The sequence below is a fragment of the Tenrec ecaudatus genome, chromosome 3, assembly GCF_050624435.1.
Source record: "Tenrec ecaudatus isolate mTenEca1 chromosome 3, mTenEca1.hap1, whole genome shotgun sequence".
NCBI lineage: Eukaryota > Metazoa > Chordata > Mammalia > Afrosoricida > Tenrecidae > Tenrec > Tenrec ecaudatus.
This window is the reverse complement of record NC_134532.1, coordinates 148,997,326-149,069,414: the sequence shown is the minus strand read 5'-3', so window position 1 is coordinate 149,069,414 and position 72,089 is coordinate 148,997,326. Positions and strand designations below refer to the sequence as shown.

At 41.9% G+C, this 72,089-nt stretch overlaps 2 protein-coding genes across 6 annotated transcripts; one reads left to right on the top strand and one right to left on the bottom strand.

The window, feature by feature from the left end:
• Positions 1-16,211: 16,211 nt before the first annotated feature.
• Positions 16,212-38,621, bottom strand: RCHY1 (ring finger and CHY zinc finger domain containing 1). Its single transcript, XM_075544203.1, has 9 exons — positions 38,470-38,621; positions 32,384-32,503; positions 32,044-32,159; positions 23,898-23,976; positions 21,583-21,627; positions 21,410-21,468; positions 21,293-21,319; positions 20,247-20,367; positions 16,212-16,862 (listed from the first exon to the last, which is right to left on the bottom strand). Exons 1-9 carry the CDS (start codon positions 38,557-38,559, stop codon positions 16,734-16,736), a joined length of 786 nt encoding a protein of 261 aa, XP_075400318.1. The 5' UTR covers positions 38,560-38,621; the 3' UTR covers positions 16,212-16,733.
• THAP6 (THAP domain containing 6) lies at positions 38,053-53,642 on the top strand. 5 transcript variants are annotated; one of them, XM_075544201.1, is made up of 5 exons: positions 38,053-38,128; positions 39,632-39,734; positions 41,086-41,293; positions 44,675-44,800; positions 51,745-53,642. In XM_075544201.1, the coding sequence occupies exons 2-5, from the start codon at positions 39,655-39,657 to the stop codon at positions 51,997-51,999; spliced, it is 669 nt and encodes a 222-aa protein (XP_075400316.1). In that variant the 5' UTR covers positions 38,053-38,128; positions 39,632-39,654; the 3' UTR covers positions 52,000-53,642. The 5 variants fall into 5 exon arrangements, with proteins under 5 accessions (XP_075400316.1, XP_075400312.1, XP_075400317.1 ...); XM_075544197.1 differs by lacking the exon at positions 38,053-38,128 and adding an exon at positions 38,672-38,773; XM_075544198.1 differs by lacking the exon at positions 38,053-38,128 and adding an exon at positions 38,780-39,097.
• Positions 53,643-72,089: the final 18,447 nt, after the last annotated feature.

Below are 72,089 nucleotides of genomic sequence, written 5' to 3'. Positions count from 1 at the left end.
GCAAAGAAAGCTGATGGTGCCCAGTGTGGGGTCTTAAAGGCTTGAAGGTAAACAAGTGGCCATCTAGCTTAAAAGCAACAAAGCCACATGGAAGAAGCACACCAGCCTGTGCAATCACGAGGTGTCAAAGCGATCAGGTATAAGGCATCATCAGAACAAAAAAAAATCTTACCATAGTGAATGAAGGGGGAAGTGCAGAGTGGAAACCCAAAGCCCATTTGTCAGCCACTGGAGATCCCCTTGCAGAGGGATCTAGGGGAGGAGAGGAGCCAGTCAAGTTGTTATGTAGTAAAGATGAAAAATACAACTTTCCTCTATTTCCTAAATGCTTCCCGCCCCCGCTCTCCCCCCACTATCATGATCCAAATTCTACCTTGCAAGTCTGGCTAGACCAGAGGATGTACACTGGTGCAGATAGGAACTGGAAACACAGGGAATCCAGGGCGGATGATCCCTCTTCAGGATCAGTGGTGAGAGTGGCGATACTGGGAGGGTAGAGGGAGCGTGGATTGGAAAGAGGGAACCGATTACAAGGATCTACATGTGACCTCCTCCCTGGGGGACAGACAACAGAAAAGTGGGTGAAAGGAGACGTCAGACAGTAAGATATGACAAAATAATAATTTATAAATTATCAAGGGCTCATGAAGGAGGAGGGAGTGGGGAGGGAGGGGGGAAAAATGAGGACCTGATGCCAGGGGCTTAAGTGAAGAGCAAATGTTTTGAGAATGATGAGGGCAATGAACGTACAGATGTGTTTTACACAATTGATGTATGTTTGGATTGTGATAAGAATTGTATGAGCCCCTAAAAAAATGATATAAATAAATAAATAAATAAATAGATAAATAAATAAATAAATAAATAAATAAATGAATAAATAACTCAGGAAAGGAAATAAAATAAAATCAGGAAATGTAGGCATCCCCTCATCATATTTACCCCATCTGTATGCTGGAAAAATAATCAGAGTAGATTAATTATATGAAGGAGAACTCAGCATAAGAATTGGAGGAAGGCTTATTAAACACCAGTGATATGCAGGTGACAGATCTTTGATTATTGAAAGTGTGGAAGACCTGAAGTACTTGTTGATGAAGATCGATGATTGCTGCCTTCAGTATGGATCACAATTCAAAGTAAAGAACAAGAAAATCCTCACAAGTGGACCAAGAGGTAACATCGTGATAAACAGAGCAAAGATTTAACTTGCTGAGGACTTCACCTTTCTTGGGTCCACAATCACTGCTCATGGGAGCAGCAGTCAAGAGATCAAAACAAGTTGCATTGTGCAAAGTGGGTGCATAAAACCTCCTTAGAGTATTGAAAATCAAGAATGTTACTTATGGAACTAAAGTGCGCCTGACCCAAGCCATGGTATTTTCCATTTCCTTATATGCATGTGGAAGTTGGGCACTGAATAAGGAAGATGGAAGAAGAATGGAAGCGTTTGAATTGTTGTGTAGACAAAGAACATTGAAAGTGTCAAAAGAACAAACAAATCTGTCTTGGAAGAAGCACAGTCAGAGTGCTCCTTAGAGGCAAGGTTGGTGAGACTTCAACCCGCATACTTTGAACATGTTGTCAGGAGAGATGAGTTCCTGAGGAAGGACATCATGCATGGTAAAGTGGTGGGACAGCAACAAAGATGAAGGTTGTCAACAAGATGGACGGACACAGTGGCTGTAACATTGGACTCAGCATAGGAACAATTGTGAGAATTGCACAAGGCTGGGCAGTGTTTCCTTCTCTTGTGCTTAGGGTCCCTATGGGTCGGAGCTGACTCAACCGCACCAAGCAATAATATCACTACTCCCGTTTCCACTCTGGAGTTGATTACCCAGTAAACAAGGTAACCATGGACTTACTTGTGTCTAGTTATTCATCTGTAGTGAACAAAAAAAAGTGAAACTTTACATTAGTAAGGTAACACAAATGAGCCTGTGCTTAACTTGCTTACTGTAGTGCATCCCAGTCAGGGGTTGTAAATTTGAAAACAGGCTTTGATTCTATAGGAAAGTCCTGTGAGGTTAGAAGAGACACTGATGCCATCCATACTTCAAGCAGGAATCCTTGGTGTGATATTTAAAAATGATGAAATTATTCTCTACCAATTAGTAAGTAAGTTATTCTATGCTTGCCTTACTTACAGGGTAATCCAATGCTGTTAACATCTCTACCCTGGAGGAAATCAAGGATGTCTGAAGCACAGAGAAAACCCGTGTTGGCAAATGTGGTGAAGAAAGCTGATGGTGTCCAGCTACCAAAAGATATAATGCCAGGGGTCTTAAAGGTTTGAAGGTAAACAAGCAGCCATCTAACTCAGAAGCAACAAAGCCCACATGGAAGAAGCACACCATCCTGTATGATCGTGAGGTGTCGAAGGGATCAGGCATCAAAGAACAAAAAATCAAATCATTGTGAATAAGGGGGAGTGCATATTGGGGACCCAAGACCCATCTGTAGGCACTGGACATCCCCTTACAAAAGGGTCTTGGGGAGGAGACAAGCCAGTCAGGGTGCAGTGTAGCAACAATGAAACATATAACTTTCCTCTAGTTTTTAAATGCTTCCTCTCTACCCCCACCCCCACCCCTGCACTATCATGATCCCAATTCTACCTTACAAATCTGGCTAGACCAGAGGATGTACACTGGTACAGATAGGAACTGGAAACACAGGGAATCCAGGACAGATGATCACTTTAGGACTAGGGATAAGAGTGGCGATACTGGGAGGATGGAGGGAGGGTGAGTTGAAAAGGGGGAACCGATTACAAGGATCTACATATAACCTCCTCCCTGGAGGATGGACAACAGAAAAGTGGGTAAAGGGAGACATCAGACAGTGTAAGTAAGATATGACAAAATAATACTTTATAAACTATCAAGAGTTCATGAGGGAGGGGGAATGGGGAAGGAGGGGGAAACGAGAAGCTGATACCAAGGGCTCAAGTAGAAAAAAAAAATGTTTTGAGGATGATGCAGCAAATGTGCAAATGTGCTTGACACAATGGATGTATGTATGGATTGGTATAAGAGTTGTACAAGCTCCCAATAAAATGATTTTTTTAAAAGAAAAGAAAACCTGGCTTGGGACATAAGATCTAGGGAGCGGTCTCTGCTAATGGTCCCAGGCATTCCTTGACTTTCCTTGGACTGTAGATGGTTCTTCAGTTGAAGAATTACCGTTCTTACCCCTCCTGGGCTTGAGTCCTGGCCAACACACTTCAACCAGAGCCACAGTAAGTGAAGGCGCATGTGTTACTGTGACACAATCAAGTTTTAGCACATCTTCTAGATTGACAGATGAGGGGGCCGGGGAAAAACCTGAAATCTACTTCCAAAACTCATCCAATAAAAATGTTATTGATCACAACAGGGTGACCCACAACTAATCATGGTGTTAGGCAGGAACAGGTAGCATTTTGTTCCATTGTGCATAAGGTTGCCGTGAGTCAAGGGTCAACCTGATGGCAGACAACAATAGACAGTTCCTTATGTGGCCTCTTGCTCCTGTGTGTGTGCCACTGTGCCCACTCCTCGCTTTTTCTAAGACACCACTCAGAAGCAATGAGGTTGAGGATGTTCCCTACTCTGGCCATGCCTTGAGTAACATACCAAAAAAAGTTTCTATCCTCAGACAGGATCATAGCGTTGGACACAGGAGCTAGGACTTCAACATTTTGGGAAGAGATTCAGTTCATTTCCATAACATGCTTCCCCCTCATTCTGATCGACACTGCCATAGTCCCGCTTGAGGTTGTTGGGCCCGGCATCAGGTCCCCGTGTCCACCCTGGCTACAGGGATCTATCAGAGCCACAGCTTTGTGTGTGTTTCTCAACAAGGCCTTTGCCTGATTCCTCTTCCACCCTCTTAGGCTCTTCTCTGTCCCTGGGCCATCCGCTTGAACTTCAGAGCCAATGTTAATCCTTAGCTGGCAGGTCCTTCATCCTTGCAGCTCATAGTTGCCCCAGTGAATTCCAACCTGGGGGGGGGGGGGACTGAGTTTCAAGTTCAATACAAAATCTAATTCCAATGATTGTGTGTGTGTGTGTGTGTGTGTGTGTAAACTGAGTTTCAAGTTCAACACAAAATCTAATTCCAGTGACTCAGAGTAATGTGTGTGTGTGTGTGTGTGTGTGTGTGTGTGTTACAGATTTCAGAAAATAAAGCATTGGGAAATTAGAAAAAGGAATTCCGTCCCTTTTCCTAAAATAGGATTTACAGCAGATTCAGCAGGTCCTCCTTCAACCATCTCCAGATCGAGGCGGTTCCCACTACCACCACTTTCTCCATGAACTTGTTTTCTGTTTTTCTAGGGGGAATGTTTCATATAAATGGAATCACAATGTGTGGTCCTTTGTGACTAGCTTCTTTTACTTATTATAATTTCAAGTTTCCTCCAGGTTGTCACAGGTTTTGATATTTCGCTCCTTTTATGGCAAAATAATGTTCCATTGTATGGATATATCCCATTTCATGTATCTTGTCCCTAGTTGATGGTCTTTGGGCTGTTTCCATTTTCAGTCTAGAGAGATGCTTCCAGTTCTCTTGGGTATATAACCTAGGAATAAAATTATTGAGTGATATGATAATTCCATGTTGAACACTTGATGAATTTCCAGACAGTCTTCCAAAGCAGCTGCACCATTTACATTTCCACTAGCCTGGTAAGGGTTCCAATTTATTCACATTCTTGCCAATATTTGTTATTATCTTTTTTTATTCTAATCATTCGAGTGGGTATGAAATGCGATCTCACTGTGGTTTCCATTTGCATTTCCCTGATGGCTAATGATGAGCATCTTTTCATACGGCTGGGAGAGAAAAAAGGCAGAAAACTCTTTCATTGCTTTCCAAGTGTTCTTTTAATTCTAAAATGCTTGTTCCCTTTTTATAAGTTCATACATTTTGATGCCCTCCTTTCTGCTTCCTGAATCTTTGCTCCCCACATTTCTAACTATTCCAAACTCAGTGTCGAGACCTAAACAACTACTCTTCCTAAAGGGGGGCCTCCATGTTTTATTTCCTTTGCTGTGGTTTTCAGGATCTGAAATTATCTTGATTGTTGTCTGTCTCCCTGTGGTAGTTATATAATTGTTTGTCAAGTTGAAAGGATTAAGAGTTAAGGGGTGGTAGCTTCATGGGAGGTGCATTGATTGAGACTGGAACTCAGGTCTTCACAGTTGCCAAGATATAGAGTTCTTGCTTGATTTTGCACACTAACCTATGATGGCTCTTTAAAATAAGCTGCATTTTCAACAGATACCGAAAAACAAACCCACTGCCATCAAGGTGGTTTTGATTCGTAGGGTAGAACTTCCCCTGTGGTTTCCCAGACTTTACGTCTCTGTTGTTGTTGTCCTTAGGTGCCATCAAGTCATCTCTGACTCAATGACCCTTCGCACAACAGAAAGAGACACTGTGTTGCGGTCCTCACAACTGTGCCTCTGCTTGAGCCCAGTGGTGCAGTCATTGTGTTGATCCGCCTCGTTGAGGACCTTCCTCTTATTTGCTGCTCCTCCACTTTACCAAACGTGATGTCCTTCCCCAGGAACTGGTCTCTCCTGACAACATGCCCAAATTATGTAAGACAAAGTCTTGCTAGCTTTGCCTCTAAGGAGCGCTCTGGCCTGACTTCTTCCCATACAGATCCATTTGTCCTTTTAGCAGTCCATGGTACCTTCAAGACTCTCCTCCAGCACACAGCTGAACTGCATCGATTGTCAGTTTGTCGTACTGTTGTGACTGCTGTGTTGTTGTGATGCTGGAAGCGATGTCACTGGTATTTCAAATGCCAGCAGGGTATAACTCTTAGCAGAAGTAGAAATCCTTGGTTTCTCCTGTTCCAAAGATGGTATGTAAATAACAGGGCATGCATCATGCACATTATTACTTACCACAACATATTTCTAAAAGTTTGTTCAGTAACACTCTCAATGCGCAACATCTGTAGATTGAATATTTTTCAAGATGTTTAAGGGGTTTACAAAGAGATTGTAATACTATAATGATGTGTGAAAAAAAAGAATACAAATATGTGTTACATTATGATCTTAGGCATAGTTCCTTGAATATTTAGAAAAATGAGAAAAATATCCACAGGGTTCTTTGGAAATTATGCAATTAAGAACCACTCTTTCTCTTTATTCCTGTTCTTGCTACGTTTCCACATTTTCTAATTTTTTATCATGAATATGTGTTTCTCTTACAAAAGACAAAAATAACTTTATTTTTAAACTGGTTTTATCATGGATAGTGGGGAAACAGGGCATTAACCCACCCAAGGTGTGGGGGTAGGGTATTGTTTATATCTCCACAGGGAAAGAGGGACCAGACTTCAACCAGGTGCTCCAAAACATGAATGCAACATCCCGGTATGAAGCAGGGAACAAATAGAGAAATCTGAGGGGCCGGTCCCAAACTCAACTACGTGGACAGCCCTCCCCCAACCCGGCAGAAGAATTCACTTCAGAGGACAGCACTGAAGCTACAGCTCAGGGAGAGGGACATGTCTGATTCAGATCACACAGGAGCAAAAGAAGGGAGCAGAAGAGAGAGTGGAACACACCCTGGCCCACCAAGCCCTAAGGACAACATTCCTGCTCAGAGCAGCCAATGCACAACCCTGGCCCACCAAGCCCTGAGGACAACATTCCTGCTCAGAGCAGCCAATGCACAGAGAGCACCAAAGGGCCGGCTGCACTACAAGACCTGACATCCGTCACTGACCCATAGTGCTATGGTGGACAACACTGGAGACAGTGAGGGAATTGCACCCAATGACCCCACCACACTGAGGTGAAACACTAATGGTGTGCAACAGAACGATAAGAGGAACAGAGCAATGAAGTCCCAGGGAACACCAAAAATAGACTGTGGGGCCAGGGTTGGCACTCCATCAGACTCTATTAGAAAACACTCCTAAAGGTCAACAAACAGAACTTGAACTATTTACAGGCTTTTCTCTTTTTTGTTGTTGGGTTTTTTGTTGTTGCTTTCTTTTCTTTCATTTTGTTGCTTTGTTTTGCTGTCTTGTTTTCTGTGCATATTATTATCTCTGCATGTCTATCTAGATAAGACAGGCAGGATAAACAATCTGGAGGAGAAAACAACGGAACCAACGGTTCTGAGGGGACTTGGGAGGTGGGGAGGTAGGGGAAAATAAGTGGGTGTTAACAACCCCAGGGACAAGGGAACAACAAGTGACCCAAAATTGATGGCGAGGAGGGTGTAGGAGGCCTGGTAGGGCTTGATCAAGGACAACGTAACCGAGAGAAATTACTGAAACCAAAATGAAGGCTGAACATGATAGTGGGACAAGAGGAAAGTAAAAGGAAATAGAGGAACAAACTAGGAAGCAAATGGCATTTATAGAGGTCTAAATACAGGTATGTACATATGTAGATATATTTATATAAGACAATGGGGAAATAGATCTGTGTGCATATATTTATAGATTTAGTATTAAGGTAGCAGATGCACATTGGGCCTCTACTCAAGTACTCCCTCAACACAAGAACACTTTGTTCTATTAACCTGGCATTCCATGATGCTCACCTTCCCAACATAATCGCTGAAGACAAAACTGGACCATAAGCAAATGTGAAGAAAGATGATGGTGCCCAGCTATCAAAAGATGTAGCGTCTGGGGTCTTAAAGACTTGAAGATAAATAAGTGGCCACCTAGCTCAGAAGCAACAAAGCCCACATGGAAGAAGCACACCATCCTGTGTGATCAAGGTGTCAATAGGATCAGATATCAGACATAAAAGAACAAAAAAGCATATCATTGTGAATGAGGGGGAGCACAAAGTGGAGATCCAAAGCCCTTCTGCAGGCAACTGGACATCCCCTTACAGAAGGGTCACTGGGAGGAGATGAGCCAGTCAGCATGCAGTGTAGCACTGATGAAACATACAACTTTCCTCTAGTTCTTTAATGCTTCCTACCCTCCCCCCCCCCACTATCATGGTCCCAATTCTGCCTTACAAATCCAGCTAGACCAGAGGATGTACACTGGTACAGACAGGAACTGGAAACACAGGGAATCCAAGATAGAAAAATCCCTCAGGACCAATAATGAGAGTAGCATGCCAGGAGGGTAAGGGAACAGTAGAGTAGAAAGGGGGAACTGGTTACAATGATCTACATATAATCCCCTCCCTGGGGGATGGACAAAAGAAAAGTGGGTGAAGGGAGACATTGGACAGTGTAAGACATGAAAAAATAATAATAATTTGTAAATTATCAAGGGTTTGTGAGGGAGTGGGGCAGGGAGGGAGAGGAAAAATGAGGAGCTGATACCAAGGGCTCAAGCAGAAAGAAAATGTTCTGAAAATGATGATGGCAACAAATGTACAAATGTGCTTGACCAATGGATGGATGTATGGATTGTGATAAGAGTTGTACGAGCCCCAATAAAATGATTTTTTAAAGTTTTATTCTGCATTGTATTCCCATCATAACAAAGAAGTAAGCATCTTCATTCATTTGTTTTATTTTAATACTATAACATATAAAATGGAACTATCAATTCATAATTATTCTTTATAACTATAACGTATTCATTAAAAATGGATGCCAGGATATTATAATTTTTTGTTCTCTACTAAAACAATGGATCTAAGGCAATGCTCACCATATCTGTCACTCACTAAACGTCTCCTAATGGAAGGATCTGGCAGTGTTGCATTCGGTTGTTTCTAGAGCTGATATGATTTGGAACTGACTCAGCGACACTTGAATGCACCATTCACCAGTCAGATCTTCATACAGTAGTCACTTGCATGTTGTTGTGCTGCTAGAAACCAATACAAGGCGGTCAACTCTATGATGGGTTCTAACATAACCTCAACCACTCTGTGAGCAGCCAGCAGCTGGAGTGAGTGGAGACCCCTTGATTAGGTCACAGCATTGATGCTATTGGAAACTTCACTTCTGCTGGGTCTGGATCCTGCATCTGGTTTGCCGACCTCCTATCATCTTGCCTGCCAATCCCAGTGGTTATTAGGAGACTGCAGACCATGGACTCACTCAGCTTTGCATCTACCAAGCAGTGACCCTCCTGCTTCCTGGTGAGTGAGCCCCTTACAGCTACATGAGTCAGAGGAAGCCTCCAGATAACCACCTGACCCACCAACTTGAACTGTACTGGACTCACCCACGTCTACAACTGTGAGAGCCCTTTCTTGGCATAATTCTGTATCTACAAATGAATATAAACATCACTGGTTTGAGTTCTCTAAAGAATTCTGTCTAAAACATGTGAGAAAAGACAGTGGAAAAACTCAGTATCATATCAAGAACAGTTTTGACCACTTGAACACTAATGGAAAAAGACCTCAGGATCTATATAATGACATTAAGAACATAATAAAGAAAGCTAAAAGTTGTTTAAAAGGCAGTGAAAAAGAAAAGAACAAATGGATTTCAGAAGACAGTTTGAAACTTGCTCTTTAGCATAGAGTATCTAAAGCAGTGCTTCTCAACCTGTGGGTCAAGAACCTTTTTGGGGTTGAATGACCTTTTCACTGGGGTCGCCTATTGGAAAACACATATATTTTGATGGTCTTAAGAACCTAGACATCGCTCCTCTGTCCATTTCCAGGCGGGTCTGCCCACATGCAGATACACCCACATAAAGTACCCAGCGTCAAGACTGTTACCCATGCTACACCATGCTTCAAGACAAAATTTCATGTCATTAGAAATAAATATTTCACAATATAGAATTACATACTGTTTTGTGATTAATCACTATGCTTTATTTTGTTCTATTTGTAACAATCAAAATATATCCTGCATATCAGATATTTACATGACGATTCATAACTAGCAAAATGACAGTTGTGAAGTAACAACAAAAATGCTGTGGTTAGGGGTCACCACCACATGAGGGTCGCAGCATGAGGAAGGCAGAGAACCCCTGAGTAAAGCAAAAGGAAGGAATGATGGAGTGAAACAGTTGAACAGCAGATTTCAAAGAGGAGCGTGAGAAGACAAGGAGACAACCGAGAATTCAAAAACCAGAAGGGAAAAAACATTGGGCATTTCTCAAGCTGAAGGAACTGAAAAAATTATAGTCTCAACTTTCAGTATGGAAAGTACTTATGGGCAAGAAAATTGAACGACTTAAGAAGCATCGAAAGAAGGGCTAAGCAGAGTCAACAGCAAACAGCACTGGTCAGCACTCAGCCATTTCACGAGATAGCACATGATAAATAACCAACTGCCCTGACAGAAGAAGCCCAACTGACACCGAAGGCATTGGCAAAAAACAAGAATCCAGGAATTGATGGAATGAATACCAATTAAAATGACTCAACAACACTGGAAGTTATCATTCCTTTACTCTTAAGAAATTTGGAGGACCGGTACTGGCCGACCAACTGGAAGATAGCTACCTTTGTGTCCTTTCCATAGAAGGTGATTCAATAGATATGAGCTATTATCATTGCTTGAATCCACAATCAATTCTCATGGAGGCAGCAGTCAAGAGATCGGAGGATGTACTGCATGAGGTTACTCTGCTGCACAAGACCTCTTTAAAGTGCTGAAAAGCAAGGGTGTTACTTTGAGGACTGAGGCGAGCCTGACCCAATCCATGGTGTTTCAAAGTGCCTCGTATGCATGGGAATGTCGGACATTCAATCAGGAAGACTGAAGAAGAATCGATGTTTTGAATTATGGTGCTGGTAAAGAATACTGAAAGTACCATGGACTGTCTAAAGCACAAACCAATCTGTCCTGGAAATAACCAGAATGCTCCACAGAGGCAGGCTTCATGGCATGTATTTTGGACTTTTCGGGAAAGACCTGTCTCTAGAAAAGAGCATCATGCTTAGTAAAATGAAGGAACAGCACACAAAGAGGAAGGCTCTTGACAAGATGAATTGACACGTTGGCTGCAACAATGGGCTCAAACTTAAGAATCATGATGAGGGTGGGGCAGGACCAGGAAACGCTCCCTTCTGCTGTGCACAGAGCTGCTGAGTCGGGACTGACTGGACAGCACCTGACAACAACATCATTGCTATCAGCGCTAAGGAGAAGTTTGCCAAAGGTAATTTTGAAATGGTTGCAGCAGTACGTGGCCTGGGACAGACCAGAAATTCAAGCTGGAAGCAAAGGATATCTTTATTGATGTCAGACAGATCTTAGCTTAAAACAGAGACTACCAGAAAGATGTTTTAATGATTATGCAAAGGTATTCAACTGTGTCTGTCATAACAAACTATGAATTACAAAGAAAAGGAATTCTGTAACATATCACTGTGCTCACGCAGAACCTATACATAAACCAAGAGGCAGTTGTTCAAACAGAGCAAAAGGATGCTGCATGGTTTACAATCAAGAAAGACGTTTGTCCGGGTCGTATCCTCTCACTGTATTTGTTCAACAGAATGCTGAGAAAACCCTCTGAGAAATTAGACTATCTAAAGAAATAAGTGGAATCAGAATTGGAGGAAGACTCATTGGAGACCTGTGATATACAAACGACAGAACCTTGCTTCTGGAAGTGAAGAGGACTCGAAGCACTTACTGATGAAGATCAAAGACTATCGCCTTCTGTATGGATTATGCCGCAATATGAAAAGAAAAATCCTCACAACTGGACCAAACACAGGATCATGACAAAGAAAAAAATTGAATTTGTTAAGGATTTCATTTTACTTGGATCCACAAGCGACATTCAGGGAAGTCAAGAAACCAAATAACATATTGCTTTGGGGAAACCTATTCAGGTGTTAAAGATCAAAGATGTCACTGGGAGGACTGTGGTGAGCTCGTGGTAAGTAGTTATTGTCAATTGGCTCACAGACAAGCAAAAGCTGGAAAAATCAATATGGAAAATCAGAGATGTATTTGAATTATGGTGTTGGCAATGAATATTGAATATACCATTGACTACCAGAAGCACAAACAAATCTGTTTTGAAATAACTATAGCTAGAATGTTCCTTGAAATCCAGAATGGCAAACTTCACATACTTTGAACACGTTACCAGGAGGGACCAGTCATAGCTTAGTCTAGGCAGCATTGCTTCAAGCGTAGTCACTGGTCCCCTGGCCTTCAGAGGAGAAGACACAGGTTTCACATGCAGTGCTGTTTGGGGAAGGAGAGTCGGTGTCATATTGTAGGATGATCACATGGAAACACAATCTGCCATACTTTGGGACCCCCTCCCCCACCGTGGTATGCATGTTTGTTTCTCTGGTGCTGACCAGTTCCAGTTATCAGCAAACAAACACTTTGATGCTTCAAACTGCCATCCAGCTGACTCTGCTTAGCTCGCAGATTTCCCTCAGCCACATCCTCTTAGCAGAGGTGCTGCCGGTTCCCAGACTTTCACCCCTGTCCCACGGCTCCCATTGGGCCTCCACCCTCTTGTCTTGCCCATCCAACATGGTATAGGGACATAATATGAGCAGATAACCCTGACCATATACTCATGAAAATACTCCCCCTAAACTGGCCCAAGGAATACAAACAGGCAGATGTGAAATATGGTGGCAATACTTAACTAAAATTTTTAAGTATTCAATGACTGTGAATTCCTGGTGTTAGTTATGTCCTCAATTCTATAACCAACAACAGAAGTCCTCTACGTCAGTATCCTGAAGAAGTTCTCACCAGGTAAGAAAAAAACCACCATTCTGCGCAGAAGATTCACGTCACTAGAAATGTTATGGCACCCTCTGCTGGCAGGAAACAAGGCTTAACTGTTCCTTTTCCCTGCTGGATTTTTCCTCTTATAAACTGCTAATCATCTAGTTCAGATGTAAAAGCATACTCCAGATTAGATACACGTTATAAGGAGCAATGAATGGAAGGTATTGGAGGTCAAGGAAAAGGACAGAACCCCAATCTGTGTGGATGCGTGAAGCAGGAAAAGGGGAAAGGGGCTCTACGGAGCATCTCAAAAGCTGGTTGCTGTGCTTGTTGGGGGCAGGGGGGGCAAGCCCGTTGGTACTGTGTGCTCACAGTGCCCTGGAGGACGGAGCAGACCACCCCCTAGGGCTCCCAAGGCTGTCATCTGTATGGAAGCATAGTGCCAGTTATTTTTGCCTATGAAGCAAACCTCTGACCTTTCCATTAGCGCCAAGCTAATGTGCCACGGGGCGCCTTCCATCAGATACCAAACGAATACAGCTGTAGTTATTCCAAGATGGCACTTTGAAGAGTAACATGCACCTGACGCAAACCATGACCTTTCAGCAGTACCTCCTGTTCATGGATAAGCTGGGCAACCAGTAAGGGAGACAGAAGAACTGACGCTGTTGAATTACGCTGGTGGCATTCCAGAGGAATGAACACATCTTTGTCGTTCAGAAGTAGAATAAGAACGTTAGAAGAGAGGGTGACAAGGCTGACCCACATGCTTTGGAGGACAGCATGCTTAAGTTTCATGAAGAGTCAGAACCCTAGTGAAATGGGGTGACACCTTGGTGGCAGTGGACTCAAACATTGCCATGATTGTGAGGCCCGCCCAGGACCTCCACCCTGTTACACAGTGTCGCTGTGGGTTGAAACTGACTCAGTGGCAACGAGGGACAATCCTTTCTCGACGGTTTTTACTTATATTAATTGGGTGAATTTTCACCAACACCCAAGAACACATAAAAGCTAACTATGTTGCCCAAGGACACTCAGCCAGGGGAAGGCAAAGTCAAGATACCAAACCCCAGAATCCATTCTGTTCTGCTTCGTACATGGGGAGACAGCTTCTTAAAAGGTGTCTGGAATTTTTGTTATTGCTCTAACCTAAGTGAAAACTGATCGTCAGGAAAATGACTTGCACCATGCAAAACAGAAAAATTCAGAAATAACCCAAGTCTCCCATCCACAATTAAGTCCTTCTGAAGTGTAGTGAGCCTATTCTCCCCTTCTACATTTAGGAACAAATTTGGTCTTTTGAGAAATCAAAATTTATTCTATTAATCCAGAATATAGCATGCCTTATCCCAACCTCACTCATCTTCCAGCTTGCTTATCAGAGACTAGATCTCGATGCTTACACCAGAGGGCTCCGTCACCAGCCAGCCAGTCAGCTGAACAAGACATCGCTCAGAAGACCCAAATCCAAAGATTGATGATTCACTTACCAATTCAAGCAGTGGAGACGAATTCACTTACCAAATGAATTAGTTACCAAGTGAATCTGGAGATGGGGTCGTGGTGGGGAGGGGGTGTTTAGAGTGAGCCTTGACTTCTAAAGTAAAAAGCAGCCCGTCCCTGCCTTCCTCTGTGAGAAAAACTAGTCCAAGTCAAGACTAATCAGAAAGGATGACTGGTTGCTGGCTACCACTAAATGGTACAAGATCAGATTTCTGGGTTTACATTGGAAGAACCACATGTCCTATGGGGTCCTTTAAGCAAACTAAGGTGCAAGGCCATCTACTGAAGCCACTGTCCCCAACTAGACTCCCAGGCCCTCTTTGCTCAAAACTCAGGTGATTATGAGTTTGGATTCTGAAGGCTTGGGGAAATTGGTAAAGTACACCCCGGATGTCATCGCCATTCTACAAACAGATGGGCATGAGCCGTAGTATCTACTGAGGGGTCGGAATAGCGTGGCAAACCAGTCTTTAGCACTTAAAACGTCTTTTTTTTGCTTCCTCCTCCCTCAGTTTCCTAGACTTTATCTGATTTAATCTTACAGCACAAATGTCCCGAGGGTGTTACTACTATCCAGCATTCACAGGAGTTAAATGTTTGGAAAATTAAGGAACTTGCCCCAGATCATATGCTAGCACATGAGACTGGCATAATTTCAACTACTGCCTCTCTGTTGGCCAAGTTCAAACCCGTAGTCTGTCCATGCAACTCAGGCAACACCGAGAGCGGTTTCTGATGCCTCTCCTAAAACGAGACAAGTTTCAGAGGCACGTTTGGATGTGCAAATACACCTTACAGTACCCAGCCGAGACCCTGGGAAGGGGGCTTGCAGAGGGGGACGCCTCCGTTCTCCTCCACTCGAAACCATGCGTCAGCAGTTCGAAGCCATTTTGGGAGAAAGATGACACTTTTTAATGTTTAAAAATAAAGTTCCTTTTGCATTCCAACCACCAAGTTACCAATGCAACTTGATTGCATATTTGATCAATTTCAAAAGGAAGACACTGGTAGAACTCCAGAATTTCTGCGTAACTAGCATTAGTGATTGGTGCATGAACTTGCATAGTTCCACTGACTGAATTTCCCTGTATGTTGATACCAACCACAAACAGCACTGCCTTCAGAGACAGATCTCAAGATGTCTTCTTTAGCAGTGACTGTAACATGACTCCTTGATTGTGGTATTCCTGCCATTCCAAATGGCCATTGCGAGTCCATGTCGGCTCACTGATGCCCAGAATATCGATCTTTACTGTTAACTTCATCTCCCTAGATTTATACTCCATATGTTCCAAGTTCAAATTGATGTGCGCAGCTATGTCTTATCATTTTGAGTCGTGCCCTATCAACAAATGAACGCTGCCCAGGCTTTACTCCATCCATGGCATTACTGCTGGCTGTACTGTGAAAGCTCGGTCGGCCCAGTGTAGCTTTTTTCCGGGTTTGGGGGTTACCCCCTCATATGCCCCCATGAGGGCAGGAAATTTTGTATGAATTATTCATTATCTCCAGGCATCTAGAGCCTGACTCAGAAGAAATAATTTTGGTCAACCTAAACCAAATCATTTCCAGTGTTGCGGTTTTTCTCAAGGCCTTTGAAGAGTTGGGTACAAATGCATTGAAGTGAAAGAATGCAAAAATAAATCATAAAAACCCATCAAAAGGCACTACAAGAGAGCATGGAGACCCTATTAACATTCAACAAAATAAATTTTAAGTCTAAGTGCTAAAGAAGGGTAATTATAAAAGGAGCAACCCATCAGGATACAGCAGTTTACTTACCTATGCACCTACCATCAGTGCCCCAAGAGAGGTGGTGCAAATCCTGACAGAACTTACAGAACAGACACTCCACAGTAACCTTTGGGAGCTTCATACACACTTTCCACCCTGAATCTGAACCGCACTATAAACCAATTAAGGCCCCAAAGAGTTGTTTTAACAAAATATTTCCCCCAGCTGCACTTACAAGATATGTCAAGAGAAATAGAAGTTATTTTATATTATAAAGTGATTTGTACTGCCCTAATTGTGCCAAAAATAGACTTGGAAAAAATTGAAAGTTGTCAAAAATAAAACACTTTCAATATAATTTTATTAGCAGTTGTTACATTAGAATTCACATTTGCAGGACTGCTTAAGAAAATTCTAAAGCAAATATAATTATATTTTAACAGCACAGTAGAACCTATCTCATTATAGCCCAGCCCTCAAAAAATCAGGAGTAATACTGAGAACTAAATGCAGTTTTATCATGGGCCAGAAATGAATTCTGGGTGCACAGCATCACTTAAAGCAAAGTCCCACAGAGTACAGCATACAGCTATGGATGTAAATTTCCATGAAAAACATCCATTGGCTTCCAAATAACTGACATTTAAAGAGATTTCCAATCAAAAATACAAGCAGTGGCTTTCATGCAATATGGAGCTATGATCATTACAGAGACCCTGAATCCTTAAGTACTTACAATATGATTTTATGCTGTGACACAGTACAAAACAGACCAAGTCTAATGCATAGATTGTGACACCCTATGACAACAGGACACTATGAAGACCCCTTTTCTGTTCCAGAAATGCTAACTTTGCCAGTGCAGTCCAGGCTGGTCACTGCTGATCCAGGGAGATTCTACGTCCTCCGGCTTGAGCAGTATTGTAGGAGTCACAGTTCTTACATTTCATGCCTAATATATGGAACTGGACCGTGGAGCGCCCATTGCAATCATTGCAGAGAATCTGAAAAGTAGAAACATTCATTGACGTGAAAGTACATTAAATGTTCCCTACATGAGGTGGCATTGTCTGCTCAAATCAATCCTTGAAAAATCATACCAAACATGTTGGTAATATACAAATATATGCCTAAACACTTCCAATAAGTAGAAATGCTTTTTACTCTTTCACTGAAAATTCTAAGAGGCCATTTAAAATAGCTTTGAATTTAAAAAATGAAAATGGAGATTTCAGCCAGTGGCTTGATTTTACAATCATTTCCATATCGTATAAATAATACTAAAAAGAAAGTTATTCTAAGCATAAACAGATAAACTTCTAATGCTTACAATTAAAAAAACATGAATTTCTTTATTTTTCATCAACACTTAAAAATCTATTTTAGCCTTCCAAACAGTTTTATATACATAACATTTTCCCTTAGTCTTTAGGTTAAATATACTAAATTACTTTTTCCTATAATAATAAATTAAAGTCCAAAGTGAATAGTTCCTAAAACTAAACAAAAAGAAGTTTTTGGTTCATTCCTAAAACATAAGTGAGATATGTCAGTGAGAAGTCAATCTCTGCTTGAAGAGAGATCCTGCAAAGAGAGGTTTTAAGCAAAAAATAGACTAACACTTTTACTATGAAAGAAAAGCATTTGCTTTACGAAAGAAGAGCATTAGTTTTAGAATACTCACAGAAAAGCAGAAAAAATTCCAAATTAAATTTGGACAACAAATCTTTTAAACAATTCTCTACATCAGCAATTCTCAACCTGTAGTTGAGACCCCTTTGGGGATCGAATGACCCTTCCACAGGGGTCGCCTATGTGGAAAACACATATTTCTGATGGTCTTAGGAACTGAGACACCGCTGCTCTACCCGTCTCCAGGCGGGTCCACCCACATGCAGATAGGCCCACAGACGAGTACCAGGCGTGAAGACCCATGCTACATCATGCTTCAAGACAAGATTTCATTTACTTGTTATTAGAAATCAATATTTCACAATATATAATGACATATTATTTTGTGATTAATCACTATGCTTTAATTATGTTTCATTTGTAACAATGAAAATACATCCTGCCTATCAGATATTTATATGATGATTAATAACAGTAGCAAAATGACAGTTACGAAGTAGCAGGGAAATGATGCTGTGATTGGGGTCTCCACCACATGAGGAACTGTATGACAGGGTCGCCCATGAGGACGGTGGAGAACTATTGCTCTACATGAAGAAGCTCCATCAGCTGTTGCTCTGGCTAGAGCAGTGTGAAGGAGATGGGAAGAAATGCTTGTGGGCTTCTTCTGGAGATGTAAAAATGTTCTAAAAATGCTCATAACTCTATAATTGTATTTCAAAACCACTGAATTATATGCCTTTCCTAAAAAAAAAATTAAAAAAAAGCTCTTCCCCAGAGTGGGGGGCATCACCCCCTGGGGGTGGCATTGGAACGATGCAGGGGTGCTGCAAAAGCAGATACCCACCCTTTATCTTGTTCTTTCAGTTTGGGGGATAAGAAGTCTGAAGGGGCAAGATCAAGGCTGTGGGGTGGAGGAAGGAATGTCTTCCAACAAAATTTTCATAGGATACCCCTTGCTACCCTCAAAAATCAAACAGGTGCAGGGTTGTGACAGGAAAAACGTCCTCCACATAACATCCGTGCCCTTTTTCTCACAATCTTCTCAAAACTTCATCAGCATTCTCCCTGTCACTGAGTCGATTTCAAATCACAGCTCCCCTATACGGCAGGATAGAACTGCCTTGGTAGGTTTGGGAACTAACTATTTATAGGAGTAAAGTCTCATCTTTCCCCCACAAAGTGACTGGTGGTTTTGAACTGCTGGCCTTTGGGTTAGTAGCTGTGGCAGTATTATTTATGTCAACTTGCACTTGTGTAGGGGTGGAGTCTAACCTGTCAATCAGGTCAGTCTGATGATGCCTCCTGGGAGATTGGCCGTTTTTTAAGAGATACACTGGGGTTGAGGGGGGTCCTTCCTCTCTATCCCTTGGCCTTCCTGCTTGCTGGGACTCTGTGCCTGGCTCCAGCCCACTTACCCTGCGAGACAATCTCCAAGCTGTCTTTGCCCTGCCCTGTTCCCACAAACCTTGGAGCCATGACTGCACCCACTGGCCTGTGCTCTCCCCTGCCTCCCCTCTGGCATCACCGCCTCCGTGATGTCTGACGAGCTACGTAGTCTGGCGAGGCCCGGCTGGCATTGGGTCTCTGGACTTCAGTTGGACTGAGTTGGGCTGCCTTCTTTGTACACGATTACTTCTTAATATAAAGTTCTTTCTCAGACACAGATGTGTATCACTGAATTTGTATGTGCAGACAACCCAGTCTAACACAGTAGCCCAACGCATAACTCACTATGCCACCTGGATTGTCCTATTTCCTTCAAAAGCATCTCTCAAGAATTCCAAAAACTGTTGTCATAACCTTCTCAGGTGCCTCTATGCTTGGCCCAGCAGATCCCCTTGGACACCACTACTTAAGAGGGCAGCCTCACGAGACTAAGTGCACTTCTGAAAGAACTTGTCTACAGTGATCCACTGATCAGACAGATGTTTCAATACATTTTGTCTGAAAGAAAACCATAAATGTATGGACCCAACTAACAAGACGTTATGTACCCTCATACCCGAGAAAGCCACCTGGCTTTTCAATCCTGATCCAAAACACACGTGCTGCTGAGCACGGACATCAACAACCCTCAAGGAATGGCCAAAAGAGGAAACAACGCAGTACTTTCTGTACTGTCGGTGGGGGCTACTGTTGTGGGCCATCAAGTTGCCTCCAGCTCACAGTGACCCAATAGGACTAAGGAGAACTTCCCACAGGGACTCCTAAACCATCATCTGCACAGGAGAGTAGAGCCTGGTCTGCTCTCCCCCAGAGTGGCTGCTGTGAACTGCAGACTTCTCACTAACTCAGCACTAACTACTGTGCCGCCAAGGCCCCGGAGGTGGGAGGCCAACAAAGACCGGATAAAGCAAGCTGGGCTGTGATCAGAAGGGTCACAGAATGCACAAGCAAAACGCAATTGTCTTCACCAATCCACAAACCTACATTCTGGTGAAATAACACATAATTTAAGTAAACATCAGACCAGGGATCCACATCCACTCAGTTACATTATAGGCTCTGGCAAATAATGCATAAATAGTTCGGAGAAAGCTGTGCCTGCCACCTAGTGTTGGAACTATACAAAGGCATGAGGATCCACAAACACCCCTACTTCAAAGTAACTGAAACGTAAAGGCTATTCTGTCCTCCTCATGAACTCGCATCTGTTAAAGCAGTCATTTCAGACAAAATTTGAGCAAGCGGGCAGAAATGAACACGAATATGAACAAGGAACCTCCAAACCTTAAGATACGTGTTCTACTCACATCTACAGTCATGTTCTGATATTCGGAGGGCATAGGAGTCTGGGCCACCTCATCATCCAGCTGTCTCCAGAACCTGGTCATGTCTAATGCTGAGTGCATGCATAATGGACATCTGTAGCCTCTGGAAGAGATTTTTAAAAGGTTATTTTCCAAATACCAACTGATACATGGGACATCTAAGCGATACAAGGAGATACAAACTAATTGACGTAAAAATCATCCAAAGCAGGGCTCGCCTATTAGGAAGCTGGAACCCTTTCCCCAGAAAGGCTCTAAATAAATATCTGCATTGTAGCTGATGGGATATTTGAAACCAGCTTCTTTTTCCTCTGTCCTCGAAAACGGAAATGTAGAGGCATCAATCCATATTCTTTGTAGAGCAGAGTTAATATTTTTAAAAAGCTATTTCTTAGCTAAACAACCTCCATTTCTTAATACATTTACACAAAAGACTGTTTTCTCTATACAGAATTTTCAAACATTAATTTTCCTTTCTAAAACATTTCCTCTCTTTTCTGGTTCTTAGATCAAATTAAAATTTTGCTTCATCAATTGTCAGGACCAATTTACATTTACAGTCTCCCCTTCCCTAACTATTCTCATATCATGTCAACGGGCTTCCTGCCCAATTAATTGTTAGCGTTAGATAACCTCTTTATGAGCTTTCGCTGTTGTGCCAACCTGAGCTCTTAGGAGCACTGTGTGCCACGTTCCTAAGTGGGGTCACAATGCTTCGGTTGCTGCTGGCAGACTACGTCCCCCCTCACAAACCTGGCCAGAAAACAAGAAATATCCATCCCAAGCTGAGGTAATGACGTTAGGTATTATAGAAAAATGGGATGAAAGTATAGTGACATCACCTAAGACATTTTGGCCAGTTAATACACAACTTGCCTCCCGCACCCATCTCAACATCAATCTGTTGTCACACCCAACTCAGTATACTAAACAGTGGGGTGTCTACCCACCTCCCAACAGGCAAAATCAGGCAACACAACGCAGACATCTTAACAACAGACATTTTTAAAATCCCACCACTCACTCACTCTTTCAACATTTCTTCGTAACATGTCCTGAAAAACAAATACAACATTATTTTAGCAGGGCAAAAACTACCTCCATTTTCAAGTATCACTGAGGGAAAATAACCAAGCGCACTTTACCTGTGTAAAAGATGCCCACATGGCAGGACATGAGCAACAACTCGGGATGTGTGAATGTCCTGTGGCAGGAAGACACGTCAGCAGCCATTTGAAAACTCCATAAAATGCCCAAATATTTTACATTCAAAAGGTACGATTTCCAAAGTAAAAACCAAGCTGCACTTTGAGCTTACCTCCAGACATATTGGACAATTCTGCCGGGAGACATTTTCAATACACTGTTTAAGAGAGAAAGTCACCTTAGCAAAAACTTAGCTAGGCAGTCAGTTGTAGCAATAGTAAGCATACTTAGGCTAACAATCAAGGAAACTCTAATGTCAACTCCCTGAAGACGACGACACCAATATTAACACATGCTTCTGATGTGCCACCGAAGTCTTTAGTAGGGACTCTTTAACTCTCACAGCAACTGCTTCAAGATCGGCATTACTGCTTGAAAGAATGATCTTCACAGTGAGTATTATTACTTACTTCCATTTTGTAGTTAAGAAATTGATTCACCCAGTTAAGATATTTAATATCCAGAGGTCACATGGTTTGATATCATTCTACTTTTTATGTTTTACTACAAAGGCCCTGACCCAAGCTACTTACTAACAAGGGTAATAATAAGTTAATGTATATATGTAATATTTACCATATAGCATATGCTAGCCCATTATTTGAATGGAGTTCAATTCCCAGAACCCTACATGAAATAGGTATAATTATTACCCATTGTATGGGTGAGATATCTTAAGGCTCAGAAAAGTGAAACAACTTCTAAAATTACACACAAATAAGAGGTTGGCTAAACTTGAGCTGCACTAAGAGGGCGAAGTCAACTTCTGACCTTGACTAGACTTAGCATTTGGTTAGATGTGGGAGATAAGAAAAGGCAAGGCATCGTGGATTATTCCAAGGTTTTCCAGGGAAGCACTTGAGTAAATGGCAGGGCCATTTGCTAAGTACAGTAAAAGATAAACGACTAGTAAACACAAGTGAAACAATACATACAGTTTGAAGAAAACGGGGAGAAACCGTTAAAGCCTTCAAAGTAGTACATCTTAAAATCTGGATTCTAACCTCAGCTATGCCACTTACTAATTCTTAACATCTTTGACAAGCCATCGGTTCTTCCACCTACGTTTTCTTCTTCATTAATCCACGTTGTGTTGATTCTAAGAGACATTTTCCACACACCCATCTTAACATCTCTGGAACCATAGGATCATTGGCAACGTCAGGTTGAGGAGTTGCAAATGGAGTGGTGTGGGCAAAATGAGATGGCTTCCTATGTATACGTGTGCACACAGAGGACACACACTGCACATGTTCTGTAAACTATAACCAGCCTGCTGCCACTGAGTCAGTTCCAAAGGAACCCTTCCTGATGTAATCTTTATGGGAGCAGATAGCCTTTTCTTTCTCCCTGGAAGAGCCAGGTGGATTTGAACTAATAACCTTGTGGTTAGCAATCCAACACTTAACTGACTGCACCACATGGGCTCCCTGGAAAGTATAAAGAACCATAAAAATGAAATCTTCTAAGTTATTGATTCATAGATATTGCATTAGCTTATGTTACTAGCACCCCAAATTCAAGTCCATGAAGCCAACTCAATTTCCTCTTCAAGTAGTACCTAAGTCAGGACTAAAAACTTTGGAAGTCATCTTTAGACAGCCCGCTCTTCTTCCACGTTACCACATTCTTGATGTTCTTTACGCAGAGCCATTTCCTTATCACAACTTTAGGCCAGTTATTACCTAATATCTATAGTTCTGCAACAACTCATCTTTACTTCTTACTGAACCTACATCAATGCCAAGCAAAGGACTTCAAATACTTCTCTTTCTAAAGATCAATGCCTGTCTCTCTGTAACTCTCCCTCAACACCCATGCACAATACTGCTCCTTATACTAGTCATCCTTAGCGCACATGTGCATTTCACGCTGACGACTCTAAGCCCAACTGGTCTCTCCATTCTCTAAATTCTTACAGTAAGCAGAATCAGTACAATATATGTGATAATTTATGACGGTTTTATTTTTGTTTTCTGAATAATGAAAAAGAGTTGTAATGGACCTAGAATCGTGATGCAATCTCATATTCAGATTTAAAATGTCTTAAATTTTTGAGGAGACATAAAATCTGTTTTTTTAATCTTCTTGGAATGTTGTAATAACCAGCTGTACCGCTCAGTTCTCCTAGACTGTATTTTAAAAGCTATCCCTCAATGCAGAACAAATGTTAAGATTCCACCTTCGAAGTGGACATTATGCTATTATTAACTGACGTGTATTTTGACACAATGGTGAAAAAGCAGAATAATAAAGCAGATATCCTGAGACATAGTAGATTATCTACTTGCTAATACTGCCTTTAAAAAGGTAGCATGGTTAGCTGCACTTGGCAATAAAATTAATAAACTCAAACATATTAAGATTTATGCTGGTTTCAAAAACACTGTAATGTTTCAAAGATCATTCATACTGTGAATTGTCTACCTTGTGTTTTCCTTGGAGGTTCATCGCGAGGCATAAGTTACATTTCAAACAGTGGAAAAAATCTTCCTTTGGACCAATTCTAACAAAATATAAGAAAGCCAAAAGATTAGTTATTACAGTGATAATTTGTTCATCACGTAATGCCTAAATTTAATCCCACAGTAAAAATATTAAAACCATACAGAAGACCGTGGAGTAAACCCGTCTCCCAGCATTCATCTCCACATGTAACTACTGTAAACAGAATGTCACCTACCATTAAGACTTTCTTTCCTCCCTGCAATATTACACAGATGTGCACATACACACAAAAGGTTTCATCTGGTATTTAAATAACTTGACTCCTTCTATTAATGCCATTAGAGAGCTTCAGTGGCAAAGTGGACTACATGTTAGGCTGCTAACCACAAGGTCAGCAGTTCAAAACCACCAACCTCTCCTTAAGAAAAGATGAGGCTTTCTACTCCTGCCAAGAGTCACTGTCTCTGAAGCTCACAGGGACAGTTCTACTCTGTCCTATAGGGTTGCTGAGTCCAGATGGACTCAAAGGCAGTGAGATGTACACTGTTCTGTAATTTTCATATTCAGCAACATCCTGAATATCATTGTCTATATAGAACCACATTATTCTGAATATAAACATTTTTTCCTATGTATACTTATACAGACTCCTAAGTATACTTGCTTTTAATGGAATGTGCAAATACGTAAGTTAGAAAACCAGAGGAGAGAATATGATTGGCATTTCTCAAGCTAAAAAGAACTAAAGAGAAAATTCAAACCTTGAATGATAGTTCTGAAGGCTTCTATGGGTAAATCTTTGAATCATGCAGGAAACATCAAAAAAAGATGCGAATAAGGAATAACAATCAGTGTACTTAAAGAATTAATGATCTTCTACCACTTCAGGAGATAATATGTGATCAAGAAATGGTACTAATGGAAGAAATCCAAGCTGTACTGTAGAATCAACAAATACCAGTGGAAAGGCTGCAACAAATTGATGCAATGCTGGGGGCCTTTGCTCATCTATGTTAAGAAATTTGGAAGGCAACCCCCTGACCTAATGATTGAAGAGAATCATATTCATGCCCATTCCAAAAGACAATCAGATGGATGCAAAAGTTGTCGAGGAATATCATAAATATGTCAGTGATAGTGAAGAGAATTCAAAGAATGACTGTAGTCACCTATCAACAGGGAATGGTAGAAGTTCAGTTGGATTCGGAAAAGGACATGGGATAAGGAATATTACTGATAATATCAAGTGAAACTTTGAGAATAAACTAATGTATACTCTTGCTTTATCAAGTATGCAAAGGCTTTTGACTGTGTAGATCATAGCAAAATCACTGTACCAAAAGAATTAATTGATATTCATTCGTTTGCAAAGAATAGGAATTCCGAAACACTAATGTCCATCTCTGAAGAGGCAACCAATCAAACAGAGCTGTGTGGCTTAAAAGCAGAAAGTGTGTCCACCAGGGGTGCATTCATTTTGCTTCTTCAACATGTATGCTACGTAAATAATCAACAACTTACAATATGCAAATGACATAACCTTGTCAAAAATAAAGACAACTGGAAGCACTTGATGCAGAAGCTAAAAGACTATAATATTCGGCATGGATTACACCTGAACAAAGAAGAAATAAAAACTCTCATAACTTAACCAATAAAAAACATCATGATAAAGGGTGAAGAAACTGAAGGTGTCAAGAATTTCATTTACTTGGACCAAAGTCCCTGGAATATCCGTCAATAAATCAAATGCTATATTACATGAGGCAAATCTGCTACAAGGGACCTTTTTCTTAAAAAGCAAAAATGAAAGAAAAACAAATTTAGATCAAATTAATGTCGTCAGTGTAAAGAAAGATAAAAATAAAAAGCAAGAATGACACTTGGATGATAAAATTATGCATGATCCAAGCTCTCGTCTTTCCAGTGGCCTCATATGCATGTAAATACGTGCTGGTCAGTGGAAAAGAAGACAGAACGGAGGTGTTAGCCAAGAAGACTGAATAGGCCACTGAATGAAAGCAGAAGGGATGAGCCAGCCCACCACTCCACGGGAAAAAGATGACGCTCTGCAGCTCCACAGACATTTACAAAAATCCCAGAGGGAGGCTGTGGGTTGGAATCAACTGGAGAGTGGGTCTGTTGTTTTTGTGTGTGCATGGGTTTTTAAAATCATTTTATTGGAGGCTCCAGCAACTCTTGTTACAAACCATAGATCAATTGTATCCGACATATTAATACATACAGTCCATTGTTCTAGACATTTACTTTCCATAGAGCCCTTGGGATCAGCTCCTCTTTTTTTCCCTTGCCCCCCACCCCCAACCCTCGTGGCCCCTTGATAGATTGTAGATTATGAATTATTTTCAAATCTCACACCGACCAATCTCCCTTTCCCTCTGGTTTCTGTTATTCTTCCCCTCTGGATGGTGGTGTGTAGTTATGTGCCATTCATTGTGATCGGTGTCCTCCCTCCCCACCTCCCCCCCACCTTTTTGGTATCTCTATTCCCATTCCTGTTCCTGAGTTCCATGTGTTGTGAGTTTTATCACTTCCCTACACCTATGTACATGCTCCCATCTAGTCTAGAATGGGAAGCAACACTGAGGTCATGATAGTGAGGGGTGAGGAGGCCTCAAGGGATCAGAGGTATATTGTATGACCCATTAGTGCTCTACTGCACCCTGATTGACTCACCCCCTCCCCGCGACCCCTCTGTGGGGGGAATGTTCCATTGTCCATAGATGGGCTTTGGTTCTCTGCTCCAACCCACCTCTTCTCACCAAGGCATTTTTGTTTGTTTGTTTGTTTACTGTTTGTCGTGAATCTTCTGATGCTCGTTGCTCAGTCTTGAGTACACCTCACAATCGCACTGGTTAGTGTGCTTCTTCCATGTGGGCTGTTGCCTCACTGTTGGACGGCCGCTTGTTTAACTTCAAGCCTTTAATATCCCAGGGGAAGGTATGAGCCGAGGCCCAGGCCCGTGTGCAGCTTCAGTGTATTGCCTTATAAATATATGTACATAGGCCAATACCACTATTGCTGTGGATTAAGATATTTACATAAATGCACACCTCTGTTAATCTCCCTATCTATGCCTTTGCTTCCTAGAGCTTGCCTCTGTTTACTTTTGCCTCCTCCTGCCTCGCCATCCCTTTCCCCCTTCTTCCACCTCTTAGTGCCTTCTCTCCACTAGCTCGGTGTTGCTCTAATACTCACAGGATCTCTACTCTCTCCTAGATGCTGGTTCCACTTCCCTTATGTTCACCTGCTGTCCGTGACACCGTCTGCTCACCACACCCTTCCCCCCACCTCATTCTTCCCCCTCTACCTTCCGTGGCTATTGGTCCCACTGCCTTCTCCTCGGGCTTCCCTCCCATGGTTCAACCCATCTAATTAGGCAAACCATCTTTTATGGTAAATATTCTTACAGATAAATTTTTGAATCAGTCTCTCAAAGTTATTGGGAAGTTCCTCCTACTATCCAAGATGAAATAAAGGGAACAGAACTACCCTAGTGCCTAAAGTAATAACAGTCAATGTACTATAAGGAGTTTCTCTTACATGATCTTTCTTGCCCACAATGTTAATTTTCCCCAAAAGTTTGAAGAGACCATAACCTTGCAAGTGATAAATCTATTTGCTAGTCACATAAACAGCTTGGAACCCAGCAAAACAGACTGAGTGGTTTGTGGTCCACCCAAACCATAGTTTCCCAAACGTATTTGGCCCACAATTTCCTTTTCCAGAAAAAAAAAAAAATTGGTGCCCCCTGGCAATTAAAATTTTCGTACTATAGCCCATGAACCAGGATAAATTGTAGGTATCTGCTTTTGTAGCCGTCGGGATTATTTCATTGCTTCACTGACTATGCAAAGGTATTCAACTGTGTGAACGATAAAAGACTGGATAACCATGAAAAGAATGGGAATTCCAGAACATTTCATTGTGCTCATGAGGAACTTATACATGAACCAAGAGGCAGTTGTGCAAACAGAACAAGGAAATATCGCATGGCTTAAAATCAGCCATGGGTTGTCTCCTCTCACCACACCTCCCATCTACATGCTGTACAAATCATCAGAGAAGAGTACAGCCTCGGGATTCGGAGAAGGCTCCGTAACAACCTCCAGTATGCAGACAACATAACCGTGCTTGCTCAAAGTGAGGACTTGAAGCACTTGCTAACAAAAATCCAAGATTGTAGCCTTTGATATGGATCACAACTCAATGTAACAAAGACCAAAATCCTCACAAATGGGCCAAAAGGTAAAATCATGCTAAATGGAAAAAAGGTTGAAGTTGGCAGGATCTCAATGCTCATGGAAGCAGCAGCCAAGAGATCAAAAGATGTATTATTACATTAGGTCAGCAGTTCTCAATCTGTACCTTTCATAGGGGTCGTCTAAGACCACCAGAAAACATGACTGTAACAAAATCACAGTTACGAAGTAGCAACAAAAATAAGTTTGTGGTTGGGGGTCACCACGACACGAGGAACTGTATGAAAGGGTCGCCCCATTAGGAAGGGTGAGAACCCCTGCATTAGGTAAATCTGCTGCACAAAACCTCTGTAGATTGTTGAAGAACAAGGATGCTACTTTAAGGACTAAGGTGTGCCTGACTCAAGCTACGGTATTCTCCACTGCACCATATGCATGTGAAAGTTGCACACTGAATAAAGAAGACTGTGTATTAATGGATGCATTTGAATTGTGGTGCTAGAGAAGAACATTGAAAGTACCATGAACTGCTAAAAGGACAAACCGGTCAGTGTTGGAGGAAGTACAGCCAGAATGGTCCCTAAAGGCAAGGATGACAAGACTTCGTCTTACGTTACTTTGCACACATTGTCAGGAGAGACCAGTCCCTGCAGAAGGACATCATGCTTGATAAAGTGGAAGGGTGACAGAAAAGAGGAAGGCTCTAGAAGAGATGGATTGACACAGTGGCTGCATCAATGGGCTCAAGTACAGAACCCCACAACCATGAGGATGGTGCAAGACGGACGATGCAGGGTTTCATTCAGCTGTGCATTGGGTCGCTATGGGTTGGAGCTGACAACATGGCACCACACAAATCTACTCTCAGTAGACCACGTTTCGGTATTGATCGATTACATTTTTAAATATTAGTATCTTTTTACTTTATTCCTTCTTAGAAATCTTGTGAAAAACAAAGAAAAAGTTTACTAATTTATATATATTAAAATATAATTCATACAGATAGGATTTAGATCTATATTTTTAAAAGTATGGCATCATCTTTTATGAAGGTATCTAAAAAATTGGAGATCTCTTTGAAATTTTTCTTCCTTGAACACAGTTGAGAAAGCAACATATTTCACTTTTCAGCTATGAAGGCTAATTGAGAAAAACTGAGAAGTTTTTAGACAAATGATAAAACAAATGGAAAGAGACAGCATTCTAATATACGTTACAGAACACTATAAACCTAAAAACAAAACCCACTACCACTGAGTTAAATCTGACTCATAATGAGCCTCTACAGCAGTGGTTCTCAACCTTCCTAATGCCATGACCCTTTAATACAGTTCTTCATGTTGTGGTGACCCCCACTACCATCCATAAAATTATTTTCATTGCTATTTTATAACTGTAACTTTGCTACTGTTATGAATCGGGCAACCCCTGTGAAAGGGCTGTTTAACCCCAGAAGGGGTCGCGACCCACAAGTTGAGAACAGCTGCTCTAGAGGGTTTTTCAAAGCTTTGTAAGACTTCATGGAGCAGACAGCCTCATCAAAGCAAATAGCTCAGAACCCCCACCCACGTCATTAGCAACCCAACTCAGTCTATGTCTACACCAAGGACACTGTGAGACAGTCTTACTGCTGTTTCCGTCTAGAAGCTTCACTGAAATCTGTGGACATGGATGACCCTGCTCATATTTAAAGTAATGGGAGTACAGCTTCTAGCATTACAGTTAACACACAAGACAGCCGCAGTTCCACAAACTGGCAGGTGCCAGCTGACAAGTGGTGAGACACCACGGGACCACAAACTCCCTGTGCGAGGGAAGCAAAACCTAAAGTGCACGTCCCACCACGAAAGAAACGCTCTGGTCAGCAGTCCTGGCTCCACGTGAAACCCGTAAGGAAGGGAAAGCAAAACAGCACCATTTAACCAAAAAGCTGAAACTTGTCCTCTAATCGCCTCTATCGTTAACAGAATTCAGGTGATGGCGGCTCTATGCTGACCGCCTACAAGAGAAAATTCTTTTTGGAGAAAGATAACAGCACCTACAAGTTAACACAGCTTTTCACATATTCTATACAGTAATCAGTTTTTAAATATCACACATGCCAAACGACAGAATCGAAGAACCAAACACACACCAGGGGGAAACACAGACAAGAGAACAGACCCTCAACCACTCAAGACTCTGGACTGTTAAAATATGTGATTAATATGTTCAAGAAAAGAAAAAAACTGAAGAATTTCACCTGACAATAGAAAGCTATCGAGAGATTAAATATAAATTCTGTAACTAAAGTAAAATAAAATGAAAATGCTATTCTTTCATTATTGTATTGGACAGGGTTCTCTAGAGAGACAAACCAGATTGCTAGTAATTATATATAAATATATTTATAAAGATAGATATATAATTTAAGAAATGAACCGTTAAATTACATACAGATAGATAATACAAGAAATTAACAGTTAAATTATAAAGCAGTAAGACACTAGCAGTCCTTTAAGGCTTGAGAGCTGCCAGTTGCCAGTCCCCTTCTGTAGAGAGAGCTGGGCTATATAAACCCAGGCAGCAAACAGCAAGGCAGGTCGTCAACTGTCATCAACTGTCGGTCCCCAGCTCCAGAGATGAACATTCCAATCGTGTGGGCTTGAAGGGACCGACCCTCACCTTACAGCGACACAGTCCACAGGCTAGGCATCCCACAGGTAGTGTACCCCTTTAAACTGAGGCACAGAACAAGCAAGCCATTTATCCCTCTGCCCTTCAGTTGATCCTACTTGTGTTTATCGGCCAGGCTGGCACAATAAACTATAGCAATTATTCTTCCACTTCTTCTATTCATCACAACAGAAGGTAAGTGGCCTGGAAGACTCGGGGGGGGGGGGGAGGGAACATACTTAAATCACCATATTCATTAATATCACCGCTTATTCTCATCAGGAAAGTATTTAAATATGGAGAGTTTTCCAGCTCATAAAGTTCTCCAAAATTCTATGCTTGAGGTCAAAGCTCAAATCTGATCCCGGGCAACAGATACCGTCAACTCTCTTCCCTGAAGTGATAGTCTCCTTTCCTTCCTTCTTAAAGAAAATGTTCCATTAGCAAAACTAGAGCTTTCTTGTGGGTTTCGTTTCCAGAATGATAGAATAGCCTGTACAGAACTACAGTTCTCACACAGAAAACTAAAAACTTTGCACATACAGAAAACAAGGCGTTTGAAAGCAATGAAGAGCAGCTAAGGACTTGAAATACCAAAATCCTGGAGAAAGGGAAAAACAATGAAGTAAAAGTAATCATCTCACCACAATGGGTGTTTTATTTTTATTCTTTCTACCTTTCTGCACTTTCCAATTTTATAAAATTAAAGTTTATCTTTTGGAAATTAAAAGGAAGCCTCTATTCCACGTTTCTACTTCAGATGGCTATAAAACATGTCACTGATATCTTAAATTAAAATAGAAATAACCACGACAGATTTGCAAATTAAATGAATATTGCAAGAGGAGGAGGGAGAGCTATGAAAAGCCATCTTCTGAGAATGGAAACGCTCTCTATCCTGATCACGGTTTAGTGACACAGATGGAGATCCACACCTGTCATACCACTGCTATCTAGTTGATAGGAACCCACGTCAGGTTTCCCGGGCTGTAAAATCTTCACAGGTGCAGATGGCTCCTCTCTCTTCCTGAGAGGGGCCGGTCGGTTTGCCTGGCTGACATTGTAGCCCACCACACCCCAGAGCTGCTCACAGATGCAAACGTGCATCAAAATTAATCGAACTGGGCACCTAAAATGAATGAATGCTACTAAATTTACATTCATTTTTAATCCATTTGACATCAGAAATTATTATTGCACAGACACACTAGAAGCGATTTTATAAAAGAACATTTTACATACATTACCTACAAATTCCACAGTTTTCACAATGATACTGCTTCTTATCTTTGTCAAATAGATGGCAGATACCACAGTAATATTCTCCAAACAAGGTGCTACATTCTTCACAAGTCTGCTGGGCCTACAAAGAGACACGTGATTACAAACGGAAATAAACAAACCCAAACATTTTAAATTATAAAGAATTTAGTTCTAAAACACGAAATTTTACTTGTGTTAAGTTTTTAAATATCAAAATCAAAGACAGGACTTACTCTAAGAGGTACAAAGGCCTTTACTTGCAAATCTTGATTAAACTTTTTTCAGGCCATTTTAGTAAAGAATCAAAGTGTCAGAAAGTCTTACATGTTGAATTTTTTCACAGTTTATGCACTGCACTTCCTTTACTTGAAAGCGGTCTAGCTGATGGTCTTCGTTGCTATCATGACACAACCGGCAAGTATACAGCTTGTCGCAGCAGGGTGCCTACCCCACGGGGGAGAAAATCGGCTATTAGAAGAGAGAGATGACAAGCTGGTGATGACAAAAGAAAACCCCTTCGTCCTCCCCCTCCTAAAACACAACCCATGGAGCAGTTGGAAAACTGATCTGAAATGTAGCATTTCTGTGTTCCCTGGCAGAGTATGACAATGACCATTCCCTTCAATACCCATGTAGCTGAAGGAGGTGGGCACCTTGTCCTCAAAGACAAAAAGATTGTGAAAGATGGAAATCTCTAGCCTACTCCCTCAACTACATCACGCTAATCCTATTCTCAGTCCGTCTTGACAGTTCTAGATAAATTCATTGCATATTTAAGTTCCTAAACACTCAAAATTATAGACTGTTTAGTTCACCCCTATTTACTCGAGCAGCCCTGGTGGCAGAGTGGTTGGAAAGGCTTGCAGTGTAAAGCCACCAGGCCACTGCGCCGAAGAAAAAACGCAGTCGTCTGCCTCGGTCAAGATTGCAACCTTGGACGCTCTCTGGGCAGTTCGACTCTGCCCGTAGCGTGGCTATGAGTTGGTCTCAACTCAGTGGCAATGGGTTTAGTTTTTGTGGGAAGCATTTATTAAACATCAACTACATGCCTCTATAGGGTACAATAAGTATCTCATATCCTACATCTTAGTTCCCAAACTCCTCAAGTTCTTATCAACAGACTATTAGCTGCTATACTGAGTGCCTCTTCCTAAAAAATTGAGCAGGTCTGCTTTTCTACGCTCTCTCCTTTTTCCATCAAATAGAAACTACCAATGACAGCAAGCCACCTTGGTTGGATCCTGAACTCTAAAACAGTGGTTCTCAACCTTCCTAATGCAGCCACCCTTTAATACAGTTCCTCATGTTTCGGTGACCCCACCCCCACCATAAAATTATTTGTTGCTACTTCATAACTAATTTTGCTACTGTTATGAATCAGGTGACCTCTGTGAAAGAGTCACTCGCTCCCCATAGGGGTCATGACCCACAAGTTGAGAACCGCTGCTTTAAAACATGGCAAAATAATACAATAGAAATAGCATGTCCGTAAAGTGCCTATGTGGGAGTCCGGTGGTGTGGTGGTTATGCATTGGGCTGTGATCCCCATGTTCGGCAGTTCAAAACTACCAGCAGCTCCAAGAGAAAAAGACTGGGCTTTCTACTCCCATAAACAGTTACAGTCTCAGAAACCCCCAGGGGGTTGCTCTGAGTCAGCACTGACTGGAGGGCAGTGAGTTTGATTTTGGGAGTGACCATGTGCACAGAACAGTGCCTCATCACCCTGTCGGACAGCTCATCTAGAAATGAGGTGTAAAGAAACAAATTATTAATTTTAGAGACACTATTGGTTCTTTTCGTTACAGTGACTTCTTAGTGTTTGCTATCAAGTCAGTTCCAACTATAGGAGAGAACTACCTTATAGCGTTTCCTAAACTGTGATGTGGACATTGAACAAGGAAGACCGGAGAGGAATGGATGCATTCATTTGGATTGTGGTGCTGGAGAAGAACACTGAAAGTACCATGGACTACTGCAGGACAAACTGATCTACGTTGGAAGAAGTGAGGTCAGAGCGCTCCTTCGAGGCAAGATAATGAGACCATGTATTTTGGACGTGTTGTCAGGAGAGCTCAGTCCCTGGAGAAGGATGTCGTGCTTGGTGAAGTGGAGGGCAGTGAGGAGGGGAAGCAGCAGTGGCTGCCTCAATGGGCTCGAGCACAGGAACAATGGTGAGGATGGCCCGGGACCGTGCACTGCTTCCCTCTGTTGTTCCTAGGGTCGCTGTGGGTCGGAGCTGACTTGATGGGACTAACAACAATGAGCTGCAATCTACATGAGCAGACAACTGGGTCTCTTCTCTCACGGGTTGAACCGCCTACCTTTCAAATGTCTCAAGTGTTTACTTGGCCCCGGTCCCACCAGAGTTCTGTACAGCAACTTAATTTGACTCAGGTAGCACATCAAGATTTCTCAACCAGTGCTTTCTAGTACATTGTGGCCTCGCCATCTACTCGTTTGCTCTGCTAGTGACTTACCTTAACGTACATAGTTCACTCCTCTAAGACTTTAATGTTCAAGTGGCTGCCTATCTCCACCCTACTCCTACCCTAATTCTCAGTGATCTGCACAGCCAACTGGTAAAGCTTCCAACACCATACACTCTCAATTCTTTCACTTCTCACTTCCAGTGGACCTGTGCTTCAACCCTCAACCACATACTCTCATCATCATACAAGGAACAATGACCCTCAAGTATATTGGTCTCAACACCCCTATATACTTGGGAGGTAAGAAGGGGAGGCTTGCCATAGTTTGTTTCTTTGTTTAAAAGAGTTTTATTGGCACATAATCCACGTATCATACAATAATTCAATCACATCAGGAATAATAGCCCTATATACTCTTAAAAAATAAGGCTCACAGACCTCCTGTTTTTGTAGATTACATTTACTAGTATTTACCAAGTTGTCAATTAAAATTGATTTTTAAAACACTTGTTATATTACTTCTGCTTAAAATAACAAAACTACAAATAACACAAATGAATGAAAAATAATTTTATGTCCCCTCCCAACCTATCTACTGCTACAATCAGTATAAGTTGTTGTTCTGGTTAAAGAATGGGAAGAAACTCTGGTCTTACAGAAAAATGTAGGTGAAAAGGGGGGAATATTTTAACAGCCTTTTCGGATAATTATGGCTATTCTCTGCTACGTGGTAAGCAGTAGTTGTCTACAGATTGACTGCAGCATAGAATCTGAAATCAGATCAATGAACTTTTACATTAAATCTGTTGGAATAGCTTGCACTCTACATTAATCTTTTACCCATTCATTAGTCTTTGGGAAGATACTGATTTACTGAGTTACTTCATTTTTTTCCAAATTAAGGTGTGTACTATATGGTACGTTTAGTTTATTTGGTTAATTTGGGGGGTGAGGAGGGGTATTGCAAAGTGCAACCCCTTGCACATTAGTTTCCTACATATACGTGGGTTACAGGCATGTATGTGCACATTACTTTTGTGGCTGTTACATGTGGGAAAAGCATGGTATACAGATCTTCCAAATATTCACATTTTAACTTATAACATCCAAAAATCACATTAAGTAAGATCATCAATCATTATCACCAAGGAAGCCTTTGGGTACTGAGATGTTGTCACAATAACTAAATAACTAAACATATTGCCCAAAATTCTAAGTCTGGAGGAATGAAGCACCAACTTTATTACTAACAACAAACACTGTCGACTATTATCATTCACATAAATTATATTTACTTCAAAATAATAGCTGTTAAATATCCAATTCCACAGTCACAGTTGTCCCCAGAAGAAAAAAGTTTGATTAAAAAAGTGACCAGCTGAGCTCCCAGTGCTTTCCCCGCATCAGTGCTTTCCCCGAAGACAGTCACAGTTCAGTTGACATAAGCTTCCCATCTTGTCAAATACTAAAAATATATGCTGGGATTCACATTTTGAGAAGTTAATAAATGTAGGGCTGCATCCACGATATTTGCCTTGATTCGTGTTAAGGGTATTTCACTCAGTGTCTTTTGTACCATCCATGCAAGCAGCAACACATTGAAAAAGACAAATACAGTACTATCTGACTGTCAGCATGGATACTCTGACATCCGGGAGCCTCTGAAACAAGGCCTAAGACATCCCCAGGAGCCCATGCAGCAACTTGGGGCAGAGCTGCACCAGAAGAAGATCTGCACCTTCTCTGTGACCTCACTGTCAGACACAACCTGTTCCAACTCCCGTCCCTTCATGTTCAGCCAGTGCTCCCCTGGCAGGCATCCTACTTCTCTATCGCTTCTAGGTGCTCACCCAGCCAAACCCCTACGGTCAGTAAATGCAGCTCTCTCGTACTCTACCCACCCAGGCCCCGCTGAATATGGCTAGAGAAAGAAGCAACAGCCTACGGGTCTCACCTGGATGCTGTGGCAAGCAATAAAATGAGGGCCCTTCCTCCCAGCATCCTCACTCATCTAGCGTTTAGAACAGAGAACCAGTATTTCACAGCTTCCCGTCTCTTCAAACCTCTACCACCACCAGGGCCCGCCTCCGAGAGCGCTGCCAGAAACCAAGAGAGCATCTGCACAGTCTCCTACAAACGCTACTCATGACTGCCTCCACTGTTACAAAGAATCTCACAGTCTACTACTTCTGCGGCCAACCCCCCCTAGGGCCTGCTTTCTTCCCCAGCCCTACAGCTTTCCCCTCACCCACCTGCAGTACCAGGTGTTCTCACATAACTGGATCGTCCTCAAAAGCACACAGAAATGCTATAACATCTCCCATCTGTCAAAAAGAATCCTTAACCCGACACCACTCAGAAACCACCGCCTCATTATTTTTGCTTTCCTTTTCGGCGAAACTCCAAAAACTGTCAAAAAGCACCCCACCACCACCACCACCACCACCCAAGCCTCAATTTTCTTTTGAATCCCTCCAATTAGACACTGCCCCATGTCTCCCACTAGGCAAAATCATCAGTGACCGCCTCCTTGCCAAATTCAAAGTTCAACCAGATGGATTCAATGCGGCTGATCACTCCCCTCACTTGACCTCTGGCATTTAAGGGGGTTGTAGAGAAGGGCGAAACAACTGTTTGACACGAAACACTATAAAATACAGATCTAGTGGTGTGGTTTCTAATGGGAGAACTTGGAGGGAGGTAATACATAAAAATTGTTGAATTCCGTTTTCGGCTTCAAGTTTGAAATAATAACAGAACATCTCGGCAAAAATGGAATCATAGGGATAGCACTAATTTCATTACACACTCGGTGACTGATGTGAATGACCAACTTTGGAAGCACTCTGTCCACTACAGTGGAGCAACGCAAGGCCTGCAGGGGGAAGAAGGTCTGAAGGTGTCCTTATAGGCCTGAAACGACCACTTCCTCCCAATGGCTTTGGTCAGTGACTAACAAGTATGATGGGTGTTGTATGATACTAAAAACATTTCAAAATCATGATGATGAGGATAACACATGCTTGCTCACTCCAGGGGGAAATGGTGGTACGTGAGCACTTAAATACTTGCCTGCTAACCAAAAGATCAGCAGCTCTGGGGGTTAAAGATGTGGCAATCAGCTTCTGTAAAGAGAACCACTTTGGAAACCCTAATTCTAGTTTCACCAAACAGTCGTGATAGGGCCACGACCACTATTAACCAACACATACATATGCCCAGTAGCATTCAATTCCCATAGCTTTCTTAGGAAGCTGGACCGTCTATCATCCCTATCCACAACATCTCAGCTACTAAGGGGCAGAGCTACGCTCTGGGAATCGGGCTATAAGGCTCCACACCTCAAACTTCGAGGCAAAATCTGTACACTGCCTCTTGTAAGAAAAAAATCCGGAAACTTCCATTGGATGTGTGCCACTTTTAGGAATTCGAGACTGACTACGAAGGTGCCTCAAGGTTAACTGCAAAAGCCACAATGCCATCGATTTCCCTGGGTGTGCCAGGCACGCTCCTATACTAAACTCCCTAGTTCACGCTCAGTCCATTTTGTCTTCCGATGTTCGCCGCGCGTTCAGGCAGCCGCCACGACTGAAATGAGGCTGGCAGGCGGCAAGATGTATTTCCTCAAGAAGCTGACATGGTAGGATCCCCACTCGGTTATTCCCTTCCCGGTATTTCATCATACACCTGGCGGTGTTTCTGGGTTCGAAGGAGCCCAGCAGAGGCCTGGGATTTCTTCAGGGTCTTCCCAAGCAGAACTGGGTTTTGCTTGCAAAATGTAAAGCCGGGAGGAAGAGCGGGGCCGACAGGCGCCTCGCCACAGAGGTTTCCTACCACAGGGACCCAGCTTCAGGCGGAGGGGAGAGAAAGTACCCTAACAACCCGGACTCAAACTTAAAGCCAAGCCTCGCCACCCGGCCCGCTCCACCCCCGCCCGGCGCGGCGGAGGCGCTCCGGGGAAGAGCCCATTGAAGCCGTCACCTTCAGGAGACATCCTCTGTCATAATGTTTGCAGCCGCGCCGCCCTCGAGCCTGGCCACAGGCGCCATCTTCGCCCACGGAGGCCGCCATCTCCTGCGCCTCCCCTCGGAGCGCACGGGCCCGTACCCCAGGCGGAAAGCCACGCCCAGCGCGCCGGCGCCGCGCTCGGCGCGCCGCCCCCCGCCGCGCGGGGTCACGTGACCCGGGGCAGCCGGACTTCCGGGGCGCGCGGCGTCGGGGCGGAAGCGGAGGGAGGTGCGCTCTCGGTTGTCGTCGTCGGTCGTCGCTGTTGTCCCCGCTAACGGTAATGGTTCTGAGGTTGCTGCCTCTTCCCACCCGCCATCGCCGCCCGCCCACGTCGCGGGCGTCGTCCGGGGCGACGAGGCCCGCAGCGTCGCGGAGATGCCGAGCGGCCCCGGAGGAGGGGACGCTCTCCCGCCGCGGGGGCACCTGTGACAGGGCGGCCCCGCCCTCGGTCCCCCTGGAGCGGCGCCGGGCGATGGGCGGAGCCCGGCCGAGCCTCGGGCTTGGAGCCGCCGGGGAGCGCGCGCCCTCGGCCCGCCCCGCGCACTGCTTCTCCGGACCAGCGGACCAGCCCGGCCCCGGGCGCGTCATTGATTCAAAACGTGTGTGTGCACCTTTACTGCTTACGTTGGACGTTTAACTTAGCCCTCGCCAGCTAAGTTCTGGGCACAGCAAGAAACCTGGGCCCCGCCACCCTCGGCCGAGTAGAACATGCATCAGAGGATCGCAGAAATACACGTCAGATTACTCCAACCTGGAAGCGTGCTCTGCGCTCTGCCAGCTGGTGGAGGCGGAGCTAGCGTGCCAGGTGTGGTGCCGTGAAGAACCGGCGCAGGGGAAATGGACAGCCCACCAAAATCGCACCTGGCGCTGCTGCGTGTACACAGGGGCTAAAGAAAGTCCTGGGGAAGATTCTTTATCTTTTAATTAACTTTTCCCTAAGAGTTTTGAAGGCCCCTCGCATAGCTAAATATTACTCTTCTTGTTAGCGGAGATTTTTATGGACAAAGCTACCCAGCCTGGGAAAGTGACTCTCATCAGGATGATTTCACATGCCCCAAAACATGCTGGGATAGGGCAAGGTGTGGTTCCGCGTTAGCCTTGACGATACTAACCTGCCGGTTTAATTTTCTTTCAGTTCTGTTATGAGTTGCTAAAGTCATGGTGAAGTGTTGTTCAGCCATCGGATGTGCTTCGCGCTGTTTGCCAAATTCCAAGTTAAAAGGATTGACATTTCACGTGTAAGATTCACCTCTTTAGTTAAGCTGAGTGCTTTTTCTTTTTTTTTTAAAAAACCCCTCTGTCAAGGGGCTACCTCTCCCACCTCTCCAACCTGGTAACCCTCAAAGAATTGTCTTTTAAGTATGAAAACCTTGTCTAGACTTTTTGCAATAGTGAACTCATAAAGTCTTTGTCCTTTGGTGATTAACTAATATCACTCAGCATAATGTCCTCCAGGTTTGTCCATGAGAAAAGATTTTTCATGCACACATAGTTGTGTTCTGTAGTAATCATTAAAGGACTTTCATCTTTTATAAAAAGCAAGTGACACTTCTATTTGAATCTTCCATTTGGACTTCACAGGTTCTTTTTAAATGACCTCTTTAGTTAAATTTAAAGCAATGGCGGTGATGCTTTTACATTTTATACTTAATCAGTACTTTTAAGATAACACTTCAGGAGTCAGAGGCTGGTTATCAAAAAATGTCAAACTCATTTTTGTTAATATTACCTTGTATTTTAACATACCTTCACAGAAATTCATTGTGTCGGTGTGTTTTACAAAGTAGTTTACAATCTGATCTTTGTCTAAGTACATTATGTGTGTTCTACTTAGAAATAGATCAAACTTAGGTTGTAGGGGAAACATGTAAATTATAAATTCAGACCAAAAGGTTTTTTTTAGCAGATATTGCAGATAAATCAAGGTAATCCTAATTGGGAATACTTAACATCTAGCTCCATGACTTTAGACTTGTCCTTCCCAAGTGTCATTCTCCTCATCTGTGATAGTGACAGTATTACTGGGATAGGTAAAGGTGTTCCACGTTAGCTTTGAAATTACTGCCAAGTGGCTACCTCTCCCATTAAGAAATCTTCCTCAGAAACTTAAAACAACAAAAAAAAGATGTTCATCCAATAGCACACTGTCTACATAAAAGGGGTAAAACCTTTAGCAATGTGTCATTGCCCTCGGTTAATTAGTGGACCCACACAGAATCTAAACAAAGCCTCTTCCCTTCTGGTAGAAACCATTATGCCACCAGGGCTCCCATTCTCACATAAGTGAGTAAATTAAAAATCTTCAATTGTGGGTAATACTGTAAAGTGTCAAATATACGTTGAAACTTGTGGCCCTTAGAACTTGAATATTGAAAAGAATATATCTGCAGGATGATTGGCATCTTTTGGATATTGAGGCTAAGAGATGTGAAAGTAGAAATCATCGTTTTCCTGAATGTTGTAATTCCTAAGAATCATAACACTAGTTCAGTAATAAATTTAGTTACTGTTGAGTAAGACCGCCTTAGTTCAAGTGTACATATATACCAGTAGTGTTTAATTTTAAAATATTGTTTGTGCTTTTTGTAGCTTCCCCACAGATGAAAATGTGAAAAGAAAATGGGTGTTAGCCATGAAAAGACTGGATGTGAATGCTGCAGCTATTTGGGAGCCTAAAAAAGGAGATGTGTTGTGTTCAAGGCACTTTAAGAAAACAGATTTTGATAGAAGCACACCAAACATTAAGCTCAAACCTGGAGTCATTCCTTCTATCTTTGATTCCCCGTCTCATTTCCAGGTCTGTAGATACTGCTTTTCGACATTATGCAAGTATAGCCCAGGGCACAGTTTGATGCTGCTGGTCTCAATCTGGTACAATGGAAGAACCTTCACCTCTCTTGTTAACATTTTTTGCATGCTTATTCATATACAGACCATTCTTAAGAGTTTTTAAGTCTGTAGCCTGCTGCTTCAGGTTTTATAATGTGTAGGGAGATTGTTTTACCAGTAAACCCCACTGCCCTCAAGTCAATTCTGACTCATAGTGACCCTGTATATGAGCAAGATAGCTTGTCACTCTGAGGAGCTGCTGGTGGGTTTGAACCACCAACCTTGCAGTTAGCGCCCCAGTGCTTACCCCATAGTACCACTAGGTTCTCCTTACCCAAATCCACTGCCACAGAGTTAATTTTGACTCATAGGGAGCCTTTATATTTGACAAAGCTACAAATCTTTACCAATGCCCTCCGCTTCCTCTCACTGAGCAGTCGGTGGGTGTGAAACTCTGACCTTACAGTTAACAATCCGGCTTACCTGACTGCCCCCAGGCCTCCCAATGTGAAAGAAGATTTGCGCAGTAACCATCCATAAGCATCTGTTTTAAAGTTTGGTGTAGTTGACTGACTACAGCACTCAGTTGCCACTGAGTCAACTCTGAGTCATGGAGCCCCATGTGTGTCACAGTGCAACTGCATTTCATAGTTTCCAATGGATGGTTTCTTTGTTTTTTTCCTAGAAGTTGGTTGCCAGTCCTTTCAACCTCCCAGTTAGCCCCCAAGCACATAACTGTTTGCATTACCCTGGGCCATAACTCATGGGGCTTACATTGGGGGTTGAACAAAAGTTCTCCTTACTCAGGAGCAGAAGCCTGAAGTAGAAGCTCAAACAGGACCGAAGTATACTTCAAAGGTCCACTTACATGCAAGCTTAGTCCCGAGGTAGAGCTACAAGGAAGAAAGCCAAGAGTCTAGAGCAGGTGTCCTCAAACTGGCCCGCCAAAGGCATTTATGCAGCCCGCCGGGTGTTTTTGCCTGTTTGTTTTTTTTTCACTTCAAAATAAGATATGTGCAGTGTGCATAGGAATTTGTTCATAGTTTTATTTTAAACTATAATCCGGCCCTCCAACGGGTCTGAGGGACAGTGAACTGGCCCCCAGTTTAAAAAGTTTGAGGACCCTGATTTTATCACAACCACTTAAGCAAAGTAACTATAGTACATACTCTGACTTCTTTCCCTCTGCGTTTTCTTTGTGAGGTGCATGCTGTAGCACATAGTAAGTAAGAAACAGCCCATTTGTTTCCTCTGCTATAGAGCGGTATTTCCCAGAGTGGGTGATACTGCCCTTGGGGGTTGGGGCAGCGCACTGGAATGACCCAGGAGGCCTGCAAAAGCAGGTACCTACACTTTATCCTGACTTGTGGGCAGTAGGTCAAACATGTGTCATTTCCAGGGGGTACTGAGCAATTTTTTTTCTGAAAAGGGAATATATAAGCCAAATAAGTTTGAAAACCTCTGCTATATAGTATTCCACTAGATGACTTCATCTTGTCTACTTTGGACATGTCGCGAGACCAGTCCCTGGAGAAGGACCTCATGTTTGGTGAAGTAGAGGGGCAGTGAGAAAGAGAAGCAGGAAGGCCCTCAAGGTGGATGGACACAGTGGCTGCAACAATGGGCTTCAGCGCAGGAACAGTTGTGAAGATGGCGCAGTACAGGGCAGTGTTCTGCTGTGCATGAGGTGGCTTGGGGATCAGACCAACTCAATGACACCTAACAACATTCCATTGTACTAATTAGAATTTCTCCATTCTAATCATGTTGACTATGGATTAGCCACTGCCGCTGAGTCTCTTCTGACTCATAATGCCCTAACTATAGAGTAGAACTCCATAGTGTTTCTGAGGCTGTACGTGCTTGGGAAGCAAATTCTGCCACCTCCTTCTTCCAAGGAGTGGCTGAGGGGCTCAAACTGCTGATAGTTCATGTAGCTTACTTAACCCATCATACCACTAGGGACTTTATTATGAATATTGCATCTAAAACTTTTGCTCTAAGTCGTTTAGTGCACGTACATGTTTCTGTTAGAAGTAGAATTTCTGTGCCCTAGAGATGTGTACAGAGGCACTATGAGTTGAAACTGACTCTGGGGCAGTAAGTTTGGTTCTTTTTAAAGATGGGTATGTTCTACTTGAGTAGCTATTGCCATAATTTTCCAGTGAGCTCTTACCAGTATGTAGTCATACCATCAGCATATAAATGTCCCTCTGGCTCCACAGCCTTACAAGTGCTTTGGGGTGTCAGTTCTGTAGAATACTTAATGACTTTCACAGTCGATAATATGTATAAATGATATTTTATATAAACCTCATTTATTTTCTTTCAAATTTCACTATTTTAAACAACCCTGTGATTAATATAATTATAGCTTAATCTTTGTGCATATCATTCCTTGAACTATAGTCTGGAAGTAAAATTGCTCAAAGATGATAAACATTTCTAAAGCCTGCTTCTTGTACAGCTCTCCAAAAGTCCCCCTGGAAATTGTCCTGTCTGCTCCTTGACTACCCGTGCCTGAGTGGCTCTCCACCGTATCACTCAGTATAAGTTTGTTTTTAACCTTGCTTTACTTGATAGGCGAACATAGTATTTAATGTCTTTACTTGCTTTTATGTTTCCACATTTTTTTCATGTTTGATTATATTGAACATTTGTGTTTTGTGAATTATTGAAGTCCTCTTCTATTTTCATCTACAACTATTTTGTAAAATCGCTGTATATTGAGGTTATGAGTCTTAGTTCTTAGGGGTTTAGATGTTTTTGATTTTGAAGTTCAGATTTTTTTATGTAGTCCATTCTATTTTTCTGTCATCATCATTGGAGTTTAGTCACCATACAGTTATGTAAGTATTTACTGTAATTTTTCTACTTCATTGTTTTCATTTTTACATTCATTTTTGTACATGTGAATTTCATTTTATTTTCTTGTTTATACAAAGGATATCATAGTTTTTCTTAATTTAATATGATTTTTAGACTTCCTCTGCCACTTTTCCTAAGTATTTATATCTGCTGGTCTGTTTCTAGATTTCCTGTATGATCTCTTTTTTTTTTTGCATAATCCTAAGAAAGTAACAAACTGTTTTAACTGTTATTATTTTGTTATATGTTTTTTAATATCATCCATATTTCCCATCTTCTTTTAAGAAAATTTGTGTTTCCAATCTTTAGAATTATTTTTAGAAAGTTTTTAAAAAATAATCTCAGTAGGTTATTTCAAATGTAGTATCTTTTAAAAGCAGTGTCCTTGAAAATAAATGTTACACTAATTCTACTACTCAAATTTAAAGAGGAATAAAAATGTAAAGGAGCTACAGTGACTTTTATCAATTTTTCTTAACAGGGGAAAAGAGAAAAACTTCCTTGTAGAAAAAACTTCATCATGAAAACACTTCCAGTCGCAAACCACAATCACCAGCTTGTCGGTGCTTCCTCGTACATTGGCGAGTCCCAGTCCCGGTTCACTTTTGTAAGTGACATCGCTGCGGTGGACTGATGTGGACACCGTTAGGACAAGTGTGCCCTCCCCAGTGAGATTTTAGCCTTCAGGGTCTTAGCCAAGAACGAGGGACTTGGAGCTTGAAATGTTTTTAATGTGCAATGTCAAGAAATAATACTGCTTTCCAGCACCGTGCTCATACCTATATAGATATCCCCACAAAAAGGATTTTTTCCCAGCTATGTATTTAAATTGTTTTACAAAACAGCCTTATCACCTTCAAAATACTTTCCATTATACAATACATTTTCAAATTGCTGTCCTTTCATGACCCTCTGCATTCGCAGAAACAAAAGAAGTAGCATAGAGCGAGGTCAGGTGAGTAAGCCGTGTGGGGCAAGAGAGGCATCCTGATTTTTGCCATCAACTGGCGCTCTGAGATGGCCACGTGAGCAGGTGCATTGTCGTAGTGGCAAAACCAGTCCCTGTCTGCCACAAATCAGGCCGTTTTTGTCCTACACTATTATGCAGTCTTTTCAGAACCTCTAGAAAGTTGGCTGGCAGTCTGACCTGGTGGAATGAACTCCAAATACACTATCCCCTCACATCAAAAAAACAAATGAGCATCGTCTTGATCTTTGATTTCACTTAACACATTTTTGGCAGGTGAGACGAAGATGGCATCTTCTGCTTTAATTGATGTTTGGTTTCAGGATTGTGAGAATAGCACCATGGCTCATCACCAGTAATGACCTTAGAGAAAAGTCTGGGTCGCTTCACAGCTGTTGTCTCAAAGCGCCGCATGTTTCCACTCAACACTCTCTATCCTGGTCAGTCTGAACCCGAGGCACACATTTTGCAGTTACCCTTCTCATTCCAAAATCTGTTCAAATTCGCTGAACCGAGCTCCAAGACAGTCCAGATAACGTCCCCATCTCTTCAATGGTCCGTCATCAGTCTTTGAGCAAAGTGCACGAAATTTGTTGACATTTTCATCCCTCAGGAAGTTGGCAGATGTCCAGAGGAGGTTTGTTATCAATCAACATTTCACCTCTTTTGAAATGAGGAAACCACTCATACACTTGAGTGTTCAACATCACAACAGTTTTGGGGGCATTTTTCCTGAGCAGGGAACAAAACGTTCTCAAATCAGCCATCACAAAAAACTAGGTTCCAGCAAAACTCCTTTCACGAAAAAACTCGCTGTGACCAGAGAAACTTTTCTGGTGACATCACTGGGCACACTAACTCAGAGCAGTTGCTTGAGTTGCTTGCCTAGCTGGAAAAATGAGTACTTTATCATTATTAAGTGTATCTCATCCACTTAATCTATCAATTACTTAGAGAATGGTATTTAAATATAACCATGTATTTCTCAAGTTTTTGAAGTCCATTTTTTTCTTAATATAATTTTGCAAAGCTGATAATGTGCTTAGAAATACAAATTGAGAATAATTTTAATAGTGTTGTCATGATATATACCTTTTCTCATTTTTCGTTCAACTTGTTTGTGTCTTCTTAGTATTTGAAGTACATTTCATGTATGCAGCATATTTTGGATCTTCCTTTTTTATTACCTCCTTTTTTTAATCCAATTGTATTAAACTGGATTTTAACTGGGCTCTTTGAACCATTTACACTTAATGTGATTATTGAATGGGTAGGTTTCAATTTGTCATTTTTCTACTTTCTTGAATAAATAGTTTTTAATGGCTCCATTTTTTTTCTTTTTTTCCAAAACCTTTTTATTGGGAAGTAATACAGATATCATAGCATTCCATAGTTCAATCATATCAAGCAGAATTGTACAATTGCTACCAAACAGTTTCAGAACATTCTCTTTCTTCTTGAACTCCTTGATATCAGCTCCTCTTAACCCCCAATCTTCCCCATTGTATCCCACCCTGGAACCCTTATTCGACTTCCTGTCTCTATAGGTTCACGAATCCTGGGTTTCATATAATGAAAGCCAGAAAAACATCACAAAAATTCAAGAGGACTACCCCCAATGACAAAACGCATCATTGCTAAACCCCAGTATATGAAGGAAAAGAAAAAAAAACACACAAGATGTTGAAAACTGGATGAGGCCCAATGTGTATGGGAGGGATCAACTGACAAGGTTTTAACTGTTCAAGTCAGGTTTATCCTTCGGATGTCCTGTAGTCATCTCTCCAGTGTACTCTTTTGGAAGCAGTTTTTGTCACCCTTGTAGTATATATAGAGGAAAATCATCAGAGGCTGACTTCCTGTATAGGTCTTACAAATGTAGCTGGGGCTCCCTCTGTCATCTGTAGCCTTGTGCAAACCAGAATCTCAGGGCTCTGATACTATTTCCTCCTTCCGCTTCTGACTATAGGATTTGCAATCCTTTGGTCACTGATGTTGGAGTGCTTCTTCCATGTGGGCTTAGTTGACATCTCAGTTAGTTGGCTGCTTGCTTGGAAACAAGCCTTTCAGACCCCAGAAACTATTTTATCTGATAGCTGAGCACCATGTAATTTCTTCACCACACTCTGCTATAGCACTGATATCTCTTGAGAAACACTATTTTCAAAAGAGGCTACATTCACAGGGTACAAGGGTTAGGACTTGATTTAATCCATGATAGTCAGTCTCTCTCTCTCTCTCTCTCTCTCTCTCTCTCTCTCTCTCTCTCTCTCTCTCTCTCTCTCTCTCTCTCTCTCTCTCTCTCTCTCCAAAAACATTTTTGGGGGGCTCTTACAACCCTTATCACAATCCATATATTCATCCAGTGTGTCAACCATATTTGCACATATGCCACTATCATTTTCAAAGTGTTCTCTCCCCACTTGAGCCCCTGATATCAGCCATTTCTTCCCCTGCCCTCCCTCATGAGGCCTTTATAAGTGATAGATTATTATTTCCATATCTTATATCATCCTCTGTCACCGCTCACCCACTTTTCCATGATTTGTCTCCATGGGGAGGGGTTTCCAGGTTAATCCTTGTGATCAATTCCCGCTTTCTCCCCGCCACCCTCCCCTAATCCTCCTGGAATCTGTACTCTCATTATTGGCCCTGAGGGGTTTATCCTGGATTCCCTGTGTTATGGGCTCTTATCTGTAGCAGTGTGCATGTTCTGGTCTAATCCGATTTGTAAGGTAGAATTGAAGTCATGATAGTGGGGTGAAGGAAGCACCAAAGAACTAGAGGAAAGTTGTGTGTTTCATCGATGCTGTGCTGCACCCTGACAGGCTCATCTCTTCCCTGTGACCCCTCTGTGAGGGGATGTCCAGTTATCTACAGATGGGTCTCCACTTATTGGGTCTTCACTCTCATCCCCCACCGCACCCCCAGTCACACTGGGTATGATTTTGTTCTGGGTCTTAGATGTATGACCCCATTTTACATCCTTTTTGACATACTAGCCTATCCCTGTTCCATCATTTTTGTAGCTGCTTTTTTGTGTTCTAGCATATTTCTTTAACTTATTACAGGGTGTAGTTAAGTGATGCTATGCCCCTCTCAACCTCTCCTATAGTAATGCGCTTCACTTGTTTAACAGGCTTATTTTTCAAAGAGATTTAAATAAGAACAAAAAATCTTGCATAGTTACCACTTTTATAGTTTTTCATTCCTTCATGTAAATCTATATTTCCGTCTGGTATCCTTTCTTTTGCTTAAAGAAATTCTTGTAACATTTCTTTACATAAGAGTATTTTGGTTGTGAATTCTTTTATATTGTGTATGTCTGAACAACTAATTGGTAAGCCTTCATTTTTAAAAGATGTTTTCACCTAGTGTTGAATTCTAGGTTGACAGGCTGTTTTTGTTTTGCTTTGGTTTTGGTACTTTAAAAATGCAAATAAATAAAAGTGTTACTGTATTCTGACAATATTTCAAATAACAAATGGACTGGTATTCTTTATCTAACATGTCTTATTTTTCTTCATCTGCGTTTTTGAACTTTTCGTTTGTTTTGGCCAAAACAAATGCATGATTATGTTGTGCATGATTTAGTTCTACTCATTTTCTGTTTCTTAGGACTTACTGAGTTTCTTGATATGTAGATTTACAGTTTTCATCATTTTTTGTTTAATTTAACTGCTGTATTATTTCTTCAAATATTTTACCTTCCCCAACTTTTGTCCTCTTTTTCTGGGATTTTAATTGCATGTGGATAAATTCAAATTGTGCTACAAAATTCCAATTTTCTTGTTTTCCTTTTAAATATGAAATATTTTTTATTTAAATAAAATGTTTAAATATATGTAGAGTATATACAGAAAGGTCTTGTCTTACTCATGGGGAATAATTAGCCCTATACAGCAGCACTGCCCTGGTCCTGCCTAATTAAACTATCCTAGAGAAAAACTCCAGAATATAGAACAAAAATATTGAAAAATAATTTTTTTAATTTATTTAAATAATGAGGATAAAAAAATTACAGATTTTTTCTCTCTGTGATTCATTCTGTATAGTTCCTGTTGCTATATCTTCATGTTCATGAATAGTTTCTTCTGAAATATCTAATCTGCCATTCATTTCATCCAGCATATTTTTATCTCACACATTGTAATTTCTTTCTTTACATCTTCAGGGTAATTTTATATCTTCTATGTCTCTACTTAATTTTTTAACATACAATTTTAATAACTCTTTAGTTCCTTTGTCTGCTAAGTCTAACAGTTGTTTCTGTTTTGTGTTGGTTTACATTGATCGGTTTATTTCTTATTTTCCTGTTTGTTTGCTTGCTTGGTAAATTATGGGTGCTATACATTGTAGATTTTACTTTACTGAGTGCTGAATATTTTTACCCTATATTCTTGAGTTTTGTTTTGGAATACAGTTGTTACTTAGAAGTGGATTGATTCTAAATAAACAACCTCGTTGAGGTGAAGGAGAGGGGTAAAAGTAGAGACCCAGAACTCATCTGTGAACAATCGGACATTCCCACACCAAGAGCCCAAACAAAAGAGAAGATATATCCAGGGGGCAGTTTAGCACCCACGAAACACATAACACTCCTCTAGTTCTTTAATCCTTCCTCCCCACGCTATAATGATCTCAGTCCTACCTCACAAATCCTGTAGCACCAGTGCACATACACCAGTACAGACGAGAGCTTTCAATATACAGAATTCAGGGTAGACAAACGCCCTTAGAAACAGTAATGGGAGTAACGAGTTCAGGAGGCTAGGGGAAGGGAAGGGGGAAGGACGGGGGTTTGGGGGTCGGGAAGGGGAATAGATACCAACAATGGCAGAATAGCAGTATAGCAGGTTAAGGTAGTGTAAGATATGTATAAATAATAACACATAATACATAAAGGGTTCCTGGGGTTGGTAGGGTGGGAGAAGAGAGGGAATAAAAAGGAACTGATATCAAAAGGCTCAATAAGAAAGATAATATTTTGAAATTGTTGATGCCAACATTTGTACATGTGTGCTTGATATAATGGATGTATGGATTGTTATACATGAGTCCCCAATAAAATGATTTATAACTTTTTAAAAAGAAGAATATTGAACTTTCAGCCTGTGCTTTGTTAGGCAGCACCATAACCGTGCAGCTGTCCAGGACTAACTTCTCTAGGAGTAATACAAGACCCTTTGTATTTACCGTATGTACTCGTGGGCACGCTGAGTTTTTCAGCACATTTCTAATGCAGTTTTTGTGGTAACATCAGGTGCCTCCACTGATATTCAGGTTGGCTTACACTCGAGTATCTACGGCAGGCTACGCACTGCCCTTGGAGATGATAGTGTCCTCGTCTGGCTGGTAGGAATCGGCATTATTCCCAGTTCTCCCTGAGTGGTATCTGACCTAATCTTTTCTGGTGGTTCTTTCCTCACCCTCAAGTACTCTCCTCGTGCATGCACTGATCTCCCTCAGAACACTTGAGGGGCACCTGCTAAACCGCTCCAGAGTTCTCGCTCCATGGACTTTGTCCTGTGGCCTCCAGTCTCCCTGGTCTCCCTGAAGGCTCTGCACGATCTTTTCAGAATGCGAACAGGCTACTTGCATTGTCGCCTAGACACTCTCAAGGCAGTCAGTCACATGGATGGCCATAGGGTTCGCTGTCTGCCTTTCCCGTCTCTCAGGGGCCACCACCTTCCTATGTGATGTCCATTTTCCTGACAATGGTTTTTTATTTGTTTTGTTTTGGTTTTGATTCTCTTAGGTGAGAGGGCCAATTCAGACTCTTCATCTTAGCTGAAAGCAAAAGTTTTCTCCAGTCGTTACAATATCAAATGACAACTTTTCAGAATTATTTTATAGTAGTACCTAGATAAGATATACCGATATTATTATTATTTTAGTGTCAAATTAAGGGGGAAAGTACTCAGCCAGGTAAGTAAAACAACTCTTTGTTTGTTTTTATGTTTTTTTAAGCTAGAGACCTCTGCAAATCTGAAATACCAAGTCAGGAGACTTGCTTCTGTGCTCCTTTCCTGTCATCTTTTGTGAAACGAAAAATTCCTCAAAATGTAATTACTTGGTTAAAAAATTTGACAATGTGAATCAGTTTGGTAGGTGCAAACTTCCAGCCCCCACTTGGGGAACTAAAGTTCTAGAGTCATTGACATGGAGTCATTGACATGGAGTCATTGACTGCCAGAATGTTCTCTATTCCTCATGTTTGCCACGCCCTAGGATAAAGGAGAAAGACCTTCACCACCATAAACATTGTGTCTAGCCCCATCCTCTTCCTGTCTTCCTGAAACCTTTACAAGTGAACTCCAAAGCCCAACCAGACTCACTGCTGTCGAGTCAGTGCTGATGCATGGGAAACCCCGTGGGTTGACGGAGAGTAGAAGGCCCCCTTCCCGGCGCGGAGCTGGTGCTTTCACACTGCTGACCATGTGGACTGCAGCCCAGGCACCACCACTGCAACTAATTAAGTAAAAGTTTGTCTCCAAGCGTAATAAACAGCTGAGGCCTAGGTTAAAAGCTTTTATCAAACTATGTGTCTGCCTGGCTTACTAACTTGATCTTTTTGGTTTTAGGAGCACAGCTACAGTGTAATGGACAGTCCAAGGAAGCTGAAGCACAGATTGGATCGTGTGATCAGCGAGCTAGAGGATGCCAAGGAAAGTCTGCAGAGCGTCTTAGACAGAGAAAAACAATTCCAGAGATCATTGAGGCAGACAATCAAGGACTTACAGGATGAATGTCTCATCAGCCAAGAAACAGCCAATAGACTGGATGCTTTCTGTTGGGAGTATTGTCAAGAGAACGTAGAACAAGATTATGTTTTATGAAATAATTTCATATTCTACCTAAAATTGACACTGGTTCAAGAAGACAACCCTCAGTTACCATACTGTCACACTCCTCGTTGAATTGCTGCTTTCACTCCTTGGGAGCATTATCCGTGCGGTTGTTACGCCAAGACTGTTTGAAGGCGTGTGGAATTTTTCTGGTTATCATGTTGGGTGACTTGTGACAATTATGTTTTATAAACCTCCAGTAATGTAATTACACTATTGTATGACATTAAAACCGGAAAAAACATAGAATGAATCCATTTAGCTACAGTAGTTAAGAGCACAACACTTATTAAGCAGCATCAGACTTTCAGTTTCAAAAGAATATCTTTGAAACATATATTCTTAATGATAAGTATGTTGAATTTTAACTGTAATGTATTTAAGTATAAAGTAGAATTAACTTATAAAACATAACCATCTTGGGTATAATCACGTTTGTTATCAACAATACCACAGGATCTGTGTCTAAGGCTCCCATAGTGCTGCCCCTGAGAACACGAATCAAGGGTCACGAAACTGGCCCAAAGCCACGTTCTACTTGAGAAATAGGGACATAGACAAACCTCACTCAGAAGTCCGTGCTGTAGTTGTTAGAATTTGAATATCAGTTGTTTCAAGGGATTAGAGATGAATTGCATTTTGTGCTAATTTGTTCATTGTCATTCTATTTTCGATAAGGTTATGGTCACTTTTTTGTAGGTTTTTGGCTTTTTGTTTAAGAGTTTTCTATATTTTAACACATGCTATATATTTATGTAGAATCCCAGGTCTCTCTAAATAACTTTTATGCATATTTACCAGATCAGCATTATACTAGGGAAATCACTGAAGGAATATCTCGTACTGTCTTTTTAAACCTCTCACGAACTACCCTTCACTTCTTGTAGTTACTTAATTTTACATTCGTAGTGAACTCTGATGTGAAGATTAAAAACCTTGGTTTTATGGGATAGACACCATGACAGAGAAGGCAATGTTTTCCCTCACCCTAAATGTGAAAATACAATTAAAGTCAGTGATTTCATTGAAAACGGGATGTAGCCCAACGCAGTATATGTCCAGAATTGCGTTCTCTATGACTGCTCAGTTAAGTTAACCGCTCCCCCACCCACGACACCCTGGGAGCCAAGTGCTGTGCCTGCTGCGGTCACCGGTGCTCCAGGCATTGTTACACCCATGTGCCCCGTGTCTGCTGTTTCAGTCCACCTGCTGTCACAGAGGTGGTTAATGGTGAGCAGAAGAGTGGTCAGATAGGACCTGGAGATAATCATTTGTTCTCATGTTTAGATTAAAAAGCCATCCCCACCAGCTGCCCCAAACAAAGGCCTGAATGGTAAACACTTCACAGAGAGCACAACCAAGTCAGCCCCTCCAGAGCTTCCTCGGGCAGCCAAGGCGGCCCTAAGGCTTCACTTTGTTTAAAGCTTGCTCTGGTGTGTGGTTCTTGGAATAAACCAAATCCAGCTATTCACCCTCAGCACCAAATCAGGTACGAGCACGGCGACTCGGCATTTTTTCTCCATAAGGAGACTTGTTGCTAAATTAAAGACCCTAGTCTTTAATTTGTGTGTGTGGAGGCGGGAGCAAATGAAAGATATTCAATACATTTAAGAAAATTATTATAGAAATAAAGTGGTAAAAAATCCAATATATATTTGAAATAAACTATTTTCTTCAGTAATGTGACCTGTCCAATTTGTATACATTGTTATTTAATAAAATGAGCAGCAAAAGACTATAGTGTTTTTGCTTTAATTTCCTCCACATTTTTCCCCTCTACCAATAGGCCTATTAGGGTCTGCTAGTTTATATGATGCGGTGCGAAGTCTGCTTTCACCATAATATCAGCTGCCCTACCCGCAGAGCCCTGACCAGCTTTGCAGCCTTGCACGTATACACTGCCATAGAGTTAGTTCATGTATAGGGTTTCTGAGATGGTCAAGCTACAGGGGCAGACAGCCTCATGTTGCCCCTGTGGAGCAGCTGATGGGCTTAAACCACCTACCTTGTGGCTAGTTGTCCAACACATACCACCACCAGTATACAAGGGGCCTTCAAATAGTTCGTGGAAATTTTTTATTCAAAATATAATGGAATTGTCCCACAAACTTTTAAAAAATCTATTATTCATAAAGTAACAGCATCTTTTTTCTTTTTAAAAGTTTTATTGGCTCTTCATTCACATGTCATCCAATTCAATAGTTCCGTCTTATCAAGAAGAGTTGTACGATCATTGCCACAGTCAATTTTAGAACATTTCTTTCTTGTACTCATTTTCATTAATGCGATTATTTTAATTGTGGCAAACATTGTCCCATTCAAGAACTACATGTATAATTCAGTGCCATTGATTATACTCCATGTTGTACACCGCTGATTGATAACATTATTCCACCACTATTAACAAACTCAATGTCCCCTACGTAAAAACTCTTCCTCCTTCACCCATATTAACCATTGTTCAGTTTCATTTTTGCTTTTTTTAGTTTTCTTGACATAAAATTCACATATACGTTTCCACAGTTAAGAGGCTTTTAAAAGTTGCATATACATCATCGCAATCAGGCTAGCATTCCCTCCCCCCACAAAGTAGACGATCGGAACAACGCTTCGCTGCATGGTTTGTGGTCAGCTGGCAGCAGAGGTGTTCCTGACAGGTGGGTGTCATAACAAACTGACAGCAGACTCCAGACTGCAGAGCACGTGCTGTTGGAACGTAACATCACCTCTGACTCAGCAGATGTGGAAGGACCTCACGCTTTCTAAAACAGAAATGTCTGATGAAACAAAGTAGAGACCTGCCCAGGACTCTGCAGGGTGCTAACCACAAAGAGCAGTGATGAGTACTTCATGGAGAAGGGCGTTCAGCTACAGACTTGCCAGGAAAGTATATCCAACATACAAATTAAATAGAAATGAGGGATGCTGTTGATTATAAAAGATTTTATAATGTCGTGAAAATGGGGTCAGGGCTACACAAGTGAAGGAAATTGTGAAATTCTGAAAATGAAAAGTTTTTGTTTTTTGAAGCCTCTCACCATTACAGTCACAGGGAGCTGTTAAAGATTGTGGCAACCAATCAGAGCCCACCTGACTCCCTCCCTAGAAGGATGTGCCACAGAGAACAACACAACCTACAAGCTGGGGAGAGGGGCCGGCATGCCACACCCACGTGGAAGCAAACCAAGCAGGAAAAAGAAAGGGATGGTGTAGACCCCATACCGACACACCAAGCCCGGAGGACAACATCCCTGTACGGAGCTGCTAAGTAAGGCACAGAGAGGACTGTAGGGCCGACAACAGCTCCAGACATGATGTCCCCTCTCTGGAGCACGCCGAGACACAGAGGACAATACTGGAGACACATGGCGGGGAGCTAGTCCAGTCTGAACACCCATAGAGGGGTGAGCCAAGAAAGGAACAGCAGATCAGCAGCAGGAGCAAAGCAAAGTCACAAAGTCCCTGAAGAGGCCCCAAAACAGGATTGAGGCTAGGAAGGGCAGTTTCCGGAACCCCCGGCACCAGTGGGGAGACAGTCATAAAGGTCAGCAGACAGACCTGGAATTGTGTGTGTCTTTTGCTTTTTTCAATCTTTTATTTTTGTTTGGTTTCTTGTTACTGTTGGTTTGCCTAGTTATATAAGATAGGCATGGGAAGCAAGCACCAGGAGAAGTCAACAGGACCGATGGACCGGAAGGCACTTGGGGGAGGGAGGCAGGGGGAGGGAGCAGTGACAAACAATGCCATAGACATGGGATAACTACAACGAGGAAGACAGATCCTGGGGTGTTGGAGCAACAACAATCTAGCTGAGAGGAATTGCTAAGAGACAGAAGAAGGTGAGTGTGAGGGTGGGGCAGGAAGAAGGCAAAAGGAAAGTAGAACAATCTAGGAAGCAAAGCTATAGATAGAGGTATAAGCATAGGTGTGTACATATGTAAATACATTAACTCCTAAAAATAGAGGTATTGGCCTAGGTACATATATTTATGTGGTGATACACTGAGGTAGTGGACAGGCTTCAGACTTCTGCTTATACCCTCCCCCAATGCAAGAACACTTTGTTCTAACAAACTGGCATTCCGAGATGCTCACCCTCCCAGCAAAATTGCTGAAGACAAGTGGGTGCATAAGCAAGTGTGGTGAAGAAAGCTGGTGCCCGTCTATCAAAAGATATAGCATCTGGGGTCTTAAAGGCTTGAAGACAAATAAGCGGCATCTAGCTCAGAAGCAAAGGCCCTCATGGAAGAAGCATACCTGTGTGATCTTGAGGTGTCATTGGAACCAGGTAACAGGCATCAGAAGACCCCAAACAAAAACATATTGTGAGAACAGAGGGGGTTGAAGAATAGACCCCAAACCCATCTGTAGATACTGGGACATCCCCTCACAGAAGGGTCACAAGGAAGGGATGAGTCAACCATGAGTTGTAAAGCACAATTGTGTGGTAAAGCACAATATTTCCCTGGTTCCTTGAGGCTTCCTCACCCCCCACTCTCATGACCCCACTCCTGCCTTTCACTGCGGCTAAACCAGAGCATGTGCACAGGTACAGATAAGAGATAAGAGCTCACGATACACCGAATCCAGAACCAGGAATGGGAGTAGCAATACCAGAAGCGTAGGGGGAAGGTAGAGAGGCGAGGGGAGGAAGGGGGAACTGATTGCAATAAGTGACACATAACCAACTCATACCCCCTCCAGGGGGATGAACAACAGAAACTGGTGAGGGAGGGGGGAGACAGCGGTCAGTGAAAGATATGAAAGTAATAATAATTTGAAATTTATCAAGGGGTCATTAGGGTGGGAGTTGGGGAAGGGAGGGTAAAAAGAGCTGATACCAAGGGCTCAATAGAATAAATGTCTAGAAAATAATGATGGCAACATATGTGCACATATGCTTGATACTATTGATGTATGGATTGTTATAAGAGCTGTAAGAGCCCAGGTAGACTAGGGAAACAAATTTATAGATACTCATATGTGTATAAGAAAGAGCTTTATATACAAGAGCAATTGAATAGTGAGAAAACATCCCAGCCAGTGGATGGAAAATCTTGTGGATTCAGTGGCGGCCTAAGCATCTCAGCACTGGCAGTGGTCTCTATGTGGCTCCTCCAGCTCCAGGACCCTGGCTGCCATCAATGTGTCTCCTTGTGGCTTGTCAATAGGAATGTCTCACAGGGAGTCAAGTAGAGTGTTTATGTCCTGCCTCCAGTGAGCTACTTTATCTCCTTAACGCTGTGGTTCTCAACCTGTGGGTCGTGACCCCTTTGGGTTTAAATGACCCTTCACAGGGGTTGCCCAGTTCATAACAGTAGCAAAATTAGAGTTATGAAGCAGCCACAAAAATAATTTTATTGTTGGGGGTTCACCACAACATGAGGAACTGTATTAAAGGGCCATGGTATTAGAAAGGTTGAGAACCACTGCCTTAGCTCCTCCAAATGAGGTCATCAAGCTGCAACCTGATTGACAGGCTAAACTCCACCCCTTCACTCTTAAGTCTCAAGTTGACAACAGATTATGTAACTACCACAAGCCACCAATAAAATGATCTTTTAACTTAAAAAAATAAAAGATTGTGATTGTTATCATATCGGCCCATATTTTGCAGAAAAGATGGTGAATGGCTTGAAATTTGCTTAAAACCAAATAATTTAACAATAAAATGTGCCTATTTGAAGGAACAACCATTAACATCATAGAGACTTATGAATTTTAAGAGTAAAGTGTCAATATACCATGTAAATAAAAAACTAATAAATTTAGTAAATGATTTTTATTAAAGGTACCTTATGGCCCTGGTGGCATAGTGACCACTCATTGGGCTGCTAATCACAAGGTCAGCAGTTTAAAACCACCAATTGCTCCGTGGGAGAAAGATGGGGCTTTCTACTCCCACGGAGAGTTAGAGTCTCAGAAACCCACAGGGCCCGTTCTACTCTGTCATACAGGGTCCTTATGAGTCAGATTGACTTGATGGCAGTGAGTTTGGTTTGGTTTTTGTTTTAAAATGCACAAGGCAGACAGACATTCTTTACTAGTTAAACTAAATTATTTAGTTTTAAGAAAATTTCAATGGATTTTAAGATTTTAAAGTTATCTAAGGGCAATCATTTCAGAGGTTCGTGCAGCTTCCGTGGCTCCAGAAAGTCTAGAGTCCACGAAAATTTGAAATTCTGTTCTGCAATTTTTCATGTTTGATCAGGACTCTTCTACTGAATCATTGATTAAAGCCATTCCATAATGACAGCTCAACATTTAGCCAAATGATCGGCCTTTAAGTTGAACGATAACACAAGGGAGGTACCCAGCCTTCGGAACAGCCAGCATATGAAACCAAAAGGGTAGTGCTTTCCCAGGGATCAAGCTCAGATGGCAAGAAAGGAAGACAAAGGAAAAGAGGAAACACAGAAAGGAAGTGAGGTGTGCTGCTGCATTGTGAAAATTACAATCAGTGTGATGAAACAAAATGTGCATGAATTGTTGAGCAGAAAACCAATTTGTTCTGTAAACTTCCACCCAAATCACAATTTAAAAGTTTTTAAAAGTCAAGTCTAGCAGCCAGGCACCTTCTGGATCTTCTAGTCTCAAAGCCGTAAAGGGGCAGTCGTTCACGGAGGCAATGAGCCATACACCCTATATTCTGCTTCCATTCTTGTTTCTCCTCTGTGCCTCCAGACCATGTGTTTCACCTTGGATGACTTTCTGCAAGGTTCTAAGACTCCCCGCACTTAATATTGATTGGGCAAGTTAGCTGAGCTGTCCCATGAAACCATAACCCTAACCTTTCAAACCAAGAAACCAAATTCCATGAGATAACTGATGGTACATAACCACTGTGGCAGCCACACTTTATAATTGTTGTAAATGTGTCTGCCACACAACTCTATCCAAGTCAACTTTGAAAAGTGCACAATGTATTGACAGTCATTGCATTAGTAAGCTGTGAAAATCGACTTAACTCAATGTGATTTCCCCAAGCGTGTGATCCAAAAGCAGCCCTGGGGTTGACGTTGGGTTGGTTAAGCATTGTTGGGACACACCAGCCACTCTTTGCTTGGCCCCCGAGCACGTAGAGCCATGGAAACCCTGCTGGAGCAGTTCTTCTCTGCTCCCTGGTCGCCATGAATCCCAATAGACTCATAGGCACACAGTGTGCACTCTTTTGTTCTGTTTTGTAAACCCAGACTCCGAGCTTTATAAGCAATAACCCCTTCTTTCTCACTCCCTCCCCTCTCTGGTAACCACTGCTAAATTTTACTATCTGGACCTCTGCCTGTTATTGCAGGGGAAAAAACCATTTTGAAGTAAGAGAGAAGTGAAATTTGAAAAGCAACATAAAATATTATTTTATTTATATAAAAGGGGTTTTTAATCATTTTATTGGGAGCTCTTACAGATCTTATAGCAATGCGTCATTTAATTAGCTCAAGTATCATTGTACAATTGCTGCCACCATCATTACAAGACATTGTATTTCTTCTTTAACTCTTTGAAAGCAGCTCCCCTTTACCCCACTGTAACCCCCAGGAACCCTTATTCTTATATTATAAATAGTTAGTATTTTTGTCATATCTTACACTTTCCACTGTACCCATTCCCCACATTTCTGTTAGTTGTTCCCCTCGAGTGGGCTTATATAGTCATCTTTGCTATTGGTTTCCCCTTCCCCCTCTCCCCTTTTCCCCAGCCCCCAGGGAATCTTTGTTCCCATTGCTATTTTTGACGGGTCTATGTATCTTGAATTTCATACATCTAACGAGCTTCATTCTACAAATGAATATGCATAGGTCTAACAAACGTAATGAGGTAAAACCGAGACCATAATAGTACGGGGAGGAAATACTAAAGAATTAAGGGATAGTTACATGTTTCATCAGTGCTACAATGTACCCTGGATATATTTTCTCTCCTATGGGGCCCTCTGTGAGGGACGGTCAAATGATCTTACAGGTGGGTTTGGGGGTCTTCAGTTTGTCTACATTTCTTCACCTCAACTTGATTGCTTGTTTTTGAACTTCTTATACCTATTCCAGTCGACATCCCATGATCACACCGACTGGTGTGCTTCTTCCATGTGGACTTTGTTGCTTCCCTGCTAGACAGCTGCTTGTTTGACTACAAGCCTTTAAGGCCCCAGACACTATGTCTTTTGATAGCCAGGCACCATCAGCTTTCCTTATGCTCCCATAAACACCCATTTTGTCTTCAGTGAGTGTCATACATTGCCACATTACTAGAACAAACCATTCTTGTACTGAGGTAAGATTTATGTAGAGGCCCAAATTCTGTCTGCTTTGTTATTACATGTAAAAGTTTGTTAACCCACCTTCAAAACCATTTTTAAGTGTGTGTGTGTGTGTGTATAAAACAATCTTGTATATGTACAACAAATACAAAAGAAAGAGGAAAATGAACAGGAGGAGAGGCAGAGGCGAGGAAGGAAGGCGATCCAAGGATGGGAAGAGAAGGGGAGGGAAGAAAGAACAGCACTAGCATTCTAAACCTTAAATCAAAAGCACTTCATCTTTGAAAAGACCGTCATCACCCAACCCAAACCCACTGCCACGGAGTTCATTCTAACTCAGCTGGTCCCAGAGGCCAGAGTAGAGCTGCGCCTTCGGGTTTCCATGGCTGTAATCTTCACAGAAGGAAACGGTCTCACTTTCTCCCACTGAGTGGCTGGTGGGTTCCATCCACTGCCTTTTCCATGAACATCCCAACACTTAGCTCCCTCTGCCACCAGAATTTCCCTGGGAAAAAATGGAGGATCCTTTTTATTATTATCTTGGGACATTGACTAAACTTGGGAGCAAACCCCAAGTTACAACCACTTCCTGAATCACCTAGATATTTGAAATTAATCTCTCCAATCAGTGAGCTTAACTGTTAAGATCTAAAGAAACCACTGTCTGGAGAGATGTGGTTACAAGATTTTAGGTAGTTTGCCTGTGACTGCTCACCTAGCAGAACTCTAAAAACAATCGCCCCAGCCTTTTCTGGGGACCAAACACAACTTTCCAACTGTTTGGAGCCCTCAGCAATCTGAAGAGCTAGGTGGCTTCAAAACAATGATATCTGGGAAATGGCCCGTGCTCTCCAGAGCTTTCCGCCATTGTTATCTATCCTCCTCGTTCGACCTTTCCTTTCTTTGCTTGGGGCCACTCATTTTCAAGGGGAAAGGTTTGTCCAGGGCAGAAAAGTATTATTTTCCAGTAAGAATGACAGCTGGGGTTTACAATGTGCCAGTCTCTACTCAAAATGCTTAAGTTCTTTTAACTCCTTTCTTTTTTTCAAAAAAATCATTTTATTGGGGGCTCATACAACTCTTATCACAATCCACACATTCGCCCATTGTATGTCAAGCACATTTGTAGATTTTTTGCCCTCATCATTCTCAAAACATTTGCTTTCTACTTAAGCCCTTGGTGTCAGCTTCTCATTTTTCCCCCTCCCTCCCCAAATGATCACATTTTCGCCATACATGCATGGATGAATCTCATTAACCTAATATTGAATTCAAGATGGAAGATTAAATGATAAAAGTACAGTCCATTTATACAAGGTTCCCAATAGTATTGAAAGTGAACATAGTGATTGGTGAAGAGATGGTGGTGGGGCCATGCCTACAAGGTGATAATGGGGTTCTTTCAGGGAACTGAAAATACTGTTTCTTCACCTGGAGCTGGTTACTTGGTTGGGAATGTGTGCTAGCCCCGGCCTCTATGAAGCAGACCCCGAGTCAGACTTCGATTTACAAGGATTTTATTACAGTGAAAGCCAAGGAGACTGAGCACCAGCATCACCCGCAGTGAAAGAGGAAGGGATCTGTTCGATGGGAACGTCCCTGAGTGTGCTGAAGAGTATTAAGGAAGACTTGGCTGGGCGTTGGGGGTCCCAGGAGCCCTGGTGGGACAGTGATGAAGCTCTCCACTCCTCATGACAAGGGCAGCTATCACTGTGCAGGAGAATGATGCGGTGCTTTGTTCTCATGAAGATGGAAAAACCAAACCCATTGCTAGCTAGTCACTTTTGACACATAGGGACCTGTAGGTCACCACAGAGCTGCCTCATAGGCTTTTCAAGGTCATACATATAACAATACAGCATATTGGTTATTAGAATCAGTCTGAAATGTAAAATTTTCTGCATACAATAAAGCTTGAGGAAACCCTAGACTAAGTATAAAATCACATTGTCAAAAAGGATTCTGTTTGTTTAACTCCTTTCAACTCACAACTCTTATGTTGTTTTTTCCTAAGACTGTACCAGTAATGATTTTCTTATTTTACAGAGAAGGAATTTAAACGGAGAAGTTATGCCATAGTCTCAAGTCCTCTCAGAGAGTGTAATGATAAATATTCTTATTGTACAAAAAAAACATGTTTTGTCTACCCTGATCTACCAGACCAAGCCTGGAGATTCAGTGAAGCTGCACATTGAATTGCTGCCCAAGAGTCCCAAGCCCTGAAGACCAGCTCTCAGCCATTCCGTTCAGGAACTCCAACTGGGATATTTAGACATTACACGATCAAAGGTGTGAACTCATCCTCTGTCTGAAGCTGGGAAAGCCCATATTACTCATGACCACAGCCCGGATCTGTCTGATGACACCGCCAAGCACAAACAGGGGTGCGGGAGGGGCAGGGCGGGGAGGGGGGTGAGCACAAGTGAAGTCACTTTACCACATACAGAGACAAGACTCTCCAGTAGCCACGGTTTTCACCCAGCTGAGAAGTTTGCGAGTCACTTGGTTTCACTTAGCTCTCAGGAAGAATACATAAAATGATGGAAGATCAGTCCTAACAGCAGCTAATATCTTACTCAATCACAAGAACAGACGCAATTCCTACCCCATCTATAGTCTTCAATCAAATCCCCAAAGTACAAAAGCTAATAGTTATTCTTTCTTCTTATCAGAAACACCGGACTTAAAATAGACTGCCTGATTCTCTTATGAATTTACTAGAACGGACTATGTTGGTAACATCTCAGAGCGAGTTTCAGCAGAGCGCATGTAATGAAGGCACTGTAAACTGGTGTCAGGTAGAGCTGGGACCATAGCTCAAACAACGGTATCAGAATCCGGTCCTCTCATTTGTAGGAGCCTGTGCAGGAGAGCACGAGCCCAAAATCCACCCGCGGAGTACCTCTTTGGACTCAGCCTTTGGCAGGTCACTTCTGACCATAGTTGGGAGCATAAGTATGTTTACTATCAGACAAAGATTATTGTAAACCTGATTACGGTGGATGGATACCTGGTCATCTGATCTCACACTTCACCCATTCCGGACTCGTTCTAAGTTCAAATGATTTCTCACTTGTTTCTCAACAGAGGCTTTTGCTCTGGCTTATTTTAATATTGCTGGTGGCTTTTTCTCTTCTTTTTGGCTTTGCTGTGTTGCCTAGTAGGTAAAGCACAGAAGGGGTTGATGTATAGAGAAATAATCATTGTAATGATTTGTTGGGGACACAGGGAAGGGGGAGGTTGAGGGGAATTGGAGAGCAAATGGTGAGTACCGGAGGAGGGAAGACGCGCTGGACCTGATTGTGGTGGTGTATATACAACTCTTTTAAGATATGACTGAGTTGAGGAGGTGTATGATATGTGAATACGATCTCAATAAAGCCATTGGGGTGGGGGAGAGTCGGTGTCTCTCCACTTCGCTTTGTCAAGCAGGGTCTTTTCCCATAGGCATGTCCGCTCACAACTTCAGCTGCAAAGGCAAAAATGTGTGCTTCCTTTTCAATCCTTCGTGCAAGTGTCTCCGGACTAGTTTGACTGGGGATGACTCCACCGGGGCGGTCCAAGTCCATTGTCCATGCCTGAATCAAACCTGGGGCCATAGGAAAGCTCTGCTGTGATCCACAAGCGTAGGTCACAACCCTTTCCTGTTTCCACTGAGAGAGGGAGCAGGATGGTCCCAAGCAGTAACTCCGGGTCAGGTGGTCATCAGAACTGGGATGCAGGCTGGGCTGGGCAAGCGAAGCCACAGCAGGATCCCAAAAAGCAGAGAGGATAATGGTGGGGACGTAGCTTCAGAAGGAAGATCTCAATTACTAAATCTTTTCCTGCACCTTTGTCTCAGGAGAAGGGGGAACAGAGGAAAAGTATTTGGTCCTCGGTGGGTCATGGTAAACAAAGCTACATTTAAGTGCACAATTTGGTTTGTTGGGAAATAGACAGAATTTTATCAGCCTGTATTTTTTTTTTTCATTGTACAACCCGCTTCAGTGCCTTAAGCCCACCAGGTAAAACCAGGCAATGGTTCGGGGTGACAGTTTGCTTTGGCATGGGACACTGTGTATCAGCCTGTATTTTATCCTTATATTTGGACCACAAACTCTATCCCTGGACTAAGGAGAGAATCCTTCTCCAACTCACAGTAAATTGAGTTTATGCCCATTGGTTTGTTCATAAACTGTTGCACTCACATACTCCACAAGAATCTACTGAATTTTGGCTATGTACAAAGCGCTTGAGTCACTCAAAGTAAATTATGTCCTGGGAAGATGTGTCTTCTAAGCACTGCCCTAGGCACTTTCTCCCAAAGGACAGTTGTTTTGCCGTATAAGGAGGTTGACATAGGTTTACTGAGCTCTTGACATTTCTCAGAAAGGAGAGATCAAATACAGTAGAGGGCAATTTCTATATTTTTATAATAGTTCCTTGCATACAGAGATGTATTAAACTCAATATATTCACCACCCAGTGTTAATAATTTTAACCCATAGATAATCTTATGCCATCTAAAATCAATTCCCCACACTTGATTATCCTGAACTAAATCCCAGACAACATAATCTGTACAATTTTTAGCTTACATCTCTAACAAGTAAGGATTTTTTCCTTAGATTAAAAAACATGTACTATTTTTTACATCTAAAAATTTGAGAAAATAGATGAGTGGAAAAGTATCATACATCCATATAACAAAACATTATTCATAAACAAAAATAAATTCATAAAGTATTAGAGATTCACTCAATAAAACATTACCGTATTCATGAAAAACATTAAATGCATATTGTAAAGTGAAGAGAGCTATTTGTTAAATTTTTATGTGTTAAATATTTGCTAACATTTCAGATGTACTTTAACAATGACACATCACACAGAGGCCTTATTACTAAAATCTGCAATACTTTGCAAGTTTACAATAAAAAAAAAAGAACTGCTCACTAAGGAGGTGGGCAAAGGACATGAACAGAAGTTTCACAAGGGCAGAAATTCTAATGGCCAATAAACATATGGGAAAATGTTTCTGATCATTAGCCATAAGAGAAATGCAAATTAAAACAATGAGATATCACCTAACACCCTCAAAGAGAGCCCAATTCCAAAAATCAGAAAGTAACCAGTGTTAGAGGGACTGTCAGGAGATAGGAGCTCTCTTGTCCACTGCTGGTGGACCTGTAGGTATGTAGCCAGTATAGAAATTGATTTGGCAATATCTAAAACAGATGGAAATTGAGCTATCATATGACCCAGCAACCCCCCTACTGGGCATATACCCAGAAGAGGCAAGAAACAAACCATGGCCAGACATCTGTGCTCCAATGTCATCACGGCACAGTTCACAATTGCGAGGAGTTGGAAACAACCCAAATTTCCATCAATAGACAAATGGATCAAAAACCTGTGGTATATACATACAGTGGAGTACTACACATTCCTAAAAAGCAGCTATGAACATATGAAGCACATCGCCTCATGGGAAGAACTGGAGGAAATCATGCTAAGGGAAGTAAGTCAAGCACAAAAGGACAAGTACAACATGAGTTCAATGAGGTAAGTTTCAAAAAAGAAAAAACAGGGCATAGGGGAAAAGCTACTATATATATACACACATCCCTGGGGTGAGGTCCAGCAACTATGGCAGGGGACAAACTCAATCCAGGGATGCATATGACAACCAACTAAATAAGAGGGGGGAAGGAAGATGAAAAAGCAAAACAGAAAGACATGAGTTGTGGGGGAGCAGGGCACTAACCCACCAAAGGGGAGGGTATTGTTTATATCTCCACAGGAGAGCGAGAGAGAGAAACCAGGCTTCAACCTGATGTGCCAAGACGTGAACACAAAATACCAGCATGTACCAGGGAACCAACAGAGAGGTCTGCGGGGCCAGCCCCAATCCCAACTATGTGGACAATGTGGACATCAACCCCCCAGAAGAATGCACTTCAGAGGATAGCACTGAGGCTACAGCTTGGAGAGAGGGGCAGGTCAGATTAGAGCATACGGGAGAAAGTAAAAGGGATGGAGATGGAGGAAAGGACATCCTGGCCCACCAAACTACGAGGGCAATGCTCCTGCTTGGAGCAGACAATGCACGGGGAGGACCGTAGGGCATCCCTCACTGAACCATGGTGCTTTGGGGGACATCACTGGAGACACAGTGCAGGAATAGTGCACGGTCTGCCCCCATCATGCTGGGGCGAGGCACTGAGGGCATGCAGCAGAGCAGCAGGGGGAGCAGACTGATGAAACCCCCAGAGAATACCAAAAATAGACTGTGGAGACAGAGTGTGGCACCCCATCAGACTCAACTGGAAAACACTCAGAAAGGCCAACAAACAGACCTTGAACTATTTATAGGCGTTTCCATTTTTGTCAGTGGCTTTCTTTATGTTTTTTGCTGCTGTTATTGTTTTGTTGGTTTTGACTTCCTTGATTGTTTTATTTGGCTTTGCTTGGTTTTTACACTTATTAACATGTCTGCATGTCTATCTATATGAGATAGGCAGGATAAATAATTCGGAGATGATAAGAATGAGACCAATGGTTCCGGGGGGATACGGGAGAAGGGGAGGTGGGAGAAAGGAAGGCAGGGTGGAAACCAACCCAGGGATAAGGGAAAAACAAATGAACTGTAATCAATGGGAGGAAGGTTGTAGGATGCCTAGTGAGGCTTAATCAAGGGCAATGTAGCAGTGAGGAATTACTAAACCTGAATGAGGCTGGACATGATGGTGGGACAAGAGGAAAGTAAAAGGAAATAGAGGAAAGAACTGGGAGGCAAACGACATTTTTAGAGGCCTAAATACAAGCATGTACATATGTAAATGCATATATAATGAGAGGGGAATTGCATTATATACTCATATCTATATGTTAAGAATTAAGGTGGCAAATGGACATTGGGCCTCAACTCAAGTACTACCTCAACACAAGAACACTTTGTTCTATTAACCTGGCATTCCATGATGCTCACCTTCCCGACACAATTGCTGAAGACAGAGCAGGTGCATAAGCAAATATGGTGAAGAAAGCTGATGGTGCCTGGCTATTAAAAGATATAGTATAGAACATCTGGGGTCTTAAAGGCTTGAAGATAAACAAGTGTTCATGTAGCTCAGAAGCAACAAAGCCCACATGGTAGAAGCATAGCAGCCTGTGCGATCACGAGGTGTCAATGGAATCAGGTATCAGGCATCTAAGTCCCGGAAAAAAACCATACCCAAGGTGAATGGTGGGGAGGGGGCATGGACTGGAGACCCAATGCCCATCTGTGACAATTAGACATCCCCTCACAGAAGGGTCACAGGGAAGGGATGAGTCAATCAGGGTGCAGTATAATACCGATGGAACACACAACTTTCCTCTGGCTCTTCCTTCACCCCACTATCATGACCTCCATTCTACCTTACAAATCAGATTAGACCAGAATATGCGCACTGCTACAGATAAGAGCAGGGAATCCAGGATAGATAAACCCCTCAGGGCCAACAATGAGAGTAGAAATCCAGGAGGATTAGGGGAGGGTTGGTGGAGAAAGGGGGTAATTGATCACAAGGATCTACCTAGAACTCCTTCCCAGGGGGACGAATAACAGAAAACAATGGGTGAGGGGCGACAGAGGATAATATAAGATATGGAAATAATAATCTATAACTTATCAATGGTTCGTGAGGAAGGGTGGGTAGGGGAGGGAGGGGGAAGAAAGGGGTAGTTGACATTAGGGGTTCAAGTGGGAAGAGAATGCTTTGAAAAGGACGATAGTGGCATATGTGCAAATGTGCTTGACACACTGGATGAATGTATAGATTGATAAGAGAAGCAAGAGCCCCCCCAATAAAAGTATTTCAAAAATTAAAACAAAATAAAATAAATTTCAGATATATTTCAGAACATTTTCTTCTTGTATTCATTGTTATTAGCTCCCATTTCCCTCCAACTTCCCCTGCCACACCCCTAGATAATTATTCATCTAGTTGCTGTCTCTGTAGCTTTACCTATCCAGGATTTCATATACAAGAAGCAAACAACCAAAACCCAACAACAATGACAAAACAGGACAGAGATAAACCTCAATAGAAAAGAAAGCAGAAAATATTAAAAACTTAAACAACTTTAAGAGGGGTCAAAACAGAAATCAACTAATAAGATGCTACATTTAACCTAACTCTGCCATGATCAACTTTACAAGGCTATTACATAACTGGACTGTAGTCCTAGGAGAAACCATGTAGGGACCCTGCAAATGATTTTGTTCTTCCACTGTCGTCCATGGCCTTCTGCAAACCAGGTGTTCATAATTTAAGCTCTGATTTCATTCCCTCCTTCAAATTTGGATTTTATTATTTACAATCATGAGATTGCACAGGCTAGTGTGCTTCTTCCATGTGGATTTAGTTGAAGCCTTCATTGACTTGGACAACAGCTTGTTAGAAGACCAACATTTTAAGACACTAGACACTATTCTTTCTGATAGCTGGCACCATCTGGATCTTCACCACACTTTGCTACAGCACCCATCTTTTCAGTGATCATGAGGGTGACTATCGAGTAGGGCCATGTTATAAGAACTAATTGTTCTTATGTTGGGGTCAGAATTAAGTGTGAGCCCAAGATCCATTCTTATATCTGTTAGATAGAATATCTAATACACATACACATATGTTTCACTATCATCCTCTAAGTTAAAGGTAATCCTATTAATTATGATAATGATTGCATAACTCTTTTTAAAAATCATTTTATTGGGGGCTCGCACAATTCTTATCACAATCCACACATCCATCCATTGTGCCAAGCACATTTGTACATTTGTTGCCATCATCATTCTCAAAACATTTGCTTTCTACTTGAGCCCTGGATATCAGCTCCTCATCTTCTTCCTCCCTTCCCACTACCCGCTCCCTCATGAACCCTTGATAATTTATACATTATTATTATTTTGTCATGTCTTACACTGTTCGACATCTCCCTTCACCTACTTTTCTGTTGTCCATTCACCAGGGAAGAGGGTATATGTAGATCCTGTAATTGGTCCCCCCTTTCTACCCCACCTTCCCTCCACCCTCCAGGTATTGACACCCTCACCACTGGTCCTGAAGGGGTCATCTGTCCTGGGTTCCCTGTGTTTCCAGTTGCTATCTGTACCAATGTACATCCTCTGGCCTAGCCAGATGTGTAAGGTAGAATTGGGATCATGATAGTGGGAGGAGAAAGCATTTAAGAACTAGAGGAAAGTTGCATGTTTCATCTCATCATTGCTACCCTGCACCCTGACTGACTCATCTCCTCCCTACTACCCTTCAGTAAGTGGGTGTCAAGTTGCCTACAGATAGGCTTTGGGTCTCCACTGTGCACTCACCCTCATTTATAATGATATGATTTTTTGTTCTTTGATGTCTGATACCTGATCTTTTTGACAACCTGTGGTCACACAAGCTGGTGTGCTTCTTCCATTTGGACTTTTTGCTTATGAGCTAGATGTTCGCTTGTTTACCTTCAAGCTTCTAAGACCCCAGATGCTATATCTTTTGTTAGCCGGGCACCATCGGTGTTTTTCACCACATTTGCTTATGCACCCATTTGTCTTCAGTGATCATATCGGGAAGGTGGGCACCCACTGATATGATTTTTTGTTCTTTGAGGTCTGGTACCTGGTCCCTTCTATACCTTGTGGTCACACAGGCTGGTGTGCTTCTTCCATGTGGGCTTTGATGCATCTGAGCTAGATGGCTACTTGTTTACCTGCAAAACTTTAAGACCCCAGGTGCTTTATCTTTTGATAGCTGGGCACCAATGATTGCATACCTCTTGAGGTATATGTCAATAAAACTACTTACACAAAATAATTGATTGAAAAAAGCAGGATGTGACTACAGCATAGAAATATTATGAAAGGATTATATACCAAAAATAAACTAAATACACCCACAATAAAAAAGTTTAGATGTTAAAACAGCATGTTTTTCTCTTAAAAGAAAACAACTACAACAAAAGACACCCCTGTCTATATTTTGTTGTACTTACATGTTTTGATACTGGAAACCATACCATTGATATTTCAAGTACCCATGAAGGTCACTCACGGAAGACAGTAGGTCAGTGAAGCATCCAGGCTAAAAACAAACAAGAATAAATGATCCACTTCTGAGGGATTTGCCACTGAAAATCGTATGACTCGCAGCAGACATGTCAGAAATACTGCTGGAAGATGAGCCTTCCAGTTGAAAGGCACTTCAAAGAGGATGGGGAAGAGCTGCCTGCTCAAAGTCAAGTTGCCCTTAGTCACATGGATGAAGCAAAGCTTTGGGAACCTTCCCGTGCTGATAGATCATGACTCAAAATGAGAAGGAGCAACTATAAGCATCCAATAATAATCAGTATGTGGGGTGTACAAGGTATGAGTCTAGGAAAAATGTAAGTCCTTAAAAATAAAATGGAGCACATAAAGATCGATAACCTGGGCTCTAATGAGCTGAAGCAGGCCGACATTGGCCATTTTGAATCACATGGTCTACTATACCAGGAATGACAAATTCAGGAGGAATGGGGTCGCATTTATCATCAAAAAGAATATTTCAGGTGGTGCCCAGCTACGAGACAGGATAGCAGCCAGGGATATTAAAGGCTTATTTTCAAACAAGCAGTCAACCAAGTGAGATGTCAATTAAGCCCACATGGAAGAAGCACACCAACATCTGTGACACAAGGATTGTAAATTATATACTCCAAATCCTAAGGAGGGAATACTATCAGAACTTAAATTGTGAGATTGTGGTGTGCTGTGGATGACAATGGAAGCCAAAAGTACATTTTCAGGATCTATACAGGGAACAAGCCTCTGGTGATTTCCCTCTAACCACCATTGAGGGATGGGAATAACCTGGTTCTCAGACAGAGAGATTTGAGTATTGGAGAGATGACTATAGTAGATTAAAATAACACTTCTGACTTGAACAGTTAGAACCTTGTCATTTGATGCCCCTTTTTACATACTTTGTGCTGGGATTTTACTTTTTTTTTCTTTGTTTTGTTTTACCAGATTGGGGTTTGTATATTTTATCATTTTTGGTAGCCTTTTTGACTCTCTGTTATTTATTTTTCTATGTGAAACCCAAGCTAGGTGAATCTATAGAGACAATAACTAGAATAGGGGCTCTTTGGAGGTCCATTGGGAGATGGGGGAGCAAGAGGGCACTGATATCAGGAGTTCAAGGATGAAGAACATGTCCAGACACTGACTATGTTAGCAATTGTACAACACTGCTTGATATGATTGAACTATGGAATGGTATGATGTCTGGATTAGCTCCTCATAAAATGGTTTGGGAAAATAATTAATTAATTAAACTAAATGAATGAAAGAATAGTTCAAGATCTATCTTGAAGTACAATGCTGTCTATTTTAATATCTACTTGGCTTCAATGACGACCAAATAATACAACTAATATTCAAATTTACATAACAACTACTCGGGTGAGCAATGAAGATATTGAAGAGCTCTCCCAACTTCTTCCGTATAAAATCGATCTATATGCAATCAAGATACACTGATAATTACTAGTGACTAAAATGTAAAAGTTAGAAATAAATAGGAAGGATTTGTATGAAAGGATTTTTGAAGACCTACAACTTTTTCATTGCAAAAATCATTTGCTAACAACCTAAACAGTGATTATATGCATGAACCTCTCCAGAGAGAACACAAAGATATCAAACTGACTACATCTGTGGAGAAAGACGACGGAGACGCTCGATAACCTCAGCCAAAACAGGGCCTGGGGCTGACTACGGAACAAACTCATCAATTGCTCATATGCAAGTTAAGGTGGA

Excerpts from the sequence above, each read along its gene's own strand:
- RCHY1 (XM_075544203.1), bottom strand. The coding sequence starts at position 38,559 with ATGGCGGCCTCCGTGGGCGAAGATGGCGCCTGTGGCCAGGCTCGAGGG. Across the intron at positions 32,504-38,469 it reads ACAGAGGATGTCTCCTGAAG|GCACCCTGCTGCGACAAGCT; the intron begins GTGACGGCTTCA and ends CCCGTGGGGTAG. Across the intron at positions 21,320-21,409 it reads TGTGGGCATCTTTTACACAG|GACATGTTACGAAGAAATGT; the intron begins GTAAAGTGCGCT and ends TTTGTTTTTCAG.
- THAP6 (XM_075544201.1), top strand. The coding sequence starts at position 39,655 with ATGGTGAAGTGTTGTTCAGCCATCGGATGTGCTTCGCGCTGTTTGCCA. Across the intron at positions 41,294-44,674 it reads ATTCCCCGTCTCATTTCCAG|GGGAAAAGAGAAAAACTTCC; the intron begins GTCTGTAGATAC and ends TTTTCTTAACAG. Across the intron at positions 44,801-51,744 it reads CCCAGTCCCGGTTCACTTTT|GAGCACAGCTACAGTGTAAT; the intron begins GTAAGTGACATC and ends TTTTGGTTTTAG.